This window comes from Silene latifolia, chromosome 10, assembly GCF_048544455.1.
Source record: "Silene latifolia isolate original U9 population chromosome 10, ASM4854445v1, whole genome shotgun sequence".
In the NCBI taxonomy this organism is placed as follows: Eukaryota; Viridiplantae; Streptophyta; class Magnoliopsida; order Caryophyllales; family Caryophyllaceae; genus Silene; species Silene latifolia.
The window spans coordinates 109,467,758-109,539,846 of record NC_133535.1 but is presented as its reverse complement, the minus strand read 5'-3'; the positions used below and the strand labels follow the sequence as shown (position 1 = coordinate 109,539,846).

Below are 72,089 nucleotides of genomic sequence, written 5' to 3'. Positions count from 1 at the left end.
ACAATCTGTTGTGATTTATAAATTGGTAAAATATTTTGGCACAAGTAATTATGATATTACTAAGTCGATTTTTGTATGTGACGTATTTTTATTAATACGTTGATTTTTAATATGTTGAAAATACATAACAAATATATGTGACATGTGACATGTAACATATAGACAATTGACAAAAATAATATGGAATCCATATTATGTAAAGTGCCGAAAATTGGAGGAGTTTTAGCTACATATTGTGTTTATGTTATAATTAGTAAACATAATGATTACTAATAAGAGTAGGCATGCAACCCTAGTGTGCATTGTTAAGACAAACAAGGGCATGCATTGGGTGAGTGTTCTTCCCTCCTCTTCTCCTCCTACCCGGTTTTCCAAGAGAGCAAGGAAAGGGTTTTGTCTTATTTTTCCTACTTACACTACTTTGATTAAGTTAGTGGATCATTCTATTATTCCATCATCCAAAATAAGATATCTAGAGAGATAAAAAAGCTCTCTTCTTCTCCCTTCACAAAACCGAAAATAATCAAGTGTTTACATTATTTTGGGTCAATTTTCTACTTGATTAATATTATACTAGTATTTGTAATATTAATTAAATTAAGAGGAGCCTTGGGTATAAAGCTTAGGGAGAGATCTTATACTTAGATCTTATTCATCCATAAGGAAAAGCTCAAGATCAAAAGAGAAAGGTGATCTCTTTTGTGCCCTTAAATCCGAAATCCACAATGTAAGGACATGATTTCTCTTCTATTATATTATTTGTTTGCATGCATAAAATCCGTTTTAATTTTATGACAAATTATTTAGACATATATGAGTATGTTAGTATGTATATGAATCTACATTTCCTTCACATACCAGGTAGGATTTCCTACTCAGTATTAGTCCCATAATGGGATGATTGTTGATGTGTTGAGATTGATTGTTTGTTATAGTAATTGTATTGTGACGGCTGTGATTGTGATTGTATATTGTTGATAGATTCAGACGGTTGTGGATATTGTGATTGTGATTGGTTGTCTATGGTTCTCGAGATGCGTTCTCGGCTGAGTGGAGTCACTTGCGGGAGTGACTTCACGCCCTAGTTTCGCCCTTCGTGGAACCCGCCACGGAAGGGGATGTGCACATTAATGGACAGGGAATTCGCTCATTGTGAAGAGCGGGGATTTGGTGGGTACGGCTGCGGTCCCCCACTGGCAGGGCTGGTCCAGTGGACAGTCAGTGATTGAGATTGTTGGGATTGGTTATTGAGTGTGTGTGTGTGACGGTTAAGCTGTCTGTTTATCGGATTGTTGATATGTATATAAATTGTGTGATTAGTACTGACCCCGTTTAAATGTTTTAAAAACTGTGGTGATCCATTCGGGGGTGGTGAGCAGTTGCTTGGCAGGTATATCTTGGATACGCATAGGATCACTACTACAAATACAGGCAACCACAACAGCCCTTTAACAACGCTTATTCACGAAAATCATCAAAACACGTTGTAGAATTTATTCCGCGAATTTTACCAAACTTAATGACAACGGTTATGTGTTGTTAACCGTTGTTATTGGTTTTAACAACGGGTCATACTTAAACAACCGTTGTTAATGGTTTGGCGCCAAATTAGTGAAAAGTAATCACAACGGTTATATTAGAACCCGTTTTTAATACGTTTTAACAACGGTTGTAGACTCAATAACCGTTGTTATTAATATTATGAAAATCTTAAGAACAACATATTTCTTTATTCTGCTATACGCTACAAACACAAACACAAGCTAATACTGCTACTATATCATCCTCCATTCCTCCCTGATCGTCTCTCTGTCTTCATCTTCGTCACTGTTGTCACTTCTTCTCTCCCTCATCGCGCGTGTTTATCAATCAGGTATATATATGTTTCTTAGCAACGCTTATTATAACTAGATATAGGATTTTTTGGGTTATTATCTAATTTGTTGATAATTTAGCTTAATTGCTTTCCTGAATTTCGTTTATTTGTTTGCCTATTATTGTATTTTCTGAATTAGTTGCCTATTATTACGAATGTAGAATAATGACTCGAACTTGGATGATTGATGCAAATATGAGTGACCGCACCTACAAGGATGGTTTAGCTGAATTTTATGAATTCGTTTCGAACAATTTGAAAGGTTCTTCTAGTATTGCATGTCCTTGTGAAAGATGTGGTAATATTAGCTATATGGCTTTTCCGGACGTTAAAATACACCTAGAAAAGTGGAGATTTAGTCGATCCTATACACTTTGGATTTTTCATGGGGAATCATTAGAGGAAGAGAATAACTCTGAAGAAGATGATGTTGAGGTACACGAAAGGCTAACTGATGATCCTGAGTTTGCCGAGTTTTTTGAGTTGGAAGAGTTGGAAGTAGAGAAGTTGAATGTTGGGTCTATAGATAATGAAGAGAATGATGATGAGTCCATTGCTTTTGAAGATGTAGGTGATGACACTAGTAATTGGGATGACCTTAACAACATGTGTGAGAAGTTGTGTGAGTCTGAAGCACCTCTTTATCCTGGTTGTAAGTTCACAAAAATGTCGGCTATGGTGAAGTTGTATAATATCAAGGGGGCAAATGGGGTGAGTGACACGTGTTTCACTAGTTTTTTAGCCTTGATAAAGGAGTTGCTTCCTGATGGTAATGTTCTACCTGTTAAGACATATGAGGCGAAAAAACTAATAAGAGGAGTGGGTATGAAATATGAGAAAATACATGCATGTCCAAATGATTGCATATTGTATCGGAAATTATATCAAAACTTAACCAATTGCCCTAAATGTTTGGAGTGGCGTTATAAGGATAAGGAAGGGATCCCGGCTAAGGTGTTGTGGTATTTTCCATTGATACCAATAGTCATAAGGATTTATGCGAATCCCGATGATGCAAAAATGTTAACTTGGCATGAAACAGGAAGAATAAATGATGGAAAGCTAAGACACCCGGCAGATGGTAAGCAATGGAAATCGTTCGACGCTAAGTATCCCGAGTTCGGCAATGAACCTAGAAACTTACGTCTAGCGCTGTCCACGGATGGAATGAACCCACACGGAAACATGAGTAGCCAACATAGTACTTGGCCAGTAGTGTTGGCTATTTATAACTTACCTCCATATGTGTGCATGAAAAGAAAGTATTTGATGTTGTCGTTGTTAATTTCCGGCCCTAAACAACCTGGAAATGATATAGATGTATATTTGGAACCTCTTCTAGATGATTTGCGATTGTTGTGGGATAGTGGGATAGAAGTATTTGATGCATATAAGAACGAAACTTTCAATTTGAGAGCGATGTTATTGTGTACAATAACCGACTATCCGGCTTATGGCGACCTTTCCGGGCACACAGTTCATGGGAAAGAGGCTTGTCCATTGTGTGGGGAGGATATCGAGTCCGAATACTTGAAGTCTTCTCGTAAGTATGTGTATATGGGAAATAGGAGGTTCTTGTCTCATGACCATTGTTGTTATCGCAAGATGCGAGAAAGCATTCAATGGAAGACAAGAACTTCGTCAACCTCCTAGAATTTTGAGTGGGCATGAAGTTTATCGGAAAGTAAAGCATATTGAGATAGATTATGGGAAGAAGAGCGGCTCTAAATTGTCTACTCGTGGGTATAAGAAAAGATCCATATTTTTTTGATAAACTTCCATATTGGCCGACCGGAGGTCGAGGCATTGCCTCGATTTCATGCACATTGAGAAAAATGTCCGTGATAATATTATCAATACCCTTCTGAATGTTCCTGGTAAAACAAAGGATAACGCCGCAGCTAGGGAAGATATGAAAATGATGGGTATTAGGCTAGAGTTGGCACCACGGAAGAGAGGTAATCGTACATTTTTACCGCCAGCAGCTTTTACCCTTTCACGGAATGAGAGAAAAGAGTTCTGTGCATGCTTGAATGGAATTAAAGTGCCACATGGTTATTCGTCGAACATCAAAAGCCTAGTGTCGATGCAAGACCTAAAACTCACCGGGTTAAAGTCACATGATTGTCACACTTTGATGCAACAATTACTACACGTGGCTATTCGTTCCATTTTACCCGAAAAGGTAAGATATGCTATAACTAGATTCTGTCTCTTCTTCCAGTCCATATGCGAGAAAGTCATCGATCCCGATGACGCGGATTCATTGCGGGACCTCGTTGTAACCTCTCTTTGTCGATTTGGAAATGTATTTTCCACCCTCTTTCTTCACTATCATGATTCATCCGACCATTCACTTGGTTAGGGAGATTTTGTACCTTGGGCCCGTGTACTTGAGATACCAGTATCCTTTCGAAAGATTGATGAAAGTCTACAAGGACTATACATCTAATCGGTATCGTCAGGAAGGTTGTATTGCTGAACGCGCTATTTTAGACGAAGCTCTTTCATATTGTTACGCTCATCTCTCCCCGAAGGAGTTGATTGGCGTTCCTAAGAATCGTCATAGTGACTGGATGACCGGAAAAGGTATTGGGGCCGGGTTGAAAAAATTGTGACACGTGAAATGTTGCATTTAGCACACATGTATGTGCTAAACAACGAAGATGAGGTGCAACCTTATATTCAACAACACAAAGATGAGCTCAAATACGATCACCAAAACAAGACCGAGAAGTGGATTGCGAACGAGCATACGAAGACGTTTCCAGTGTGGTTTAGGAATATTGTCTTACGAGTATCGATCAAACCGGTGATGACATCTCTCCTAGGTTACTACGTCTTGGTTTAGGTCCAAATGCCAGGGTCACCTTTTACAACAGTTTTGCCATTAATGGATATACTTTTTACACCGGCGAGCAAGATGAGTTGAGCACAATGCAAAATAGTGGTGTGAGTTCGGAATTTGAGGCAATGCACTTTGCTACTTCAAAAGATAAAAAGCCTATTTGGGGAAAATGCCTTTATTTATCTGTTATTCAAGAAATATTGGTACTAGATTACATTGATTTCACAATGCCTTTGTTTCGATGTAATTGGGTTGATAACAACATCCATTGTGTCCGAAAGGATAAGATGGGATTTACGTTGGTCAATCTGGGTAAGGTTGGCAATAATAAGGATGATCCTTTCATAATGGCATCCCAAGCTAAACAAGTGTTCTGTCACCGATCCTATGGATAAGAAGTGGTACATTGTACTGTCTATAAGGAAAAGAAGGAGTAGTCCATCCGATAATGATGATGATGATCGGGATGTCGTTTTTGAGGGAATGGATCAGTCTACCATTGTATCTTATTTCGACGATGTTGACACTGATCATGAGGACACTGAAAGCATCTATATGCGTGATGACCATGGTGAAGGTATTTGGGTTAACGAAGAAACTATGACATCCAAGAAACGTCCCCGATCTTGAGATAGTTCATCAGGACACAGTATGCATGTATCTTTGGTGTAAGTTGTCTTATTTTCTTGATCTTATTATTAGATGTGGATCTTTGGTGTTGAAATTCTTTGAATAATGTTGCAAAGTATGTATTGTTACAGTTTGGTGTAATGGAATTACTGATAATTTTTAAAAAAAAGAGGTTCAACAATAACAACGGTTATATTTAAATTACCCGTTGTTAATACTTTCAACAACGGGTGTAGTACCTCTACCCGTTGTCAATTATTTTTTTTGACATATTTCATTTTGGCGCAAATTTGGTGAAAATATATTACAACGGGTATATTTTATGTAATACTCCGTATTTATAAGTCTTGGGGTACTCTATCGAGTAGCCCTTACTCTGTCGAGTAAAGGTAAGTTGCGAGATAAAATAGTTTCTGACCTGTTGGGTACTCGATCGAGTAGCTGGGGTACTCGATCGAGTAAGGGGGTACTCGATCGAGTACCTTGGGTACTCGATCGAGTGTCCGGTTTTACGGGAAGTTTTCTCGGGTTTTGTTAATTATGCGATTAAGGTATTTATACATAGTCGTCATTGTTTTAAATCACTTTTACAAAACCTAAAACCCTGTTTAAGAGAGAAAGCAACCAGTTCATCTTCCTAATCGCATCCTTAGCAATTCCCGGAGTTCAGACGGTCAGCTCTTGTCGTTATTCGTATCGTTGAGTTCCCTGCGTCGAGGGTAAGCTTTTAATAAAACTTTTATAATGTTTTGTTAAGTTTGGTTAAACCCTAATTTAGAGATTGGGGGTTTTTGTGTGTAGTATGTGATGTGTAGCCTCTATGTGTTATATGATAGGAGGAGGGTTCGTAGAAGAGGCTTTTTGATACAGCTGTTGATACCGTCTCGATTTGTTGTGCTTTCAGGTAGGATTTCCTACTCGTATTAGTCCCATAATGGGATGATTGTTGATGTGTTGAGATTGATTGTTTGATATAGTAATTGTATTGTGACGGTTTTGATTGTGATTGTGATTGTTGTCTATGGTTCTCGAGATGCGTTCTCACCGAGTGGAGTCACTTGCGGGAGTGGCTTCACGCCCTAGTTTCGCCCTTCGTGGAACCCGCCACGGAAGGGGATGTGCACATTAATGGACAGGGTTATCGCTCGGTATGATGAGCGGGGCTTAGGTGGGAACGGCTGCGGTCCCCCACTGGCAGGGCTGGTCCAGTGGATAGTCAGTATTGAGACGATGGGAGTTGGTGGTGTGTGTGTGTGTGTGTGTGTGACATTTCAGCTGTCTGTTTATCTTATTGTTGATACATGTATTGAATTGTGTGATTAGTACTGACCCCGTTTAAATGTTTTAAAAACGTTGGTGATCCATTCGGGGTGGTGAGCGGTTATTGAGCGAGTGTGATATGACGCGTATGGGATAGCTGGGATGAGTCATCACGTGGCGTTAGAAGTCTTCCATTTGTGTCGACGAAGTCTAGTAGCTTTGATAGTTTTTTAGAGACCGTATGAGAACCTTGTAATTCCTTTTATTAGTTTTGGTTTGAACATGTAATCACTTAATCTATAATTACTTTAAAAGTACGTTTCTTTATTGTCTTATGATATTCAATACCTCGGGCAACCGAGATGGTAGTATCCTTATACCCGAGTGGTCCTGGTAAGGCACTTGGAGTATGGGGGTGTTACAAATGGTATCGAGCGACGATTTTGGAACTGTAACAAATGAACATAATGAACATAGGGAGTCTAATAAAATGAACCTGGTGTATGTGTAATGGGAGCCCGGCTGATGCTAGGTTTTGGGTGAGTAGGCGCCCTCACTTCAAAATCTTGGCCCCATGATGCTTAAGCCGTCACATGGTATGGGAACGTGGAGTCCGTGTGTATATGTGCGACGTGTATGTTAATTGTGTTGTATATGGTTTGTTGAAAGCATGTTGCATGATAGTTGGTTGTGAGTTGGTTGGAATCATTGGAAAAGTATATGAGAATGATGAATGATATGGTAGAAAAAGAAAGTAGTTCGTATATGATGATGTGTGATGAAGTGGATTTGTAATGTTGTTGTATTAGCAACATGGAAATAGGATTTGTAGTGTATGGGTGTGGTTTGTGTTATGAAAAGTTATGAAAATTTAAAACATGCGAGTAATACATGATTGAAAGTTGAATGTTATATGAGCATGATAGATGGTAATGTTTGACTTTTGGTAAGTAGTAGCATGAAGAATAGAGGTTCAATGATATGTGTTTTATATAACGAATTGGATGAAAAGCATGATGGTTGTTTATAACGTGGCACTTAATAACACGAAGTAGATTATTTTGTTGATTGTATGAGGAGTCGCGCAGATTTGAATGCGTAGTTGTAATCATAATGTTGAAATAATAATGAATGCATAGTACGTTAGGATATGTGAGATAACATTCGGGTAGTATTCACGAGTCTGCATGACTCGATCGAGTGGGTTTGATTCGATCGAGTGGGTACTTGTCGTTATTTTGACCAGAATCGTGTTTTTAGGCACTCGATCGAGTACCTCGGGCACTCGATCGAGTATGGGGTCACTCGATCGAGTAGCCGGGCTACTCGGTCGAGTAAGTCGAGATCGAAGGTCTGTTTGGGTTCTGGAGTCGGGGCACTCGATCGAGCATGTTGGGCACTCGATCGAGTAGCCTCAACTCGATCGAGTAGGTTCTGGTACTCGATCGAGTGGGGTCTGCGCAGGTCATATGCGTGTTTCGGGTCATATGTTTGTCTTTTGACATTCGTTGCATATTATGTTTAATTCAAAGGTGTTGTATTACTTCTTTATGTATTGTTTTACGTATGTGTTGGTCCTGAAGCGTAAGTTACCCAATCTTATGATGTAAAGAGTGGCACTATGATGAGTATGAGTTCGGTGGGGAGGACATGAGTTATATGCGATTATGATAGATGGTGGAAAAAGAAAAGGAAGATTGGTATAGTTTATTGAGGCATGACGCACGTTTTGCGAGACGGGATGAGTGATATGATTGTGTGTTGAGTAATGTAAAAATAAGTGAATATAGGCAAGGGATGATGTGAGTATAATGAACGTGAGAATGAAAAGATTGAAAGTAAGAATGTGAATAGTGGCAGCTTGAGATGTGTAAAGAGTTATGGAAGGAAATGGTTAGGAGTCGTGTGGGTTATGGATTTATGTAGTGAAAGTTCGTTTAAAGGGGTTGAGAAGAGTAATATATAGTGAACTTTGTGGAGACATGTCGCGAGGTGTATTTATAGACAGTGAGTGAGTTTGGGAGGTTTATTAAAAGATGAAACTACTGTGTGAGTTCCTTGGGTAATTAACGGTATTAAATGAATTCTGATTTCTAGAGATGTAAAAAGGGAGATGCAATTGTTTGAACATTAAACGTTGGTTCTATGGATAGATTAGTGGCAAGTATGAGTGATAGCATAATAAGAGAAGATCCATGGGAAGAAAGAGTGAGATGATGTCGGTAGAAAATAATGGAACTAAGTTTTGGAGCAACGAAGGGGTGACCAGATTTCTAAAGAGTTAGCTAGAAGGAATAAGGAGTTGAACTATTAATTGGTATTATTGAGTGTAAAGAGAAAAGAAGGATAAAAGTAAGCTGAGGAAAATGTTCACCGAAGCTATGTGATATAAAGATAAGGAATCATCGAAATGTGTGATGGTATCACGAGGATGTTAGCTAAAGGTTATATAGGAGTTTCAGGGCAACATGATTGGTAATGAGTTTCGAGGAATTAAGGGAGTAAGAAGTTGGTGGAGCATTGGCACGATACGAGATATTTGGTGGAGAGTTGGATGACAATACAAATAAGTTAGCTTTGGGAATAATGTTGAGGTAATTTTGTGGATGGGTTTGATGTTCGTTATTTGCAATGTTAACCAAAAATAGGAGAAAAACCATGTTATTTTGATATGAGTGTAAGAGATTTGATATACGAGCAGCGGTGGCATTGTGGTGTTATCACTAGTGGTTAAGAGTGATGGTACATTAGAAAGGTAGCAATTCTAAAGAGGTTGATTTGGTAGGGACCTGATTGTTGTGTATGATTGGGAGAGGGTATAAGATGTGGTTAGATGAGGCGGACGCTATTAGTTGAATAGTGAAGGTATGGTTATATTTGGCAGGAAGTGATGGTTGTGCGAATGGGGGAATATGTTATGAGGGGCATATGAGTTAAACTCGGGCGGCAGGTAACCTTTTTCGAGTGGTAACTTACGTGGTCAAGATTGACTCTTTGGTTGTGATTACGGGTCTATGATATGTGTAAATGTTTGTGTGAGGTTCTGACCTCACAAGAAGTGGTATGGTGTGATAATTATAAAGTTGTTTTATGAATGTTCTGTAATATATATGTTGGACACGGTAATTAATTGAATGATATCCAAAAAGGTAATAACTTGATTGATTTGACATGGCTAGTTATAATTTTATGTGTATTGATAACACATGTGTATTCCGGGAAATGGAAGAGATGATGTTCATGAGATGCTTATCTGTTTATCCATATGATATGTTGCGTGGTGATTTAATAAAGTGGATTTGAGTAAGTTTTTCTTGTCTGAGAAGTTATGCTAAGTCAGTATTTATGGGAATTGTATGCAGTTGTGATGTCTATCGGTGTGGTTGTGGTGCCTCGGGTGGTGATCTGGGCACGGTACATAGTCGTGATGCGGGTATTTTCGCACTACGTGTGTGGCTGTTGGTGGCGGTGTTGTGATGCCGTCACCGGTTGTGGTGGAGTAGGCGGGATGATTATGATTCGAGTTTCGAAAGTACATACCAGTTATACATAGATTGTTGTTTTGTTTGATGTTGCTCTCTGCGAGTTTCAGTTTGTGCTGATAGACAGTTGTCTTGTTTATTCATGTTTTCTTTACCAGGTTAAGTCGGGAATGAAGTAGAGTATGATATGAAATAGAGTTGTATATGTTTCGTTGTTGTCATGAGATAGTGATAATCTGTTGATGAGACACGATTGTGAGAGGTTGTTACAGTAATTTTGATCTTGTTTTCAGATGAGACATCGGTAGACATGGTAATGGAAAATGATTCGTGGAACATGTGTTGTAATGATCTGAAAGCGGCAGGTAGTTCATAATCTTTTGTTGAGACAGTGAGTGTAGGGTGTTGGGGAAATTAGTGTCATGTTAAGTTGTGTATGAATTTTGCGGTAATGAAAGAAAGAACTTGAGGATCTAGTGTGCGTGTACGTAACGAGTGCGGACCGTGAGTTAGGCTTCTGGGAGATAAGTGCCTTACATAGAGAGGTATGTTGTTTGGCAGTAATAATGAAGAGTGGGTATGGTTATTTGCTATGAGTTTATGGTATAGGTTAGGTGCGCTGCCGAATGAGTTGAGGAATGGGAAATGTTTATGTATGGGAGCCTTGGATATAAGAATGGTGAGTGTTTGGTTTATAGACGGTTATCTTTGACATGTGGTGGTACAGAGGGTAATGAGATATAGATATGGTTTGGTATTAGTGAGTTACGAGGACGTAACATTTGTCTTAAGAGGAGTAGGAAGCGATAAAACAGATTTTGATGGTTGTACATATGGTAATATATTCGGAAGTTGAGTCTTGATGTAGAATAAAAGATCGATTCGTGTTGTGAGTGATTTTATTAAAGGTCATGACCATGCTTGTAGTAGCGTGATGTTTAGGAGTGTGAGAATATTTCGCTAGTATTGACAGTTGGATGATGAGGTTACGAGTGTGAGTAAACTTCTAGGACGAAGTTCCTTTTAAGGGTGGTAGAATGTAACATCCCGTTTGATGTCTATGAGTGTCTTGGTATTGGATTTGATAGTTGATGATATTATGGAGCTAGCAGCATTAGAGGATGGTAGTTGGTTATGTATGGAGTTGGTATCGTGAGAGATATATATGTGGTAGATACGGTATAGTGGGTCATGTTGTGGAAGTAAACATAGTTGGTGGAGTGGGTGTTAAGAGTTCATGTTCTATGTTCGGTCGAGTTCTTGAGTCCTTAGCTAAGTTGTTGTGTCTTGGTCGAGTCAGTGTGGTCGTTTTTTTTTATGTATGGGTTGAACTTCGGGGACGAAGTTCCTTTTAAGGAGGGAAGACTGTAATACTCCGTATTTATAAGTCTTGGGGTACTCTATCGAGTAGCCCTTACTCTGTCGAGTAAAGGTAAGTTGCGAGATAAAATAATTTTCGACTGTTGGGTACTCGATCGAGTAGTGGGGTACTCGATCGAGTAGGAGGGTACTCGATCGAGTACCTTGGGTACTCGATCGAGTGTCCGGTTTTACGGGAAGTTTTCTCGGGTTTTGTTAATTATGCGATTAAGGTATTTAAACATAGTCGTCATTGTTTTAAATCACTTTTACAAAACCTAAAACCCCGTTTAAGAGAGAAAGCAACCTTGATTCATCTTCCTAATCGCATCCTTAGCAATTCCGGAGTTCGACGGTCGGTTCTTGTCGTTATTCGTATCGTTGAGTTCCCTGCGTCGAGGGTAAGCTTTTAATAAAACTTTTATAATGTTTTGTTAAGTTTGGTTAAACCCTAATTTAGAGATTGGGGTTTTGTGTGTAGTATGTGATGTGTAGCCTCTATGTGTTATATGATAGGAGGAGGGTTCGTAGAAGAGGCTTTTTTTTGATACAAATTTGTTGATACCGTCTGATGTTGTGCTTTCGGTAGGATTTCCTACTCGTATTAGTCCCATAATGGGATGATTGTTGATGTGTTGAGATTGATTGTTTGATATAGTAATTGTATTGTGTTTGTGATTTGTGATTGTGATTGTGATTGGTTGTCTATGGTTCTCGAGATGCGTTCTCGGTTGAGTGGAGTCACTTGCGGGAGTGGCTTCACGCCCTAGTTTCGCCCTTCGTGGAACCCGCCACGGAAGGGGATGTGCACATTAATGGACGGGGTTATCGCTCGGTATGATGAGCGGGGCTTAGGGAACGGTGCGGTCCCCCATCGGCGGTGGGGTCCAAAGTGGACGGTCGTATTGAGACGATGGGAGTTGGTGTGTGTGTGTGTGTGTGTGTGTGACATTTTTCATGTCTGTTTATCTTATTGTTGATACATGTATTGAATTGTGTGATTAGATCGACCCCGTTTAAATGTTTTAAAAACTGTGGTGATCCATTCGGGGTGGTGAGCGATTATTGAGCAGGTGTGATATGACGCGTATGGGATAGCCGGGATGAGTCATCACGTGGCACTTAGAAGTCTTCCGTGTCGACGAAGTCTAGTAGCTTTGATAGTTTTAGCCGTAGACCGTATGAGAACCTTGTAATTCCTTTTATTAGTTTTGGTTTGAACATGTAATCACTTAATCTATAATTACTTTAAAAGTACGTTTCTTTATTGTCTTATGATATTCAGTACCTCGGGCAACCGAGATGGTAGTATCCTTATACCTGAGTGGTCCTGGTAAGCCACTTGGAGTATGGGGGTGTTACATTTTACCCGTTGTAATAAACTTTTGACAACGGTTTACTTTTATTGACCCGTTGTTATTAACATATAACAACGGTTCTTCGTTGAGCACCCGTTGTTAATAGTTTGTCTTAATAAAAAACTAATATAGAAACCCATCCAGCATGCCATACACAAACACACACAACATTATTACTCCAACCGTTGGTATCCTGTGTTAATTCTTCTCTCTTCCTCGCTTTTTACATTCTCGTCGCCGCCGTCCCCCGTTTCGAAGCCCAGATTCTCGTTGCCTTCCCTTATCATCCGCTCGTTCTCTTTATCATCATCATCAACAGGTATGTTCACTTTAATTTTGTGTTTCGTCATTAGGGTTTTAAGACGATCATCTTGTTTCTTTTTTCATGCATCTGTTTGTTTTTCGTTTTCTTTGTTATCTTTATCATCCCGCATCATCTACTTTACTCCTCTTATCAGGGTTTAGAATTTTAGAAGCTCAATCTGTTGTTTTAAATTTTCATTCCTATTAGGGTTTAGGGTTTTAGATAATACTCTGCATGTACGTTGTTAAGTTGTTCATTTCATATATCATTCATATTTGGGTTTTAGGATTATCATGGGTGAAAAACGTAAAAGAAGTCAAAAGAATAATGAGCCTGGTGATAATAAGCCTGGTGAGAGGGGTGCTACGAAGTGCAAGAGAGTCCTTGCAGCTATAGCCGCTAAAAACAGTGTTCGAAATAACATGGAGTGAGATGGGTTTCCCTCTTTGGTCCAAATGCGGGTCTTTTCTCCAGTTGGATTGGTGCTTGCACAAGATAGTTTGTGCCTATCCATTTAGATGATGTTAGAACTTTGAATCCAAAATTGGCGGAGTTATACTTGGCTCGTGTAAAGGAAGGCTTTATTATACCCGATAAAAGCCATGATGAGTATTTAATGCATAAGGCCGCGGATGTCCACAGCGGTGGAAGTGTGGCGTTGCTAGGGATTGGTTGTATGTGGACAAGGCAACGGGGAGATGCGTAAGAGCCCACCGGAAAACAAGTGTCCCACCATCAAGCAGGAAGAATGGGATCTTTTCAAAAAGATGAGAACTACTGAGAAGTTTCAGGTTAAATATCCTCGCCTTTTAACGATTTACCTATCATTTTTTTAATTAATGAGTCCTTTATATAATCTTTTTATTATCTCATCTACTTGCGCTTTTATATAATTATTTGAAGGCCGTTAGCAAAAGAAATCGTGCTAACATTTCATGCAAGAAGGGGAAATTCTATGGTTCTCGAGGCGGATTCTGAGAAAGATAGAAGAGGACCTCGTAAGTAGCATGCATTATTGCCCCGTGAGACTTTATTTTTTTAATCACACTTGGACTTGCATTGATACACATTTACGTGTATAAATGTTACCATGTTAATGTGTAGGTGGCAAAGGGAGTGAAAGAGGTGGATCGGCATGTAACTTATAAACATGGGCACACGCCTAAAGGATCCCGGTCGTCGCATGACAAATACGATGAGGAAGTTTTGGCCAACATAGTAAGCATTATTTTATTAAGACGAGTTCATTACTAACTTTATTATTTTAGTCACAAATATAATTTGAAGTTTATTTAATATATTATAGGATAACATATTGAAAGAGGTAGAAGAAGGGAAATTCACTCCCAGTGGTCGTAATGACGTTCTTGCTAGAGCGATCGGCCGACCGAACATCCAGGTCGTTTGAGGGGCGTCCGTTACGAGGTTGGAGTAACGAAATATTATGGGAAAACCGCCCAGATAAAGAAGAAAAGGAAGACTAAGTCTCGAGAACGCCGACATGGTAACATTTATTCTATTATTTTCATTTAAGTTCAATTCACATGTTATTGTTGGGATAAAAATTGCCGACACATTACATTCTTGGCAAGCGGCTTGATTAATGGCATCCGTACTACTAAAGCTGAATGCTGGAGGTAAGCTTTCCGAAGAAGAAGTGAAGATGATGGAGGATGTCATTTCTAAAGGGGGTAATAATAAGGTACAACAGATTGGTGAAGAGGCCGCTACTACCTTGGCAATACATGAGAAGGAAGTATCGGTCAACGAGATTCAGAAAGATCAGGTACCTAATAATGCTTTCAAGTTGTAACAACTAAAGCCGATCGGTACCTAATACTTCCTTATTTTTCTTTTTTTTTTTTTTTTGGGGTAAGATCAGGGGGTGTGTTCACCGCCAACTTCCGACATGGTGCCATTGAATTGGTTAATTTTATTAGGTAAATAATGGGTCTGAAAAGGAGATGCAACTTGATGAGAAGACGGTGATGGAAAAAACAAAGATACATCCCCTTCAAGTCAGTTCCTGTTTTCGGTAAGGTATGCATGAAGTGTTTAATTAGTTAAATTTATATGAATGTCAAGTTTGTGCAAAAATCGGCCCGAGACAGAAAGCGTTTTTGCAAAATCTTTGAATGTCAAGCGTTTTTGCAAAGATATAATAATGTATGTATGTGTATATTCTTCAGGCCGTAAACAAGAGGCCAGTTATTCTTGCTGACCCTAATAGAATCGAAAAGCCACCTGTGCGTGTTGGCCGGGGTCTCGTAGAAAACAAATCTGCAGCAGCGGAAACTGTAGTTCATGGCGAAAAACTTTTGCCGAATCATAGAATAGTAGAGATAACTACAGTCAATCCAGGCCATGAAAAATTTCCACTGCCTGTCCCAGTTCGTGACGACATTACCATTCTGGGAGATGCGCTTGGAAGTTTCATCCAATGGCCTGATACTCACATCTACTTGGCGAAGATATCTCCGCCGCCTCCGCCCTGGAGCAAATGGAAAGCGATTGGGGTTAGAAGAAATACCTTTTTTATATATATATATATATATATATATATATATATATATATATATATATATATATATATATATATATATATATATATATATATATATATATATATATATATATATATATATATGTGTTACATTTTTAATTGTTGAATGTTTTTATATGTTAAATTTATATGTTATTTTTTTTTTGTAGGGAACAAAAAAGGCGGCTTTGGCGGATAAGCCTAAGTCCACAGACATGCCAACGACCTCGACTTCACAACAACTTGATGAGGTATGTATTTAATTAACTTCTCCATTTTTTTAAAAATTAACCTCGCCCCTTTATTTATATTTTGTCTGTATTTATAAAAAGCATGGTAATTTTGTGTAGGGGACAAAAAAGACCGATAAGCCTAAGTCCCAGTCTTACTCGCTACTACTACCTCATCATTGAAAAAGAGCAGAGTTGACGAGGTATTTAATTAAGTACGCTTTTATTTTTATTACTCCAACTAGGATATGTTACCTTTGGATTTTTTATTATTTTAATTATCTATACTACATGTGTAGGCTGGTGGTAGTAGCACCACATCAAAGACTCATTCTTTCCTGGTCGTGAAAGTTAGGAGTATAAACTCCACACAATATAAAGGGAAGGATTACATTCAAAAAGTAAGAACGGGGACGATGATGAGATCGTATGAGGAGGTGGCCATCGCATAGCCTCCGAGCAACCGATAATTATTCCGCTCGAGGAGGATATTCTAGGGGCTGAGCGCCAAGCGCTTATATCATGGGATCTGCTAGCCGTATGGGTTGGACTAGACCAGATTGATATAGCACACATATTTGTTTGGATGAAGTAAGTTTCTTAATAAATAATTTCATAGTCTAATATTCGACTACTAGGTAGATAGTGTTTTAAATACCGGAATTAATACCGTAATAATGTAGGATATTGCAATTGAGAGTGATCCCTGAGAAGAATATTCCATCTGATCAATACGGATTCCTGTGCCCCTATGTTTTATCTTTATTTATTCCGGATTTCTCGTTCGAACAACGGGTAGATTATATTGCTCAAAGAATTGACGACAACCAAGAAGTGATTTTTGGCGCTTATAATGAAAAAGGGTAATAAACAAATTAATATTACGTTTCCCCCTACAATTGCATTTTCATAACTAATATATGTACTTGTTAATAATGATGATGTCTCTTGATGTAGGACTCATTGGGTGCTAGCAGCCATAATGCCGACAAAGAAAAAGTTTTCGGTTGGACTCTTTACATCATCAACCAAGCGAGACTTTTAAGCACTTGATTAAAATGTAAGTTTATAATACTGATTTATTTATAATAACATTTTCAATTTTTATTTATAGAAAAAGCTCGTTCATATTTTTGCCCCTAAAATAATTAGTTTCTGCCTCCTTTTTTATTTTTTAAAAAAGGGCCTTTAAGAAGAAAAGAGCAAACGAGGAGGATCAACCCACGAACGATTCTGATGTTGGCCCTGATTTTATTACGATAACAGGGGTACGTGCTCAAATACAATAACATTAAGTGCAAAATCTGTGTTTAACACTAATACAATACCTAAAGTTCAAGATTCTGATGTGAGCCTTCTCTCGTCTGTTTTTTTATGTAATAATAGGCCCCCCTCGCCACCGGATAGCATACAATGTGGATACTACGCTTGTCGGTTCATGTTGGAGATTATTAGGCGAAGATATCTCGTTATTCCAGAAAGGGTTAGTAATAATTTAAACATGTGTTTATAACTTTTTTTTAAATTAGAGCTAATGTTGTCTTGCAATTGTTGCTATATATACCATGATGTTGCTAATGTTGTCTTGCTTGTTGCTATATATACCATAATGTATTCTCTTTGTTTTTTCCATGAGTATGTAATCAACCAGTCACAACAGATTGAGCAATACTCAAGTATAGATATAGACGAGGTAAGAGACATGTGGGGCAACTACGTCTTAGAATATATATAGATAGAAATGCATGATACTATACTCACAGTTTAGATCAGCTTATTAGTAATTTTTTTGTTGAAGTTAGGGAATGATTAATTAGTTCATGTAAATTCAACTCCTTGTAATTATATATATATATATATATGATGATTTCATTGTTGTGGTTGAATTGAATCTATTGAGTTCGATGAACCCACTATGATTTATCTTTGTGTCTTTGGTATATGGTGTTTTGATATATGCAGGTTTTTGAATGGCATGAAACAAATTTAATTTTTCAGAACATTAGGTGTAGGTAATAAAAACGGTTACTAAAAAAAAACCGTTGTGAATACCTTTCACAACGGTTAATAAAACTAACACCGTTGTGAATGACATTTACAAATACCCGCGCATAATATTCAACAACAAGTTTTAATCAAAGAACCGTTGTTAAAAGTATTCACAATTTTGGAGGTAAAATTACAACAACGGGTATTAAACAAAGAACCGTTGTTACTAACAATTTCAACAACGGGTATGTAACATAAACCCGTTGTCAAAAGACTTCACAATTTTGGAGGGAAAGTTACAACAACGGTTATACATACGACAACCGTTGTTATATAATTCCCTCCAAAATTTTGAAACACTTTCCACAACGGAGAGCATCCAATAACAACGGCTTTTAACCGTTGTGAATAATTTAGACAACGGTTCCACTAAATAAGCAAACCGTTGTAAATACCTTCTACAACGGCCGCTTTAACAACGTCCGCTTTTTTATTTTACAACGGTTTTTACCCGTTGTTATAGGCTGTATCTGTAGTAGTGGATAGCTGGGATGAGTCATCACGTGGCAGTTAGAAGTCTTCCGCTGTGTCAGACGGTGTCTTATAGCTTTGATAGTTTTAGCAGTAGACCGTCTGAGAATGTTGTATTTCAGTTTATTAGTTTTGGTTTTGATCATGTAATCACTTAAACTATTTACTTTTAAATATGTTTCTTTATTGTCTTATGAATATCATTGCCTCGGGTAATCGAGATGGTGACATCCTTATACCTGAGTGGTCCTGGTAAGGCACTTGGAGTATGGGGGTGTTACAAATGGTATCAGAGCGACGATCCTGAAACCTGTAACCAATGAATCTAATGAATCTAGGGAATCAATTAAAATGAACCCGGGGTAATGGTTGTAGGAGCTAATGCAAAGACTTGGGAGACGTCCTAAAGTCGCGAACTCGCCTTACAATTTTGAACCGGTCACAATGGGATATGTGTCGGGATCGTTATGTGCTTATTGTGTGCTGTGTGTATCTATGTAGTAGTATGTTGTATGAATTGATGGATGCATGCATGTGGAGGATGGGGGATCTGAATTGAAAGATGATGATGACGTGAATTGTATGTTGGTTGATTGTAAAGCATGAAAGTATAATGATTGATACATGTAATTTGGCATGTTATAATTATGTAAGGAAAAGTGTTTTGTCTATATATATATAAAGCGATGTGTAAGTATACATGTTGTTGTCGTGTTGAGTAAAAGTACAGAAGGTTGGGAGTGTGAATTGAATATGTGCTGGGTGAATATGTTGAACGAATGTGGTGGATAAATATGTGGCATGATGGGTGAATTAGTGGAAAAAGATGAATAATCGTTGTATGATAATATGATTTATGATTAAGCATGTTATATAATGAAAGTTATTTTATAATGTTCTTATGCTAGTAACATGTGAATAGGGGACTTGATGTCATGTATTTGTGATTTTGTTTACGAAAAGCTAGTGATAGAATAAAAGCACGTGGGAAGCCATGATTGGCAAGTTAAATGAATTATGTGCATGATAAATGTTATTGTTTGGCTTTTGGTAGGTCGTAACATGTGGTTAGGGATAGTGGTTTTACAAGTATTGAGTCGCTTTTATTCGCTTTGTTGATGTTTAAGTTGTTTGAAAGAGAAAATCGAATAGTTATGTCGTCTGATTACAGCAAAGTTGTCTTTAAACTGTTATAACTTGAGATGCATAAATGATTTTAATGTGATTCCAATTGGAGGTGATAGCTTGTTCTTTTACGATTCTAACGATATGTCACACGCCCAAAACGACCAAGTAATGAGTGAGTTATGACTGTTTTACGAAAACTGGACAGTGCTGAGAAATGCGTAGGTACTCGATCGAGTAGCCTTGGTACTCGATCGAGTAACTGACGTACTCGATCGAGTACGTCAGTTACTCGATCGAGTGTCCCTGGTAATTTGTTTTACGTGCTTCTGATCTTCACCTACTCGATCGAGTAAGTCCCTTACTCGATCGAGTGGCCTGTACTCGATCTAGTGACCCCTGTTTTGGGTCATATGCTTATCTTTTGACTTCGTTGCATATTATGTTTAATTCAAAGATGTTATTTTACTTCTTTATGCATTGTTTTATATGTATGTTGGTCTTGATACGTAAGTTACCCAATCTTATGGTGAAGTGAGTGGAACTCATGATGAGTATGAGTTCGGTGGGGAGGACATGAGTTATATGTGATTATGATAGATGGTGGGAAAAAGAAAAGGAAGATTGGTATAGTTTATTGAGGCATGGCGCACGTTTTGTGAGATGAGATGAGCGATATGTTTGTATGTTGAGTAATGTAAAAGTAAATGAATGTGGGCAAGGGATGATGTGAGTTTATGGAACGTGAGAATGAAAAGATTGAAATGAGGGACGCAAATGGTGGCAGCTTGAGATGTGTAAAGAATCATGGAGGGGGATGGTTAAGAGTCGTGTGGGTTAAGAATATACATAGTGAAAGTTCGTTTTAAAGGGGTTGAGAAGAGTGGCATATAGTGAACATTGTGGAGACATGTCGCGAGGTGGATTTGTAGGCAGTGAGTGAGTTTGGGGAGATTTGGTTTATTAAGAGATGAAACTACTGTGGGATTTCCTTGGGCAATTAACAGTATGAAATGAATTCTGATTTCTAGAGAGGTACAAAGGAGATACAATTGTTTAAACAGTGAACGTTGATTTTATGGATAGATTAGTGGCAAGTGTGAGTGATAGCATAATAAGAGAAGATCCGTGGTAAGAAAGAGTGAGATGATATCGATATAAAATAATGGGATTTGAGTTTTGGGCGATGAGAAGGTAACTGGATTACTAAAGAGTTAGGTAGAAGGAATAAGGAATTGATCTATTTATTGGTATTAGTGAGTGTAAAGAGAAAAGAAGGATAAAAGTAAGCTGAGGAAAATGTTCACCGGAGTTATGTGATATAAAGGTAAGGAATCATCGAAATGTGTGATAGTATCACGAGGATGTTAGCTAATGGTTATATAGGAGTTTCAGGACAACATGATTGATAATGAGTTTCGAGGAGTTAAGGGAGTAAGAAGTTGGTGGAGTATTGGCATGATATGAGATTTTGGTGGAGATTTAGATGATGATACAGTTAAGAATGGTATTGGGAAGAATGTTGAAGTAAATTTTGTTGATGGATTTGATGTTCGTTATTTGGGATGTTAACCAAAGATAGGAAAAAAACGTGATATTTTGAGATGAGTGTAAGAGGTTTGATGTCCGGACAGTGGTAGTGTTATGGTTTGTGACTAGTGGTTAAGGGTGATGGTATATTAGAAAGGTAACAATTCTAAAGAGGCTGATTTTGTAGAGATTGAATTGATAGGTATGGTTGTAAGGAAGTATAAGACATAGTCTTAGGAGGCGGTTTCTCATAGTGAGTGTTAGCTGTATAGTTAAGTATGGCAGAAGGTGCTGGTTATGCTAATGGAAGAATGTGATGAGGGGCATGCGAGTTAAGCTCGGGCGACAGGTAACCTTTGTTGAGTGGTAACTTACGTGATCAGGATTGACTAGTTGGTTGTGATTACGGGTCTATGATATGTGTAGATGTTTGTGTGAGGTTCTGACCTCACAAGAAGTGGTATGGTGTGATAATTATAAAGTTGTTTTATGAATGTTCTGTAATATATGTTGGACACGATAATTTAATTGAATGATATCCAAAAAGGTAATAATTTGATTGATTTGACATGGCTAGTTATAATTTGATGTGTATTGATAACACATGTGTATTCCGTGAAATGGTAGAGATGATGTTCATGAGATGCTTATCTGTTTATCCATATAATATGTTGCGTGGTGATTTAATAAAGTGGATTTGAGTAAGTTTTTCTTGTCTGAGAAGTTATGCCGAGTCAGTGTTCATGGGAATTGTATGCGGTTGTGATGTCTATCGATGTGGTTGTTGTGCCTCGGGTGGTGATCCGGGCACGATATTTAGTGTTGTGATGCGGGTATTTTCGCACTGCGGTGTGGCTGTTGGTGGCGGTGTTGTGATGCCGTCACCGGTTGTGGTGGAGTAGGCAGGATGATTATGATTCGAGTTTCGAAAGCACATAGCAGTTATACATAGATTGTTGTTTTGTTTGATGTTGTTCCCTGCGAGTTTCGTTTTGTGCGAGATAGACGGTTGTCTTGTTTATTGATGTTTTCTTTACCTGGTTAAGTTGGGAATGAGGGTAGAGTATGATATACATAGAGTTGTATATGTTTTCGTTGTTGTCATAGTATAGTGATATTCTGTTGATGGGACACGGTTGTGAGAAGTTGTTACAGTAATTTTGATCTTGTTCTAGATAAGGCTTTAGTGGACATGGTAATGGCAAGTGATTCGTAAAACACGTGTGGTAATGACCTGAAATATGCAGGTGGTCCATAATCCTTTGTTGAGACAGTGAGTGTAGGGTGTTGGGGAAATTAGTGTCATGTTAAGTTACGTTTGAGTTTTGCGATAATGAAGGAAAGAACTTGAGGATCTAGTGTGAGTATACGTAACGAGTGTGGATCGTGAGTTATGCTTTTGGGAGATAGGTGCTTTACATAGAGAGGTATGTTGTTTTGCAGAAATAATGGAGAGTTAGTATGGTGATTTTGCTACGAGCCTTATGGTATAGGTTAGGGGTGTGCCGAATGAGTGAGTTATGAGAAATGTTTAAGTAAGAGAGCCTTGGATATATGCATGGCAGTGTTTAGATTATAGGTGGTTATCTTTGACATGCGGTGGTGATGAGGATAATGAGACGATATAGCTAGGATTTAGTATTAGTGAGTTACGAGGACGTAACATTTGTCTTAAGAGGAGTAGGATGCGATAAAAGAGAGTTTCATGGTGGTGCATGTTGTAATATAATTGGAAGTAGAGTGTTAGCGTAGCGTAAAGGAGGGATTTGTTTTGTGGATGATACTTATAAAAGGCCATGGCCGTGCTTGTAGTAGTGTGATGCTTCGGAGTATGAGAATATTTTATATAGTGTTGACAGTTGGAGGATGATGTTATGAGTCTGAGTAAACTTCGAGGACGAAGTTCCTTTTAAGGGTGGTAGAATGTAACATTCCGTTTGATGTTATGGGTATTTTGATGTTGGATTTGCTCTGGATAATATATTATAGAGCTAGTTGGTAGTGTATGGAGTTAGTGTTGAGAGAGATATAATGGAGTTGATACGATATCGTGAGCCATGTTGTGGAGGTAGGAATAGTTAGTGGAGTTGGTGTTACGAGTTCATGTTTTATGTTCGGTCGAGTTCTCGAGTTCTTAGCTAAGTTGTTGTGTCTTGGTCAAGTTAGTATGGTTGTTTTTATGTATGGGTTGAACTTCGGGGACGAAGTTCTTTTTAAGGAGGGAAGACTGTAATACTCCGTATTTATAAGTCTTGGGGTACTCTATCGAGTAGGCCTTACTCTGTCGAGTAAGGGTAAGTTGCGTTTTAGAAAAGTTTCTGACCTGTTGGGTACTCGATCGAGTAGCTGGGGCACTCGATCGAGTAAGGGGGTACTCGATCGAGTAGCCGGTTTTGCGGGGAGTTTTCTCGGGTTTTGTTAATTATGCGATTAAGGTATTTAAGCTTTGTCGTCATTATTCTAAATCACTTTTACAAAACCTAAATTACTGTTTAAGAGAGAAAGCAAGCAAGTTAATCTTCTTAATCGCATTATTAGCAATCCCCGGAGTTTGGAGGGTCAGTTCTTAGCGTGGATTATACCGTTGAGTTCCTTGCGTCGAAGGTAAGATCTATGTACCCTTTTTATTGTCTTTCCTTTGATTTGGTTAAACCCTAATTTAGAGATTTGGGGGTTTTATGAGTAGTATGTGATTTGGTAGCCTCTATGTGTTGTATGATAGGAGGAGGGTTCATAGAAGAAGCTTTTTGACTCAGCAGTAGAGACCGTCTGATTGTGTGCATACCAGGTAGGATTTCCTACTCAGTATTAGTCCCATAATGGGATGATTGTTGATGTGTTGAGATTGATTGTTTGTTATAGTAATTGTATTGTGACGGCTGTGATTGTGATTGTATATTGTTGATAGATTCAGACGGTTGTGGATATTGTGATTGTGATTGGTTGTCTATGGTTCTCGAGATGCGTTCTCGGCTGAGTGGAGTCACTTGCGGGAGTGACTTCACGCCCTAGTTTCGCCCTTCGTGGAACCCGCCACGGAAGGGGATGTGCACATTAATGGACAGGGAATTCGCTCATTGTGAAGAGCGGGGATTTGGTGGGTACGGCTGCGGTCCCCCACTGGCAGGGCTGGTCCAGTGGACAGTCAGTGATTGAGATTGTTGGGATTAGTGATTGAGTGTGTGTGTGACGGTTAAGCTGTCTGTTTATCGGATTGTTGATATGTATATAAATTGTGTGATTAGTACTGACCCCGTTTAAATGTTTTAAAAACTGTGGTGATCCATTCGGGGGTGGTGAGCAGTTGCTTGGCAGGTATATCTTGGATACGCGTAGGATAGCTGGGATGAGTCATCACGTGGCAGTTAGAAATCTTCCGCTGTGTCAGACGGTGTCTTATAGCTTTGATAGTTTTAGCAGTAGACCGTCTGAGAATGTTGTATTTCAGTTTATTAGTTTTGGTTTTGATCATGTAATCACTTAAACTATTTACTTTTAAATATGTTTCTTTATTGTCTTATGGATATCATTGCCTCGGGTAACCGAGATGGTGACATCCTTATACCTGAGTGGTCCTGGTAAGGCACTTGGAGTATGGGGGTGTTACACGGACCCTAATGGGTCGGGTATGGGTCTCATTTTTTCAGACCCAATGGGTATGGGTCGGGTATGGGTCTTAAGAAAATATTTCGGGTCCGGGTCCGGGTCTAAGTTATGAGACCCATACCCGACCCTTAGACCCTTTATTAAAGAAAAAAAATCAAAATTACAACTTTTTGAATTCATACTGGCAGACTGTAGAAACCCAACTAAAGTATCTTTATCTTCCCTCATCCCATAAAGTGATAAAACCCAACCACTGACAATACCACCACTCCACCACTGACACAAGAAAACCAGCACCACAACACTAATACGCGATTGGCAACCACCTCTCTAATAGCCGGCGACCGACAACCACCATTAACGGCAGATTAATAAACTCATAATGTTAAAGTAGTATAATTTTTTTTTTTAATATTATAGACCCCATAGCTGTTAATTTTGTTACTAAAGTGGCTGAAACTCGGACTCGCGGGTAGACCCAGACCCTACCCTTACCCATAGGGTCCGGGTATGGGTCCTCAAATTTTAGACCCTTGCGGGTCTGGGTCGGGTACGGGTCCAAAGGGAAAATCTCGGGTCGGGTCCGGGTCTAGGCAGACCCTACCCAGACCCTACCCATTGCCATCCCTAATTAGGACCCACTACTAATTTTTTCATCTCTAAATTAATATTCAACTTTCTTGAAACTATCAAAGAACTTGATTCTTAAAAAAGAACCAAGTTTTTAGTTTAACAAACTCAATGCTACCTCCAATGGGAAAAACTTTATTTCTAAAGTTCTTATTGACAAACTCGAGGCAAAAACCTAACATTGTATTTGCTCTAAGAGCTTTGATAGGATTTGATAGTCATTAATGATCTTGTCCAGTGAAATGATTGATTAATAAAATAATAGGCAACTTTTACAAAATTGCATAAAAAAGGGGGAAACATGTGGGTTAAAAGTAGACAAATGGTAGAGTTTGACCCGTCTTACAACTTCAGACGGATATTGCCGTATGAAATAAGAATTTATGTACTCATGAATTTATGATATAAGTTTAGTGTGACTAATTCTTTTACCACAAAGAACGAAATTGACATGAGTGATTTTGGGCCACACAAAACATACACCTCACTCACACATGGAAGATATTCCACAAAAATCTAACAAAAAAGAAAATACTCCCTCCATTCCAGTCAATTGTTGTCCTTTTATTTTTGGCACAAAGACCTAAAAAAAGAGGAGGGGTCAATTACTAAATGACAAGTGGAACAAAGTGAGTGAGAATGATCAAATTGCTCATTAAATTCATTCTTAAAATAGAAAGAACAACAATTGACTGAGACACCCCAAAATGGAATAGGACAATAAAGGACAGGAACAGAGGGAGTGGATAACTATTGACTAATATACATAAAATAAAATTAAATAACTATTGACCGAGACGGGGTAGTATATAAAAACAGGAACCAACGTGCGGAAAGGTTGAAATGTAACCAATAACATTTCCTTTTTATCTAAAGGCCGGTTATAGAAATTAAGAAATGTTACATGTCTTGAAAATTAATTAACATACTCTTAAATTCATTAGTTAATCATCTATGTTAATTAATTAACATAATTACACATAAATAATGCCTTCAAATTATCTACTACATGTCACGAAGTAGTCTTTATACTATTCATATTTTATACAGGAATGGATCATCTCGAGTACTTTTCTCGTCATTAACTTCCATTTCCTCTAATACAACAATATAATATCATTATTTCTCTAAAAAAAAACAATATAAAATCTTTAATCCACACCTCTTCAAGGCAATTAACCGTTATATCGTCTCAAAACAAAATACAAACCCTTAAAAGGTACTAAAATGTACTGGAGAGAAGGGTGTACTGGAGAGGCTTTTTCCCCATTCCATATTATCCCAATCCAAAAAGTTACTCTCTCTCTTAAAAAACCTCTCCCTAAAAAACAAAAAAAACCCTAATCCTTACATTTGGTCCGCCGCCTCTCCTTCCTACACACTTCCCTTCTTTTTTTCCCCTACCCTATCGTCGGAGATTGGGTCATTCCTTAACCTATTTCCGGCGATTGCTCACGACTTCCCTCTGTTACCGTCCTCTATGGCTTGATCTCACTCCTTTTTTCTTTTGACGGATCTTGGTTCCATCTCGATCGTCCAGCTGGCTGCGATGGTTTATCGTGTCGTTACTCTGTGGTCGTTCTGTTCCTCCGTCCCCCTGTCCTGTCATCAAAAGCCTCACATGCAATCCAGGGGGTGTCTCCCCTCTTCCTCGCCCTTTTCCCCACCCCCGGTAAGTTCCCGTTTCCTTGAGTTCGTTGGTCTTGTCGATGAGTATAACTCATCTTGGTGTTGCTCTTTTGTATGTGGTGGTTGTTTTGGGACGATTTGGTAATTCCCCTTCCCCTCGCCCCCTTCCCCCACCGATCGGTCCCAATTCCTGGTTGTCTAGTGTCGGTCTAAGTCGTCCTCTTGGTTGGTTTTGTTGCATGTAAGCCGATGGTCTTGTGGAGGGAGGGGTGGTTGATGCGTGTCATTTATATGATGTTTTACACCTCATTTTACACGCATTTCAGAGCTCAATTGTGTAGTTTTATGCCACTATTTACCCCATTTCGTCTACTTTCGTATTTTTATGTAATATTGCAGATTTATGCGGAAATGAGAAGAAATTGAGCTAAATCCGTCCCCGAGGATCTTGCATTGCATTTGACGTGAAGTATTTACTCAAGGAATGAGCTTGGTGCGCATTTCGAGGCCCGAAAGACAAATTCACGAGAAGTTAGAAGTCAAGTATCAGCTAAAGCAGTCGATCGACCGCTACCTATGGTCGATCGACCATACCACGACTCCCATGCACTACTGTTCAGCATAGACCAGTCGATCGACCGGCATCAGTGGTCGATCGACGAAGCCGCTAATCTCACGTGAAGATATAGAACGAGGAAAAGAAAGCCCAATGCATATTAGGTTTTGGAAATAAGAACTACGTTGTATTCTATATAACGTATGCTAGGTTTCGAGAATGATCATCCAGTTTTTATCAAGCTTTAATTTAGTTTTAGTTCTATTTTCATAATTAGGGTTCGAGATTATTGTTCTTCCATTAATAAAGTTCCTTTCGCTTTCGGTTCTGGATCTCTCTCTGCAATTCCTTTTCGGTATTCTTCTGTTCAGTTTCATTGTTTATTTCATTCGTAGTATAGGAATTGCTAGAATAGTCTCCCGAAAGCCAAATTTATCGTTCATTGATAATTGTTTATTTCGTCGTTTTAATCATGAATTCTTCTGCTTTATTAGTCAATTTTATTGTTGTTCTTATCGTAGCCATGAGTAGCTAAATACCTCGTGCTAGGATGTAGGGGATCTGTAGAATTAGGCGGCAGTAGAATAGTTCGACCTGAGTCGCGCCACGGTCGATCGACTGGCCACGTGAGGTTTTGCTTCATTTTAATTGATTTAAATTCTATATTTGACGAATCGAGTGCACGCGACTAGTTGAATGTTTAGTATATGACCGACCCATTAGATCGAAAGATAGGGAAAGTTGTTAGACCACCAATTAAAATGACTAAACTATGCTGAGATCGAAAGATAGGTAAAGTTTAGGTTTTCAGTCACTTTTCAGGACGAGAGTCAGTACTAGTGATATTAGGGACCCGTAGCGAGATCGAAAGATGCTACTTGTTAAGAGTGGACCGATAGGACCTCTTGTTTTCCCGCCTCATGTGTTTATTTCAGACCTACTTAGTATGCTGCCGCCGAAACTACAGTGAACCGACCATCTTAGTACCTCTTTTAATATTTGATTTAATTTATTTCTTTTATTAGCTCGTTTATTTGCCATTAGTTTTAAAATAATTCAAAATAACCCCCACATAATCGTTACCTTAGACTGAAATTAGACAACTGATAATTACATCTGCCTCTCTGTGGTTCGACCCTGCTACCGCTATCTATAGTTGTAGTTAGGAATTATAAATTTTATTTTTGGTGCTTACAACGACGGGCATCAGTGGTTCATTTGGAGTTTGGAGTCTCGGGGTCTGTTTCGGGTTTTGGTGTTTGTTGGGTCTGTCGTGTCGTGTCGTGGATGGCTTGTCGAGTCTTTCTATTTCTCTGGTTGGAGTGAGGTCATGGCTACTGAGGTTCTTTTCGGTCTGCTTGAGGCGTGCTAGGTAGGGTGGAATTGAGGTCTTCGGCAGTGTCGTTGGTGGGTCGGATGCGGTGGTTTCCGCTTCTTGTTAATGTTTTCTCATTATATTTACCGTGCCTTTTATTATTCCGAATAATGATCTCTTACAGGTTTATCTTTCCAACTTCTTCATGGATGATTGGGGTGTCCTGTCCCATTATCTATGGGTTGTTTACTTTAGTTGTCGTGTTCATAAAAACGATTGTAGCTTTTCATTCGTTTTGTGTTGTGCCCATCTCTACCCGACCTTCATAGATGGTTTTGGTCAGGTGGCTGTTCAAGTGGGTTTCTTTTTTACCAGTTATTTACTTACTTAATTTTATGGGCTACGAGTTTCTTGTCCGTAGTGATGGTGTCCCAAAGCGTAGGACTTTCTCTTCTTTGGGGCAGACTTTTCTGGTTTGTGTTCCGCTTCCCCTTTGTACGTCCTTGTGGCGTAACTGCACTTTGCTCTCTCTCTCGGTGGATCAAGGATCTCGTTGGGTTCCATATGATGCATATCATAGCCAAGGAGATGAATCACCGAGACACTTTTGGGTCTTGTTGCAGGTATTTATCTGAAACTTTGTCTATTATGATAAATGAAGATTTGGTCTACCATTAGGCCAGCTTGGTTCGTCCCTCCAAGAAGGTTGAGGTTGAAGTTGTTGAAATCCGTGATCAGTCAGTCGTACGCCATCAAGACATGTCTGTTAACCGATGTAGTTACTTTTTTGTCTTAGCTTATGGTATTTGTAGTATAAGTGCATTTGACCAAATGAGTCTAATACCAGTTGTATAAGAACCTTTATTTACATGCTGCCAAAAAAAAAAATATTACCCAAATCCATTCCAAACTAACCCATTCACCTTTAGCACAATGATAAAGAAAACTAATAAAAAGTTGTAAGTATTTGTAATGGAATTGGTAAGAAAGAAAAAGATATAACAATAAAATATTATATGTGAGAGCGTTTTATTACTAAAAATAAAATGTATAGTTTGGAATGGATTTGTTCAAAATGAAAAATGAGTTGTTGAAATGTAATGGAGCCTTGGAGGTAATAGTTCATTTTTTTTTTGTACAAAGGTAGTAACTGTTTATGGAGTAGGGTTTATCATTTAATCATTTAATGTGGTATAGGCATAAGAAAATTAAATGGATATAAATGCACAAATTAACTAGTTTTAAACCGTGTACGGGTCGTAATTAATAATAAACATTATTCTTGAATATTGGAGCATATAAATAAGCATGATTGTCATTTATTTTAGTTTATTGTCATCATAAAATAAAGAGAGAAAATTGTTGATTACAGCCTTTTAAAAATCACTTTTTGAAAATTACAGCCTTATAAAATTTTTGTTGAAAATTACATCCAAAATATTACTTTTCTTCTAAAATTGCACCAACTTGAGGTTTCCGGTCAATTTTGATGATGTTTTTATGATGTTTGGGGTGATTAATTGGTTTGTGTTAAGGAGAGGTAAGAAATCTGGGTAAGTAGGCTCTCAAATAATAAAGGGTACATCATAAAAACATCATCAAAATTCACCAAAAACCTCAAGTTGGTGCAATTTTAGAAGAAAAGTAATATTTTGGATGTAATTTTCAAAAAAAAATTTATACGGCTGTAATTTTCAAAAAGTGATTTTTAAAAGGCTGTAATCAACAATTTTCTCTAAAATAAACAACAATGTGATATTCAAGCAAAATATAAGTATATTTTATAAAATGAAATTTAAATTCACGATTAAATAATAAATCTGAAAAAAGTGATATATTTAGTGAATATAACATGATTTTAGAACATATAAACCGATATAAAGAACAAAGAAAAATCTTATATGGACGGGAATAAAAATAACTATATATGATCTCGACCTGTTAAAATAATTGTACATCTATAATAAATTATACAACAACATTATTGAGACCAACAATCTTAATCTGCCCAAATTGCAATTGGGCCGACATTCTCTCTGATTATAGAGCTCATACGACTATAAAATGAGTTTGAAACTATTACTTCCTCCGTCCCGATCGTTTCTTATCTATTTTCATTTTAAGTATATTACTCATTCATTATCTATTTTCATATTAGGTAAATTTTTACAAAATGACAAACATGCCCCTTTCACAAATTATAGAATAAGAAGGCTTGATACAAGTGAGACGGTACTTTTTAATTTGTAAGAAAACTATTCATTTAATACTAATAAATAATTTGTATGTTTAGGCAATAAAACTGTATTAAAAGGTAAAACTGTCTCACGATAACACGGTAACCCATATTATTCACTACTACTTCGTATTACTTACACCTTTAGATTGCACGGGAAACCAAATTTCTCAAAATATAACTTAAAAATACGAATACTAATCAATATAATTTAATATGTTAAAAGGTATAGTCCAAACAGAGAATATAAATGACGTAATAGAGTTACAAAAATTGAAAACGGGTTAATATAGGCTTGATATTTGAAATCGCTAACTCACCTAACGTCTTATTGGATCTAACATCTAAGGGGGGCGTTTGTTCCGCGCATGGGTATGAGTTTGGAATCAGGAATCATATCTGGGTGGTATGGGTTTGGAACTTCATTCCTCATACTTTGTGTTTGTTTCAATTGTATGCGGTATGGGTTTGATTGAAATATGTAAAATTCAATACTTTAAATAATAATTTTAACATATAAAATCATGAAAATAAAGATTTAATCAAATAGTTATATAAAATGTTCCATTTACAGTATGTCAAAATATTTATTTTCACATTTTTGTTTATTATAATTTGATATCCATGGGTATCAATCTCATACCCCCCCCCCCCCTTGGGTATGAGAAACCCATACCTCATGGGTTTGAGGTATGGATATGAAACCCCAAATTTGACAAACAAACACTTGGTATGGATTTGGCTTATTCCAAACCCATACCTCATACCTTCAGTGTTTGAACCAAACACCCCCTAATAATCTTATAGGATCATAATATATTACAGGCCGAAAATTTATTCATGATCCTAGACGCATTTAATCTAAGACCCAAACAATATTAAGTCGCATTCCCACCCAAAATTTATTGGGTCTAGGTATCCAACCTCATGCTTATTAATCACGCCCATATCCACCTAAAAACAAACCCTACGGAAACAAACCCACATAATGCTCTCCCCTCCGTCTCTCATCTTTATCACTCACACATAACTATCCTAAAAAATTTGCATATTTCCCTTATCAGTCTCATCACCACATGTAATATCCCGAAAAAAATAGATCGTTATGTTTGCTAATCTTATTATTACTCGTAAATATGTCACCGTTACTAGGTGCAATACTGCAATGTGAATAATAATCAGTAACTCATTACATACTATTAATATTATTTCACTATTATAATACCATAATATTATAATAACATTATCTTTAAGATATTTTCAATGTTTTTTTTTTTTTTTTTTTTTTTTGAAAAGGAAAGATATTTTCAATGTTTTAGATAAGGTTGATTGTTACTTAATACATAGGGTGCAAGGATTTTGTTTAGCATTCTTTTTTTTTTTTTTGACAGCTGTAAATAAAAGGTTTTACATTTTCATGGCTTGCTGAGCTAGGCTATGCGCAATGCCATTCAGATGCCTTGGAATAAAGTTAAAGACTAAACAATGAAAAGCACTAAAAGACTCCCGAATATCTTGAAGGACACCTACGATCCTGTGATTTTCCGTAGCAACCTTTGCCAATTGACTGATTAGCTGTAGACAATCTGATGAAATGTCAAGGTGAAGAATGCGTCTTGCTTTTGCCCACTCCACTACATCACGTACTCCCAAAGCTTCCGCTTGTAGAGGCGACTCTGCTCTTAAGTGCACCTGTCTTCTTCCTAACTCCTGTCCCAGCTCATCATAAGCAATCCACCCTACAGCTGCTTCCATAGTCTGATTCCAACTGGCATCCACTTTCACCCGTGTTACATCACATCCCGCCGGATTACCAACAACACACACCGAATGGCCATTTCGAATATCCATAGACTCCTGCCGTGTCAAGATCTCCCCATCAGTGCACCCACTAACCCGAAGTTGTGGTGAATCCAGTGATTTACAAAGAATGTGTACCTTCTCCCGAACTACTTTAAATATCAAATTCATGACCACATTCGGATTAAGGGTCAGATCCTGGAATTTCAGCATGTTCCGCATGGTCCATAAACACCATATGATAGCCACAAACTGTATGACCTGATGAATTCCTTCCTCCCTTTTGCGCAAATAGAGGATCCAGTCCGTAATCCAGTCAGAAATAGGGATGTCTCTTGCCCCTTCCACCCGAATGCCTAGATCCGAACTTGCCCATATTCTACATGAGAGACCACAGTCCCTAAAAAGGTGCTCCAGGGTTTCCATGCTTTTAGACTCGCCGATACACATACTACAAGAATCGTCCACCTCTATTTTTCGTTTAGCGAACTCACATCCAATCGGTAAAGTATTGGTGATGATTCGCCATAACAGGACCTTCCACATCTGTGGAACTGGCAGTTTCCAAAGGACTTTCTGGCAAAACATCCTACCTCGAAAGTTGAGTCTACTGCGATCCTTAGCTGTTCCTGCCTTGTCCATAAAGTCCTCAAAGATCAGACCATAGCCACTCTTCACCGTATACATGCCTGTCGTTGTGTGTGGCCAATACACCTTATCCCTCGCTCTTACCTCACAACGTGGAATGGCAAGAATCCGAGTTGCCCACTCGTTCGTGAATAAATCCTGAATGAACTCCTCATTCCAGGAACCATTAGAGTGAAGCAAATTTCTTACCTGAAGATTAGCCAAGTGAGTATTTTCCTGATCCAGCCAGATTGTCCTAGGTTCTGGTCTCTCTCCCCCCACCCATCTTGTCGTCCAGACGTTTAAGGTCGAGTCAATCCCCGGCTTCCACCCGATGTGCTCCATAACAGTAGTGAGACCATAGAGAATGCTGCGTACTCCCCAAGAACTCCCAGAGCCCCTGATCGGGTTCAAATCATGCTTAAAGGCCCGGGTACCGAAGATCTTTTGCCTAAAAATCCTGCAAAACAGAGACCCCTCGCCAGAAACGATTCTCCACCCATGTTTTGCCAACAATGCTTTATTCAGACACTGCACATTTCGGATGCCTAAACCACCCGCACTCTTTGGCAAACTCAGGAAGTTTTTACTACACCAGTGGACCTTATTACCCAACTTACACCCCGCCCACCAAAATTGTGTCAAAATAGAATTAATCTTTTTTGCCACACTTACCAAGCACTTTGAAGACCCGAGAAAGTAATTTGAGAGATTGGATAGAACCGATGAAATCGAGTAAGACGTCCCTGCTGGTGATAGAAAAATCCCGTTCCATGAGGAAATACGTTTGGTGACATGCTCAACCAGGGCATCAAAAATACCTTTCTTTGATTCTTTAAATTCCGCCGGTATCCCAAGGTATTTCCCAATGCCAACATTCTGCTTGATGTTAAAGGCTTTTAGAATCTTCGCACCCGATCAATGTAGTGTTGGTGAAGAGTATCCCTGATTTATCAACATTAAGTCTTTGGCCCGAAGCTCCACAAAAATCGTTGATGAGTTGTACCAGATGGGCCACTGAATCCCCTTTATCCTTGAAGAAGAAGACCGAGTCATCCGCAAAGAAAAGATGTGTAATTGGTATAACCCCCCTGACCAGCTGTATTCCATGTATCAACCCTACTTCCTCAGCATGGACAATATTACAGGAGAGCACCTCCATACATAGGATAAACAAGTATGGAGATAACGGATCCCCTTGCCTCAGTCCACACCTAGGTTTGAATTGCGGAAGAGGTTCACCATTTACCAGGATTTCATAGCTCACCGAGGTAACACAGTTCATCATAAGCATTATCAGCTGTTCTGGAAAGCCATACCTTTTCAACACCGCTTCCAGAAAGTCCCACCGGACTCTATCATAGGCCTTACTCATGTCAGCTTTGAAAGCACACAATGATTGCCTCCCATGACCATGCATCGAAATTTTATTAATGGCCTCATGAGCCACCAGAATATTATCACTAATGCTCCTCCCTGGGAGGAAAGCATTCTGAGTTTCACTAACTAATGAGGCCATCACCTTTGCTAAGCGATTTGCGATGCATTTTGTCACAATCCGCATTATCACATTACAGAGACTAATGAGACGATAATCAGACACTCCCTCCGGATTTTCCTTTTTAGGAATAAGCGCAATAAAAGTTCTATTTAGCTCCCTCAACACCCTCCCCGAGTTAAGGATAGAAAGGACTGCTCTTGTAAATTCCCCTTTAATCATAGACCAACACCTTTGATAGAAAATCGCAGGTATTCCATCGGGACCCGGTGCTTTCAAAGCACCCATTTGGAAAACTGCCGTTCTTACCTCCTTTGCTGTAAAAGGTCGCTTCATGCGGTCCACCTCATCCTGCGAGAGGGAACGATCAAGGTGCTTAAGAATATTATCAAAAGCGGAATGTTCCCTCCACCCCCCGTCATCTGTCGAGGGCAAAAAGATATTCATAAAAGCTTTCTGGAATTCTTCACGAACCTGCCCCATATCGTACCGCCATATACCATCCGAATCCCTAATCCCGAGGATATGATTCCTCCCCGCTCGACCTTTAACCCAGTTGAAGAAAAACTTTGTGCAAGTGTCCCCATCCACCATCCATTTAAGCTTGGCCCGTTGTTTCCAAAAACTCGCTGATGCCCGCGCAAACTCCGTTACCTCTTCATTAACCTTTGAGTACTCCTCATCCCCACCTCCCGTAATGACCAACAACATACCCTGCTCCAATCTTTGATCAAAATCATCCCATTGCATTCTCCACTCTGCCCTTTTATCAAGCGTCCATCTCTTAACACTCGTTCGGATCCTAGATAATTTCCTACTAACTTGAAAAGCCGGAGATCCTTGATCAATTTTTTTCCAATCTACCCGGATCCGTTCCACACACTCCGCATGATCCAAAACCCAAGCGTCAAGCTTAAAGGGTTTACTTCCAAATGAGGTTACTAAATTCAAATCAATTTCGATGGGAGCGTGATCAGAAATTTGAATTGGGTAATGCTTGATACCAGTATTTGGAAAAACAGTGAACCAATTGTTTAGCATTCTTAATGGCTAAGAAAATGTAGTAAAATCCAACTTGAAAACTAACGATCCTAAACTGCCTTATTGCTAGTATAAATAGCTCTCATCCCTTCGTTATTATAAGAAAAGCATGTATACATATATACAATCAAAAACGGAGACATGAACTGAAAAATAGTGGAGGTCTAGCCTATTCTTTTATTTACTATTATGTCGTTGAATAAATAAGGTATGATTTTGAGATCCTTTATCGTAGAAATAAGTAATAATGTAGTGGTTATTCTATAGTATTATAGACCGTATCAAGTTATATTATCATTATGTTACTCACATGATATATTAACCGTCTTTGTATGAACATATGACTGTCATGTTAATACTTCTGTTATAGTATATTATTGGCCAAATGTAGCATTCAGGATACGATTACGGGAGGGAGATGATAATACAAATTTATCCTGTGTACATGGAAGGGGGCATGACCTCATGTGAACTACGATTCTGATTATTACTGGTGAAAGTGGCAGGGGGTTTACACAGGTCTTAGACCTGGGATCCTGTGTACATGGAGGAGGGCTTAGCCCAGGGGAGTTTCTACTCCGTAATGTCTCTCTATTCAGTAATGGTAGACCGGTACAATTGTAAAGTGAGTTATTGCATTCTAAAATGACAGGTTGTGCAAGTCTATTTAATAATTATTTGATTGTGTTCATATGACCTATTTTCTATACTTGTGAGATGTGAATGGAGTAAAGTACTAAAACCAGGTAAGTAGGGCCGGTGAAGGTGACCGGAGTCATACTCAGCATGTAGTTGGCTGATTCTGTTACTTTCATTCCTTTCAGGTACAACTATTGGGGAAGGTCAAGTGTGAGGAATTTCAGATGACCTAATAGGATGAATATGTTATAGAGTTATAATTAGTTTTTAACTTTAACTTTGTATTTGTTTTAATTCTTTTAAAAGCCTTGTATTTTCCGGATGGGAAATACGGCGGTGACGCCCTTGTAATTCCGCTGCCATTATTATTAATAAAAAGAGCTATTTTGAGCTGTCTGTCTGCTTTTTAGGGGCGTTACACCACATCCCTCATATCACTCACCACTCTCATTGATGTTTAATCAATAATTTTCGTCCACGATTTTCTTGTCGATTTGTTGCTTCGATCAACATGCAGTTGCTTGTTGTGAGCCCATAATTGATCTATGTCATGTATGTGATTTTTAAATAATTTTTGTTTGTGTTCTTATCTCCATCATTTATTTTTTTTTTCAAATTATCAAAAACATTATAGTATTTTAAGAAAAAAAATATTCATATACGAATTTTTTTTTATATTTTTTTCCGCTACTATGAAGTTATTTAATACAATTTTTCAAAATTAGATCCGGCTATTTTTCTGCATTTATTAAGAATCTAAATTATCCTCATTGATTTATTTAAAAGGTCATTTTTTTTCATAAAATGTCTAACCCTTCTTAGAGGCCAAAATTTCAATTTCAAAATATAATATAATTAAAATTGTACTTGTAAATAATAATTACTCAATAATCTCGAAAAAATCATTTGTATAAAAATTTTGATTATAAAAAAAATGCAGATTTCCTTCCTTTTTTATGTATATTGATTATCGAGTAATTTAACATAATTGTACTTGTAAATAATAATTACTCAATAATCTCGAAAATCATTTGTATAAAAATTTGGATTATGAAAAGAGGTAGATTTTCTCTTCTTTTTTTATGTATATTGCTTATTGGGTATTTTTTATGTTTTAACATAAGAACATACGTATAAATTATGAATTTTTTAAAATGCGTGGTATACTGATATTTGAGTAAAGGAGAGAGAGTAATTAATTCTCTAAAGAATGTGGGGTTATTTAAAAGAGTTTCAATCCCTAAAAAGAAGGAACCAATGAAAATTCTCTAAAAAACTCAATTTTTATACTATGTAGATTGATAATCTGATGGGATAAAATGTTTAACTAAGTTCAATTTATAGTAACTATTTCTGGTTAATAGACTTTTAAACTTTATAAAGCTCAGAAAAACTAACATAAGTTCCTTTTTTTCCATAATATTCGATGTATATGTTCCTTCTTTTCATAGTATTAAGACTGTTATATTTACACTTTTATAATAAAAAAAAAACTCTAAAATAGTACGTCTGCGGATAAGAAATGGAAGTATTATTTGAAAAAAAGTGTTGAGATAGATAGTGGAGAGAAGGATAAATAAAGCAAATATGAGAAATGAAAGCTTGATAAAGTAGGAATGATATTTTAAATACCGCTGTCATTGTTAGATTGTTTTTGAATAATATTTAAACTGTTGAGAGGTAATAAAGAGAGAAAATAATAGAGATGATCCAAATTACGTACAATTCCGATGCAAATCACATAATAGAACTAATCTCTCTTGATATTTGTTGTAACCTTATCCTTGTTGTCTTGGATTAGGTTGTCTTTTACACTACTACAATTTTGGGCTAAGAGGACGCCTCTTAGAGTACGATTGAGAAGGAAACCGTCTTAACTCAGCCAATTAATTTTTGCGCTATTAGTGATCACATGCATAGGACGGTTAATAAAAATACCCGTCCTCGTTGTAAAAGTAACAAGTACGATTGGTCAATAAAACCGTCCTCTTATTAATATAGAAGACGGTTATTTACTTGAACCGTCCTATTATTTTTTAATAGTGATAAATGCTAATGAAAGTTCATATTCCCACTATCATATATTATATTAAAGCTTAAACCAGCAACTCCTTTGATCGACACGTGTCAACATCTAGTCCTACGCCACGTGTTATTTGCTGAAATCCTAAGACTATTAAAAAAATTAATAATACATGCAAAATCACGTACAAAATCCTAAAATAGAATGATAATTATTGATTGTTCTTAAACACATCAATATTTGATATGATATTATTTCCATAGGGAGAGCTTATTAGAGGAATTAACGTGATCATAGGAGAAATTATCATTATTAAATTAAATTTGGAATTAAATCGTGATTTGTTGAGATTCTGTCTAATCTACACTTCATATCGCAATATTAGGCGAATAAATTTGTTACCTTCATTTAGGTAAATTTCATTTAAGGAACAAAAATTAGAATTATGTCATTTTCTTTTTGTTTATCATATTGTTCATTTTCAATTTGCAAAAGTGCATTAGACCCAACAAGGAACTTGATAACTGTTGGGAGCCATTGATTGTTTTATTTAGTTGCGTTTTTTGCTTCTTCCATTTTTATAGTTTTATATTTATAATTCAAATATTATAGAATATTAGATAGAATAAGATAATAGGGAAGATGTTATCTATGTTGAATTGTTAATTTATACTAATGTTATTGTTATCTTACATCAATGTTACTCTTTTACCATAAGCAACTCCAAATGTTCTTTTATAGTAGGACATCTTGATGTATACTTCGTATTGAATGTCACGTGTCATAACCAGGTGAAAGACTATATATTAATATATTATTACCATATATTATCATAATTATATATTTTATTTATCAAACTGTTAATTGTTAAGAATTATAAATTTACCTCAAATAACAATAGTGTGATTTGCGTTAAATTTGGTAGGTGTAATTTGAATACTATCCTCATTAACTTCAAACAACAGCATCTCCCACAAAATTAAGAAAAAAAGGGATTTCATTCCAATTAATATTCTAATTAGAAAATTAGCATATTAATTTGGCCAAATTCATTCAAAATAATTTCGATTATGATTAACGTCAAAAAGGGCTCCTTTCCAATTAATATTCCAATGAGTAGATTGGACTGGAGTACTCCATATTACTCCCTGCGTCAAAATCGTTTGTTTATCTTTGATATTCTTTGTGAAAGGTCTTTTAATCAAAGGTACATAAATAAATGAATTGGACGAAGAGAGTATCTTTCAAGAAATGTAACTAACACAAATTGATTGAACAATTTATTGGAGACGAGTTAGATAGAGGTTAATATTGGATTCGTCTAAATTGATATGTTAAATAAATCATCCTTTGATTCATCTTTTTTTGTGCTCTAATCTACTCTTCCCAATACTTCTTTTAACTTGCAGTTACTCTAATTAAGGTTGATTTAAAAATATATATCTACCATATAATTTTACACAAGTGACAATACAACACTAACCAATGATGTAGAAATTCACAACGGTTATAGTTGTATTTACCACCATTTTGATACTTCACATTATAAATGCATAGTTGGTATTTCTTAAGACCGGGTTAAATAACACCGTACTTGGATGGATCGGACAAGCTTATTATTAATCCCTAGATATTATGCTTTGTCCTATGTATTTTATTTGATCCATTTTAAGTTTAAGACGGGGCATTAGAATTTAGAACGTAAACATTGATATGCCAACGGGGTAGGAAAACCATTTTATACATCTTTACTTAAATGCTTATGAGAACGTAAACATTGATACGTCAACGGGGTAGGAAAATAACATGTGTCGCATTGCAATAGTTTCAGTTTGAGTAATAACAATTGGGTAAATAAATTATGAAGTTTGATACTCCCTTGAGTCCTTTCGTCCCGATCATTCGTTTGCCTTTGGTTTGGATACAAATGCCAAGAAAAGAGGAGGGGGTCAATTATTAAATAACAAGTTAATCAAATTGAGTGTGGAGTATCAAATTGCTTATGAAAGGCATTCCTAAAATATAAAGGCACAATTGATTGAGACAACCCAAAATGGAATAAGCAAACAAATGAGTGGGATAAAGGGGGTTTCATATAAGGAGTTACTTATCCATTGTTTTACACAATTTGGGTTCAGATCAAGCTTTGGTCCTGAATTTGGGTGTCGGGTAGGGTTATTCGGATCAGCTCAATTTTGATAAGTCTAAGTTAGCTCAGCCGCCTACTTCGACTACTTGCCAATAACTTACCAAAAGTCGAGAAAAAAAATCATAGTATTTCGAATAAAAAAATCATAGTATCAAAAGTGTATGGGTAGTAGACAAATTGAAATTTTCTAAAATTTAATAATTTACTAAATCTAAAAAATATGTAAGTTGTTCCTTTTAATAATACTTTCCATTTTCTGCACGGGTTCAAAAACTAGTCTACTCCATTGTCAGCCGTTTGCCTTCCCCTCTTATTCTCCGTTCTATATTTCTAGTGTTCTAATAGGATAACCATTATCACCGCCTGACGCTACCAACATCGCCGCGCCTGGCAAACCACCACCACACTTTCTCCTTCATCATTTCTAGGGATGTTAGTGGGGCGGGTTTTGGCGGGTCTCGCCCCACACCTGCCCCACTTGGGGTGGGTGCGGGTAATGATTTGACGGGTCGTGGGGCGGGGATGGGTTTCAAAAGTGTCATTCGTCGCGGGTCGTGAGGCGGGCGTGGGTATCACGTGAGACCCACCCCGCCCCACACCGCCCTGCCTCGTATGTCCCCGCTCCGCTTATACCCGCCTTACTCATAAACCTTGACAAATTTGTACTATATAAAATAAAATTTATAACTTAGATAAAAAGCTTAAACCATTTTTTTCATAAACCTAGACAAATTCCATCTACTTCTTAGTTCTTACACACCCAAATACCCAACAACCTAAATCCCCCCAAAAAAAGAAACTTTAATCCTCAAACTATTTCGTGGTTGAAAAACTTGTGTACTAGTTAATTAAATATTAGGCTATTTTACGGAAAATTATTTGTATAAGATGTACGAGAGTACGAGACTAGTATGTTTTAGATTCAATATTTATATTTTTAAAAATTGTTTTGTGAGGAGATAGGTAATTTGGCGGGTAACCGGGTCCCCGCAGGGCGGGGACGGGTTTGAAAAGTTCAACTCACAGCGGGTCGCGGGGCGAGTGTGGGTACGCATTATAGTTCGCGGATGCGGGTGCGGGCTACCCCTCCTCCGCACCCACCCCGCCCCATTGACATCCCTAATCATTGCCCTAACGCAACACCACCGATCACCGCCTTGTGTCATCTCCATACCGAGGTCTGTGTGTGTCATCCCTTAATACAAAGTTTATTTTTTTGCTTATATATCGTTTAATACAAATTGATTTCATTAACACCATAATTGAACAATCAAATCAATTTTGCATATCATATTTTTCATTTAATCTGCTCCCTTTTTTCGTACATATTGCTATCCCCAATCCCCTTAATCTGCTCATGCTTATGTGCATAATTGTTGATCTTGCTGAATTTATCAAGCTTTCTTATTGCTCGCTCTTTCGTAAGACGGTTTAATAGTAACATTATCATGAGACCGACCCTTATAATGGAAAATTGTTAGATTATTTCAATATAATCTGGGAACGTCTACTGTTGACTTTGTAGGTAGTCTCATTGAGCAAAATTATCGCAAACCCAGTAAACCCTATGATGATTAGTTCTTGTTTACACTGAAAAACTTGACTTCTTTTGTTATTTTGGGTTGATCTGTATTTAACAGATATTCCGTTTACTTTGTATTTCACACTGTCAACTTCATAATGACTTCATAATGACTTGTTGAACTCTCTTACATCCCATATGCTAAGGACCGTGGAATAGTCGTAAAACTTGGAATGAGCAATAATTTGGCCTGTAGTCTTGAGTTACCAGGAAAAGCCAAACAAGGTTTCAATAAAGATTAGGGGGATGTGGAGGGTGTCTTTATCTATCTCAATTGAGTGCAGCAGGTCGAATTTCAGTTTTGAAGTATAATAACTATAGTGAAGATGATGAGTGGGTTCTGTTAATAAGAATCAACATCTCTAGACGGTTCAAAGCTGTTATCGTCGATGATCTTGTTTCAATGCACTCATTCTGTACCTGTTCCCCAAGTCTAAAATCGTTTCTTATGATGTAGTCCATGGTACATTGGTACCCCATATGATAATTCTCTTTATGTATACTTGTCTCAAGCTGTCAACTTCCTAATTTTACGACTATTCCACTGGTATACAATTTTTGTATACTTGTCTTATACTGTCAACTTCTAAATGAATAGTTGAATCCTCTTGCATGCCATATGATAACTCTCTTTTTGAGTTGAATTTTAGATTGTAGTTTCTTTTTTGGCTGATAGAGGCATCAACTGAATTTCATATTGTAACGTAAATTTCTCTTATGTGTTGCATTCATCTTACTATATGACTTTTGGTAAGTTTGTTTGCCGTCTTGTACTAAAAGCAAGAGAGTAGTTGTGGGAGAGGGAATCACATTCTACCTTTCTACATTGCTTTTGCGCCTGAACAACCGAAAGTAAGCAGATATGTAATTGTCATCTGTTGCTTGTTCTTATTCAATGTAACTTGTTTGCTTATTTAGATTGATTCTGCCCAAAAAATAATTCATGCTCTTTCAGCCGTTGCTGAATTCCTACGAGTAATTACTAGGGTCTCTTAAGGTTGATTCTGCTCAAAAACTCTCTAATTATATCATTTTTTCTCTTCCCACTATTCCAAGTCGTAAAAAATAAACCTTCCATTTTTAAGTACAAGTTTTCTTCCACTTAAGTCCTTTACATCTTTTTTTTGTAAGTCCATTTTTGGGAGCATTATATTTTCCTTACGTTATACATGAATTTCATTATTCGCTGGCTACTCGATTTATGAGTATGTACAAGTCTTTTTTATATCGTATCGGTGCATCTGCAATATTAGTTCTAAACTGTATATAGCATTTTTCTTATCTTTGGTTATACTTTCGATTTCCCAAAATTTTATCATGTTATTTTTTCAAATTTACATTTTATTCTATATAATCTACGACAAGAATCCAACAACAAATTGCAGTGTTATTTGGAGTATTCTCATATGGGCCTTCATTATTTTTAACCTTGTTAGCTTATACTCCATAGTTAGATAAAAGAAGTGTAAGTAGTATTATTAAACCATATGGACAAGACTAATTACATCAAAATTTTGTTCAGCATCAAGCTCGATATACATGCATATCAGAACCCATGCCTACTTAACCTCCATTCTGTAACTGCATCAATAGGACATCTAATTTTGAGCTTAATTCTAGCAATAGTCAGCCTCCTGATATCCTGCACAACTGCTTCAGGTCTTTTGAGTATAAGGTTGTGCCTGTAATTGTTTCTTTCTTGCCAAATAAAGTAATAGCATGCTGTAGTAATCATCATATATATCTCTTGAGTCCTGATTATGGTGTTCCTCTACTTGATCAGCTGTTAAAATTTGAAGCAAATATCTTCTAAGTCCTGACTATGGTTTTGCAGTCTTCCTGTTTGATAGGATAACCCCAAGTTAGTCACTACTTGTCAATTGCTAAAGAACCTAACTAACAACATTTTCGAGCATATACTCGTATCACCCAGCAAAAAGACAATGGCATAATTTCATTTGTCAAACTTAAGCAATGCAAACAAAATATTACAAGCAACATTTACGAGCTGATGTTTAGAGGCTATAATTACATGGTTCTTTGTTGTCAGACATTTTTTGTGATGTAAGTCACTGTTTTTGTAGCTGCAAATCGAAAATTATACAATGTAAAACGATATTTTGGGATGAAAAATAGGCCATTAGTGAGAAAAACAAGAAGAATGCGGTTCAAAGGAAAGCACAATACCATGGTTCTCCAGGAGGATATCGAGGAATTGAGAAGAAAGTTGTAAGTTATCTTTACTTGTTTAAGTTCTGCATTCACACTTATTTGATATTTTTGCCAACTTAAGTTAAATGCTTTTTTTTAGAAAGCAGACTTTGCCGCAGAGGGATGACCTTTGGAGAAAGTTGATCGATATTTAACTTGGCTAAGGGCTCACAAGTCTGGGAATGGAGATATGAACGACTATGTTAAGGAAGTGGAATTGAAAATTGTAGGAAACTGAACACCCAGCCATCCTCTCAATAAAGCCCAGCATCTAACACTATACCCACATTTGAATAAGAGATGAGCATGATCCTCCTTTTGATCCTGGCATAATTCACATAGACCATCAGAAGTTCTGCAAAAATCAAGCATCCTGTCCTTGGTCTGTAATTTGCCTTGCATTGCCATCCAGCCAAAGAATGCATGTTTGGGTATGTTTATGTTATATTCCAGATCAAAGGGTAGATACTTTAGGTTGCTCTCCTTGTAACCATTTATAGCAGCTGAAATAGTATAATTTCCAGTCCAGCCACCAGCACCAGCACCAGCACCAGCAGTGAACCCATCATTCATTATTTCTCTTACTTGACAAATTATTCGCCAAGTCCAACTGGTGTTAGTGGTAGGTATATGTTGAAACTAATAAATGTGTAGCAAATTTTATACACTAACTATTTTTTTTATCTGAATCGTTGTAGGAAGCACTAAACAAAGACGTGAAGGGGGGTGTATTTGTTCCCAAGGGACGAGAAGATAAACTCGCTAAGGCGCTTGGCAAGGCTGAACATCGTGGTCGTGTTCCAGGGGTTCCCCGATGGCATAGGCATAAAAGGTGCGGGAAATTTGGGCTAAATATGAACTGGAGTTTAAGGCGCAAGTATTTGATGGCAACGTCTAACGTATTTAGGCTGAACGCTCGGATGTTACTGTTAGGATTCAATAATCTCATAAGTTTACATATTCATATATGAATTAATTTATTTGGTCATAAAATAAATACAATATCTTATGCATGCAAGCATAAAACAAAGTAGAGAAGAAATCGTCACTTCTTACATTGGTGTTTCGGATTTTGGGCACCAACAAGATCTCCTACTTGTTAGTTCTTGCGCTTTCTAACAATGGATGAACAAAGGTTCAAATTAGAACCTCTCCCAAAAGCATATACCCAAGGAACACCCTTAACAACTAATATTATTATGAACTAGTAATAATACTAATCTTACTTAAAATATGGACACAAAATATAGATTTGTTCTCTTGTATTTTCAGTCAAGAGAGGAATGTTTTATGAGTTTTTATTTCTCTAAGTTTTTCCACAAATTGTAGAGAGAATAATGTTTTTCTAACACTAGAAAATTATTGAGTGAAGTAGTGAATGATAGAGAGAAAAACCTTTGACTTTTTACCTCTAGAAAACCGGTGGGGAGGGGGGAAAGGTGGCCAATGCATGAGCTTGTTTTTCTACCCAAGACAAACTAGGCATGCAAGGCTAAGAGTATGGGTAATCATTGTGTTTTCTCATTTAAAATAATTAACACAATATTAAACCCTAACCCTCCCCATTTTCGGCACACTTAACATAAAATGGAAGGTCCATTTTATTTTGTCATTTGTCAATTGTGACATATGTGACATGTAACTTGACATGTGAAATTGTAATGTATTTTTAACATATTAAAAATCAACATACTCATAAAATATGTCATATACAAAATCGACTAGTAATTCGTAATTACTTGTACCAAAACGGTTTATCAAATTATAAATTACAACGTCTTGTATTTATAATAAATTATTCATTCAATTTCAATTTCAATTATTTCGTAAACAATAATTTTATCTAAGTAATAAAACAATTCGATTACTTAGACTGTATCTAATTTAATCGAATTATAATAAGACACGTTAATCTTACTCACAAATCATCCGTCAATTTTAAGCAATTTAATTAACTCGTATCGGTATACGATTAATTAAATAATCAATTAAGAGTATTTCCCTATAGGTATAACCTAAGGGGATCAACTGATCACCACCGTCGCATGACAGTAATGTCAAACTCTAGTCAGCCAATCATTACCGATATGTGTGGAGCAGTTGACTGTAAAATATTACATCCCTCATGTAGTCTTAAAAATGAGATTTAAACATGTGATCATTATGATCGACAGTTGTGATTGCATTATTGTCGGAGGACACTTATTCCAACAATCTCCCACTTGTCCTCGACAAGTGTGCGTCACCAATTCTCTTGTCCTATTACTATCTCCCACTCAATGCAAGGTGTCTTTCGGGTCGTACTTGCAAGTGATCATATCGAGAGTGGTTTCCTAGATCTGGAGAATAACTGATTGACCGGAATTATCTACCATAGATACCTTCCGAGCGTGGCCACGCATTTCCAGTTCATTACTCCTCGAGTGGCCCTGAGATATTGTTTTAACCCTGACAAGGGGTGGACAATTCCTATCGCACTTATTCCCTTCGATTAGCCACAGCCATCATAACCCAAAATATGCCCATTTGACCCCATTTACGAAGGTCGTAGTAACGTAAATCAAATTTAATCTGAAACTGTGCCACCTTAGGCGAACAGTTTTTAGTCAAAAGAATCGACTCATTAGAATACTATAGTAGCTCTTGCCACGACCAGGCTATATAAATTTGCCAGAACTCTATAAGCAGTCATTAGCCCGACAAAGTGTTCCTAACAGTCTGCCTATGTGATCGACTAGTCATCTCACATGACTCCATGGCACTTGAACTTTCCATCAATCGCATCACACTCTAGTCACTTCGAGACGTCACCTCATGTAAGTGACTATGGGCGAATACAATGCTAATCCGTGTTCACTTTAACGGAGTTCAATTGTCTCTACAACCCGTTTGGATGTAACAAGGTATAAGGTGAGTTAATAATAACTCAAACGACAAATGTGGACATCACATTCGGGTAGTCAATACCATATTATCACCTTGTGATGTATATTGTAAGTGTGTAAACACTAGTCATTTGCAATATGAGTTTAACACACCATGTGTCCATGTGTTCAAACTCTTGAATTGCATTTTCCTTTATTTTCATGTTTGTCTTACATAGCATGAATCTCACCAAGTACATATCCAGTTTCCCAAACTAGTTTTAGGTTCTTTACATTGAGAGAACTTTCTTGTTGTTTATCACATAACAAACGAATTATGGTGGACGATATAACTTGCACTAGTCAAGTGTTCTTCCAACTCATAATGTACCAGATATATGTTTTGTAGGATCTTGCAACAATTGTCAAGATGATTGGCCTAGCACTTCTCATAAGTCCTAGCAAATTTGAAAGTACTAGTTTTGAGTAACTTCTTACTATAACCAAGTATCTTTTCAAACTTCTTATTTCTCCTTTTAGCTTAAATAGCTTAGGATTTTCATAAATCCTTACGCGTTTTTGAAACTTCTATATGTGCAACTTCTTGTCACATAACAAAGTGTTCTTTCAAACACTAGAATAGCTCATTAGTTCTCCTCGAGAATTCATGACGATTCTTATATGGCTTACCAATGATTCATCATGTTCTTAAGCATATGATTCATTATTGGACATGTGCATGATTATTCTAATGGCGGAAACATTAGAAATCTTTAATCATGTAATAAACCATTCTTAGGTTCAATGAATGACCGTGACTACTTATGGTAATTCCATTTTCATCTATATGAATAACCTACATTCCTTGTTGATTTGATGTGCATATCTCAATGCCTATCCAACATCCCACGTCGTGATTGGATTCATCTTAGTCCATTTTCATCCAGTATTGAAAAAACCAAATACTTCTTTGTGAAAGACAGTACTAGCTCGTCATTCTCAATGAGTAATGAGTTATAAATTTTTACAAGATGATTGCTTCCACTAAATTTCATGACTTCACATGATAATTTCAAACTCCCACTCAATTCTACATGTTTCGTAATTAACTTACTCAATCGAAACATTTCAAGAATTGAAATCAATTTTGCTTTGCCAAGTTATTAAGATAAAACCATATATGTTCCCAACATATCTTTTCAAAATACCTATTTTGAAAAGGTTTTAATCTTAAACTTATGGAAAGAGATTTTAATCTCTAACTCATTCATTTTATAATGATGCGTAGCAATGTCATTACTGTTCCAGGTGTAATTCCAGAGCAGTTATTTGTTACCACCCGTGCTTGTAGAATGACGTCTTTGATTGAATCCTCCTTTCGGTCTCCTGAAATAATGAACAAACTGAGGGCTCGGCTTTGCACCGAGCGAACTCACTCCGACGCTCAAGTCAGTAAACTTAAAAGGATTAAGTCATATGTTACTTGGCGAAGTGTATATTGTAGAGAGATAAGGAAGATATTACCAGATTATGAGGTGTTTAGGTTATTTTTCGGATCCTTTCCTCAATGAGGGTTGAGGAGTATTTATAGACTTTCACCTTTTGTCACGTAGTGGCCAAGTGGCCAAGTGGCTAGCAGGTGGAAAGACTGATCTACCCTCGGCCGAGGGACCCGTGTCAGGCTGGCGGGCCTTGTTGACTCGCCGCCAAGGGTTCTTGGATATGAGTACGCGGATATGTGCCCCGGCTGGCTAGTTGTCCCAGCCGAGGCCCAAGTGACAGGCCGACGGGCTGCGTCGGTTAGGCTGTCTAAGTCGTTGACTTGCTTGTGGATACCTTTGACCTTGCTCAATGTGTTGACTCGGTCAGCGGGTGCAGAATATGCCCCATCAATTTGCCCCCAGCGTAGTCTATGCCGTGGTATGGACCTTCGATGAGTGTTGAGCGTATTCTGCGCAAGTTTGAAAAAATTTCTGCCCCGGCTTCTTCTACCTCGGCTTGGTTCTGCTTAGGCCGTACCGTATCATATCCCCCCTCCACATGGATGTGTGATGGACATCAGATGTGGAAAAGAAAGTGGCGCTGGCCGAGACCGAGGTTGTGAGTGCCGCGTGCTTTTGATTGCCTCCAGCCGGTGCTGCCAAGCTTGGTTGAATCAGCGGGCCGTTGGGCAAGTAGATACCAAGGAGCATGTTGAGGAAGATACGTCGATTGGCATTCTGTCAAGGAGCGTGTTGAAGAAGTTTTGTAACTGTTTGTCGATTGACCTTCCATGGCTGCATGCTTGACATGTGTCTCGTTGCTGATTGGTTGACGCTTCATGGGCTTTGCCCTGATTGGTCGGATTGAGTGGGCTTTGCCCTATAAATGGGAGAGTTAGCCCCTGAATTTTGGCCTTCCAAATTCATTTTCTCAAAAATTTTCTTCTTTCTAGCCCTCTTTGACGAAACTTCTCTCTAGCTTTCATAATCGTTACTCCGGCGTAGCACTTTTCTTCAAGGTAAACAAACAAATTTTTAACTTTTTCATTGTTAAGTTTTCGTTGTGAATCATGTCTTCTGCTGATGCCGGTCCTAGTAACCGTGCGCCGGGGGTTCCCCGTCGCGTCTTGATGAGGAGGAGATACTAGACGCCATCCCGATAAGGTCTGGGGGCCCTAGGTCTCCTTCTCCCGAAGTTGATCCAAAAGCTTTGGAGGATTGGGAGGATGATGATGATGTTGATGATGACGATGATGATGCTGAAAGGGCTCGTCCTAATGAGGGGAGGCAGTACATCATGGATCACGACGACGCCTGTAAGGTCTGCTCTGACCGTGCTTGGCCCATAAGTTCGCCAGTTGTTCCGGCGAAACACTTTTCGAGGGCCATTTCTACTTCGGCAGGGGATACAAAATTGTTATCCCTGAGGAGGGTCAGGCCGTCTGTTGCCCTCCCCCGGGTTGCACCGGCGTATACATCTGGCACCTGGAGTAAGGGCTCCGGTTTCCGCTGAATGAATACGTTATGGCCATCATTAGAGCCATGAACGTCGCCGTGGCCCAACTGCACCCGTTGGCTATTAGGACCATAGTCGGCTTTGTCTGGCTTAGTCTCTTCAAGGGGGAGGTGCCAACGGTTAATTTATTCTGTCGGCTTCACCACCTTCGGCCGTCGTTTCCTGGTCGCGTCGGATGGTACAGCGTGCAAATGGAGCCGGGTTACGTCTCCGTTGATAAGCTTTCTTCCTGCAAGGACTGGAAAGATCGGTGGGTGTACGTTGAGGTTCCGGATGACTATCCCCTGCCCCGGTCCTTCCAGCACCAAGTCAATTTGCGGTGCGAGAGTAAGGCGGAGCATGATAAATGGGTCACCCGGAGTAAGCTTAAGATGGACGCCAGCAAGGTCCCTCTTAATGCGGATGAGAAGCTGGCGATGAGGCTGTTTGAGGTGGGGAATAATGGATTGCCGAAGGGATGGATCCCTCCGACGCAGATCATTCTCCAGGATGCGCCGCTCTGCCACGTCGGCCTCATACCGGCCCTAGCACAGGGTGAGTGGGGTCGGTGTCAGGCCCATCTCTGCTCTCAATGTTTCTGTTTTTTGAATTTTGATTTATTTCTTTCACTTAACTCTTGCTTCGTTTCCTTTTGCAGACCATTTTGGCCCGGACCTGTCAGAGGATATTCTTAGGAGAATGGGGCTTGCCAAGGACAAGTCAGTTGTTGATGTTCATCCTAAGGCTCAGGCTCGTGATCGCAGAACGCCGCCGAATGATCTCATGGATCAGCAACTGAAGGGCTTAAATGTGGCGGCGGCCCAGGCAAAGGTTGCTGGTAACATGCCGCGCCGAACGCGGAAAACAAAGTCTTCGGCGGCGACGGCGTCGACATCAGTTCCACCTCCACTCCCTTCAGTCGAAAAGGAGACGGTGGAGGTCGTTGATATTACCGCCGAGGAGGTGGTCACCTTGGCAGTGGAAACTCCTCTCTTCCGCAAGAGGAAAGAGCCTACCGCTGCCGCTGACGCCTCTGCTGCTACTGCTGCTACTTCTGCCGGCGAAGAAATGCGACCTCCGACCAAGAAGGCCAAGCATGGTACATATCTATCCTGTGGCTCAGACTTAGCCGGTTCATTAGGCGTTCCTGATGACAGGCTCTCTGGTATGTCCATGTATGTTGACACGGATACTTTAATTGAATTTTTTGTAGATCAACCGCCGTCGTCTACCGGGCACGCTTTTGAACGACGTGCTGAGAAGAAAACTGCGCAGGCAAGTGGTCAAGATGCCACCGTTGTCACCTCCTTCCCGAAGCCTACCCCCTTACAGATTAAGTCGGAGGGCCTAAGTTTGGCCAGGTTGCTGTCGAAGTGGGCTGATACGGCCGGTGCTCTTATTGTGGAGCAAGAGAAGGCCATTGCTGAAGCTGCCCCACAGCTCGAGCGGCTCAGGCTTGAACTCGACGCAGCGAACAAGGAGGCTGAGAGGGCCAAGGCTGAGGCCGAAGAGGCAGTCCGTGCTGAGAGAAAACTTAGGGAGGACGCTGAAAATGCAGTCCTCGCTGAGTGAGCCAAGGCTGAGGCTGCGGCGGCTGAAGCTGCTAAGCTGCTGGAGGGGCGTGACCACCTTCAGAAAGTCGCCGACTTTAATGCTAAGCAGAGGGAGGAATGGAGGTCCAGGTTTCAGGCCCAGGGGAAGGTGGTCCGGAATAAGGATGCTATCATCGCCCAGAGGGAGGAGGACATTGAGACGCTCCAACGCGAGATTCTTCCTAACATGTGCGCCCACACGGGACTGGCCGAAGAAGCTGCCAGGGAAGTGATTGGGGAGCTCTTTCCTCTGGATGGCTCCTTTCCGTGGGACAAATTTGACGAGCTGCTTGATGACAAGCTCGAAGCTAAAGAGAAGGCCGCGGAGGAGGCAAGGGTGAAGAAGGAGGAGGAGGTGGCCGCGGAGAAAGCAGCCCTTGCTGAGAAGGCTAAGGCGGCCAAGGAGGAAGCCGAGAGGATGAAGGCAGCTGAGGCTGCTGAGGCTGAGGCTGCCAAGAAAGCTGAGGCTGAGGCTGCCAAAAAAGCTTCTGGGTCGCCCACCAAGGATGATGCTGCTAACGTTGCCGATGGCAAGCAGCAACAGGTATAGGGAGACGGGCGGTCGTCACCAGGCTCACCCGGCATCTCGGATAGCTTCAGCTGTTCGGGGGCCAATTATTAAGCCTTTCCTCCCTGCCATCTTTTGGCGCTTCAAATGATATGTCTGTAACCTTTTGCTTTTCTTTTCCTTGTATTTTGTAAAACTTTGGTAGGTTGTGTTTTGGCTTATCCCTATGGGGACGGCCGTCGTCTGTATTCTCCTTGCTTGTAATCTTTTTTTAATAAAGCTTGTTTATTGGCCTTCGGCTTTAGCCGGGGCTTTGATCACAATTCTTCCCTTGTCTTCCTGCGTTATTAATTGAGCGCTTTTTCGTTTTTACCTTCGGCCTGGCCGAGGCAGTTAGAATGCATAACTCAACTGTGTTTAACGTCTTTTAAAACATGTTGGCATGTTGGTCGCTTCCTCTTTCACTCTCGGTCTAGCCGAGGCGTCGGAATTGCGCTTCCCAACCGCCGCTGTGAACATGTTAGCGTATCGACCGTTGTGTCCTCTGCCAGGCCTTCGGTTGGCCGAGGCGGCTAGAGGTTACGGCGTGACAGCGTTCGTATCTGTAGACATATTGATCGCTTCCTCTGCCAGGCCTTCGGTTGGCCGAGGCGGCTAGAATTGCGTCTCAACTGTACTTATACGTTCCTAAGGCATGTTGGTCGCTCTCGCGAGTATCAACTGCGCTGGTAGTGACTGTCGTGGTGTCTACTTCTTGGGGTGACTGCCCGGCTTGGGCCGTGGCGTCCACCTCGATATGACTACGGAGGGGATAAACACTTTGATGGAAAACTTGGATGATTCTTTATTAGATATAAACACGCGTCGGGGTGCCAACAGTTGTCTTGGACACCTCCGCCGCTATACAAAGTATTTCCTGAGATTGTCAGTGTTCCAATGGCTCATCAAAGGCACACCCTCCATGTCTGTCAGCCGGTATGTACCCGGCCTCATTTCTTCAACAACTTTGTAGGGACCTTCCCAGTTAGCCGTCAATTTACCATGAATGTTCCCTTTGTTGGCGGCGGCTAACTTTCTTAGGACTAGATCTCCTACTTTTAAGTCCCTTTTGTGGACTCTTCGGTTGTAGGCTCTTCTCATTCGGTTTTGGTATACTGCCAAGTTGAGGCGTGCTGTATCTCGGCTTTCTTCGACCAGGTCTAGGGAGGCTTTCAAACCTTCCTCATTTTCAACCGGGTTAAAGGTGGCCGTTCTGAATGTCGGCACCGTTGCTTCAATTGGCAGGACTGCTTCGGACCCGTAGACTAAGTGGAATGGACTGTATCCCGTTGCTTCTTTCTCTGTGGTTCGAAGGGACCACAGGACGCTGGGTAGTTCATCGGCCCATCTTCCCTTTAGGTCTTCGACTGTCTTCTTCAGACCGTTGAGGATTGTTTTATTGGCTGCCTCCGCCTGTCCGTTGCTCTGTGGGTGGCAGACGGAGGAGTACACAAACTTGATACCAAGTTCCTCCAACAAGTTAATTATTGTGTCACTCCAAAACTCTCGGCCGTGGTCAAATACCATGACTTGGGGTAACCCAAAACGAGTTATGACATTTTCTCAGATTACCTTTCTTACGGCTGCTGTCGTCTTCGCCGGTACTGCTACAGCTTCAACCCATTTGGTGAAGTAGTCAACGGCGACAATCAAGTACTTTCTTCCTCAGGATGCCGTTGGAAATGGCCCTAGTAGATCCATCCCCCACTGTGCAAAAGGAAGGGGACTAAGTACCGGCTGCAGGTCTCGGGATGGTGCATGTATCACCAGAGCATGCATTTGACAGTTGTTGCACTTTTTGGTTTTGGCTCTGGAATCCGCAAGCATGGTGGGCCAGAAGTAGCCGGCTCGGAGAGCTTTGTGGGCTAGTGTTCTTGCCCCCATGTGATGGCCGCAGAAGCCTTCGTGAATTTCTGTCACAAGATAGCTCCGCGTCTACCGGGCCGACACATTTCAAGAGTGGCCTTATCACGGACCTCCTGTACAATTCCCCTTCAAACACCAAGTACCTTGCTGCGATCCTCTTTATCTTCTGCGAGAGACTGCGGTCCTCCGGTAATTCATTTGTCAATTTGTGTTTCATTATCGGAGTCATCCACATCGTCTCGGTCTCTATGTTACCCACCATGCCGACGGCCTCAGTGATGCTCTTGGCATTCCTGATGTCCACCAGCACGGTTCGGCTGACATTCTTGATGGTTGAACTGGCAAACTTTGAGAGAGCGTCGGCTCGGTTGTTCTCAGACCTGGGAATGCATTGTATCTGAAAAGATTTCAACTTTGAGGTGTCAGCTTTTACCCTTTCCAGGTATCTTACCATTCCGTCGTCTCGAGTCTCGTACTCTCCCCTGATTTGATTAGCCACTAAAAGTGAATCTGTTTTCAAAATGATGTGCTCCGCCCCGGCAGCCCTAGCTAGCTCGACTCCGGTTATCACCGTCTCGTACTCGGATTCGTTGTTTGAGGCCGAGAAGGTAAATTTCAAGGCATACTCAAACTCGTCCCCGTTTGGGCTGATGATAAGGATGCCGGCTCCTGAGCTGTTCGCCGTGGAGGACCCGTCGGTGTATACTTCCCATACCTCGGGGTGTGATTCTTCTTGGTAAGTGCACTCGGCAAGGAAGTCTGCAAGTGCCTGCCCCTTTATCGAGGGCCTCGGCTTGTATTGAATGCCGAAGCCGGATAGCTCTACTGCCCATTTGATGAGCCTGCCGGATTGCTCAAATTTTTCCAATGCTTTCTCCAATGGTTGGTCGGTTAAGACCGTCACGGGATGTGCGTCGAAGTAGGGTTTTGATTTCCTTGCGGCGACGATGACAGCAAAGGCGCTTTTTCAATCAGCGGGTAATTTCTCTCGGCTGGCAACAACGTATGGCTGACAAATTAGATTGGGTGTTGCTGTTTGTCTTCTTCCCTGATGATCACGACACTGACCGTGGCCGAGGTAACTACTATGTACAGATATAGCGTCTCCCCCAGCATCGGCCTGGACAGGGTTGGGAGAGTCTGAAGATGAGCTTTCAGTTGCTTGAAAGCTGTGCTCTGCTCCTCTCCCCAGCTGAAGTCCTTATTCCCCTTCAACACCTTGAAGAATGGGGTGCTCTTGTCGGCTGACCGAGAGATGAAACGGGCTAGAGCCGCCATCCTCCCGGTCAGCATCATAACCTCTTTTCGATTCCTCGGCTCCGGCAGGTCCAGGATTGCTTGGACTTTGTCCGGATTGGCATCAACCCCCGGCGCCGACAAGTACGCCGAGGAACTTACCTGCCGGACACCGAAGTTGCATTTCATTGGGTTGAGCTTCATCTTGTATTTCCTTAGTGAACAAAATGTCTCGTGTAAATCGGCCAAGTGCTCATTTTGTCGACTTGCTTTTTACAATAGCATCGTCGACGTAAGCCTCAATGTTTCGCCCTTTTTGATTTTGGAACACTTTGTCCACTAGTCTTGTGTAAGTTGCGCCGGCGTTCTTCAAACCAAACGGCATCATTTTATACATGTATGTGCCGTTAGCGGTGATGAATGCGCATTTAGGCATGTCTTCCTCGGCCATGAATACCTGATGATACCCTGAGAAGGCGTCCAGCAGGCTCAGCATAGTGTAGCCTGCCGTCGCGTCGATTAAACTATCTATTCGAGGCAAGGGATAGCAATCTTTGGGGCACGCTTTATTAAGATTGGTAAAATCTACACACATCCTCCACGCCCCCGATGACTTCCTCACCATTACAACATTAGCTAACCACTCAGGATAAGTACAAGGCATGATAAAGCCCGCCGCTAGTAATTTATCTACCTCGGCTTTGATGGCCTCATCCTTCTCGGCTGAAGAGTTCCTCATTCTTTGCTTGACGGGGGCGAGCGGTGGGGAGTACGTTCACTTGTGAACAATTACCTCCCGGCTCACGCCGGCATCTCGGCCGCTGAGTAGGCGAAGACGTCTTTGTTCCTCCTCAGCAGGTCTAGGAGAGCGGCCCTGAATTTTGGCTCCAGGTTGACACCGATAGTTACGGTGCGCCCTGGGTCAATTTCCACCTCTTCAGTCTCGGCTCCTTCGACCATGCCGACAGTTGCATCCATGTGGTCGCCCTCCTGTTGTAAGGATGGGCTCTTCCCCTTCTCGGACTTCTTTGCCACTTTGAGGGATTGCATATTGCACCCTCTGGCAGATATCTAGACGTTGACCACCTCGTCCTTCTCGTCCTTTGAAACGAGCTTATGCGCTTCCCCTCGGTCCGAGACATACATCAGTGTCAGGGCCCGGATGGACATTACTGCATCGGCCTCGCTCAGAGTGACTCGGCCTATGAGAACGTTGTAGGCGGACGAGCCGTCAATGACCACGAACTCAGCTAGGACATTCTTAGCCGCATTCCCTTCGCCGAACATCACCGGTAGTCCGATTGACCCTGGGGTACCAGCCGCCCGGAAAAAAGCGTACAACGGATTGGTGCGGGGGCTCGGGTCCTCAACCTTCAAACCGAGGTTGAGAAAGCACTCTCTGAACATGATGTTCGTGTAGGCGCCTGTGTCAATCAGGCACCTCTTGACAAGGTGGTTGGCTATGTCCAAGTGGACTACGAGTGGGTCATTTGTGAGGGGCGATGACTCCCTCGTAGTCCTTCTTCCCAATAGTCATATCGGGGATGTTGGAAGCGGGGATCGCTGTTTTGGGCACAAAGTTGATGGCCTGATATAGCTCGTTCAGGTGCCGTTTGTGCCCATGAGCGGACCCGCCGTTCTCGTTGCCCCCGATGACAACATGGATCACTCATATCCGTTCAAAGACGGATTTCTTATGTGAACCGCCGGCATCAGTCTTTTGGCCTTTGGCAACATATTTGCCGAGGCTCCCCTTCCGGATCAGCTCTTCAATGGCATTCTTCAGATGCGCGAGTTGTCGATTAAGTGGCGGTGTGGCCATGGTACTCACAAGATCGGCTCGTGTCACCGTCCCCCTCGGCCGGGGGGCCTTTCCCACTTCGACCCTCGTTCTTGCTCGGGCGAAGACCTCGGCGCAGATACGACTTGGGGGTGTGATCATTGTACCGCTTTTGGTAGTACGGTCCCGAACTCCCCGGCGCCGCCGAGTTCGTTTCTGGCGGACTGTCGACCGTGACCTATTATTGTCACGGCGTCTTTCATCCGGTTGTCCTCCGGCGGCTCTTACTCTCTCGAGTGCCCGGCCTCGGGCCTACCCAGGTTTTGTGGTAGTCCTCCACCTTAATGGCTTGGTCGGCCATCTTCCTGGCGGAGTCTAAGTTCAGGCCTCCGCACTTGATGAGCTCATTTTTTAAGTCCCCTCTTGGGAGGCCTTTCATCAGTGCGAAGGCCGCCAGCTCGCTGTTCAGCTCACGAATCTGCTGAACCTTGGCGTCGAACCTCTTCACATAACTTCGGAGAGACTCGCCTCCCTCCTGTTTGATAGTCGGGAGATCCGATGTCCGGACGGCCCTCCTCTTATTGCAAGAATATTGGGCCAAAAATATGTCCCTTAGGTCGCCATAACAGTATATCGACCCATTGGGCGGCCCCTTGTACCAGCTTTGTGCCATCCCATGCAGTGTCGTCGGGAAGACTCGGCACCAAACCTCATCAGGTTGCTCCCAAACCGACATGTAAGACTCGAAAGCCTCGGCGTGGTCGGTTGGGTCGCCTTCTCCTTTGTATGATATGGGTGGCAACTTTAGCTTAGTCGGCACCGGGGTTTCTAAGACATAGGGGTTGAGGGGCTGTCTGACCACGTGTCGAACGACACGCGGCGATCGGCTTCTCGCATCCCTAGTCCGGCTCCTCTCCCCGTGGCGGGAAGGGCTTCTTCTCCGACTCTGGTGAGTCGGGCTTCTTCTCCGACTCTGGTGAGTCGGACTTCTTCACTCCTCGGGGCATGCCTCGTCGGTCTTTGCGGCGACGCCGTCCTCCGCGAGTGCGGGAAGGACTCAGTCTACCACTAGCACTGGGCTCCCGGCGTCTTGACAGGGCCTTCTTCCAAAGGTGCTCGTTCAAGTCTCTCGGAGTCACATTATGGGCCCTGGTCTCCTGGACGGGTGTCGCCGCTCTTGTCGGAGTGACAGTGTGAGCCGGCGTGCTACCTATTAGGTCCAGGAGTAGTTTCAGTTTAGCTGCATCAACCACATGTCCCATGATGGTGACTTGGTCGGCGGGCAGCGGCGTATCTGGTATTATTGGCATCCCGTACTCCGGTTGAGTTACTCGGCCGGTGGGGGGCTGCACAACTCCAGAATTGTGGACGATATCATCTTGGCAGAATTCGGTTTCGTCGGTCACGAATACTTCTTGCTGTTTCGACATCTTCTTAGCTTTTTGGGTGGGTTTTTGTTTTGTGTTTGGGAATGAATGTGACTAGCTTCTAGTATCTTCCCCACAGACGGCGCCAATTGTTCCGGGTGTAATTCCAGAGCAGTTATTTGTTACCACCCGTGCTTGTAGAATGACGTCTTTGATTGAATCCTCCTTTCGGTCTCCTGAAATAATGAACAAACTGAGGGCTCGGCTTTGCACCGAGCGAACTCACTCCGACGCTCAAGTCAGTAAACTTAAAAGGATTAAGTCGTATGTTATTTGGCGAAGTGTATATTGTAGAGAGATAAGGAAGATATTACCAGATTATGAGGTGTTTAGGTTATTTTTCGGATCCTTTCCTCAATGAGGGTTGAGGAGTATTTATAGACTTTCACCTTTTGTCACGTAGTGGCCAAGTGGCTAGCAGGTGGAAAGACTGATCTACCCTCAGCCGAGGGACCCGTGTCAGGCCGGCGGGCCCTGTTGACTCGCCGCCGAGGGGTCTTGGATATGAGTACGCGGATATGTGCCCCGGCTGGCTAGTTGTCCCAGCCGAGGCCCAAGTGACAGGCCGACGGGCTGCGTCGGTTAGGCTGTCTAAGTCGTTGACTTGCTTGTGGATACCTTTGACCTTGCTCAATGTGTTGACTCGGTCAGCGGGTGCAGAATATGCCCCATCAATTACTTAAATGTGAAATCCCATTTAATACACGTCCTTCTCAAAATACCCTTTTCGGAAGGAGGTTTAACCATTTCATTTTCAAAATGAGGTTAAGTAATGACACTAGCGTGGTTAACAATTAACTTAGCTCTTGTAGATATCGGCATATCTTTCTTTGCAACTTTTAATCATAAATCTCATTCATATTCAAGGATGCAACTTTGTTTCATTTAGGCTTTTAGGTAAATATCAACATTGAAACTCTATTTATATCTAGGTCATAAACTAGCAAAATCTCTTGTTGAGACTTTTCTTTAGTCATTTTCATTCAAGAACTTTCTTTTGGTCTCCTCGTGTAGTTATCTTAAGAACATATTCTTTTGATTACTTCACTTGGTCTCTTTTGTCGTGTAGATCTCATCTAATCAAGACCATAGATCTCATCTATTCATGTATACTATCTATTTTGGTATACAAATCATTCTTTCTTTCGTAGATCTCATTTACTCAAGCATACAAATTATTCTTTGTATTCTTTGTGTCTTCATTTTTCTCCCACTTTATCTTTAGAATAAATACACTAGATATTCAAAGATAGCTTATGAGACACAAATAATGATTTTGAAGTAGAAGGAGTATTATCTCATAGATTGACTAATAGATTTTAGATTTGATGAGTGTACTTTGTAATTGAAATTCCTTTAGGAGAGTTCATCTACTCAACATCACTTTATAATTGATCATACACAAGCCTCAAGCTTGTGGACATATAATGAATCCTATCATTATAATTGTCTATGGGATCACTTTAAGTAGATGATCATATGTTTCTATGTGCAAGCATATAAAGATGAATTTTTTTTAGAACAAACAAATACGATAAAAGGGGTGACTTGGGTTGCAAGCCAAGTCACGAAAATCCAAAATACAACCATTGTTTAAAAAGGATCACACATTTCCATGTCGAACACGGAAATCAAAATAGTTCTAAAATCCATAACATTAAAATAAAGACAATAATAAAAGCCAATCTTCATTGGTAGCTACTCCTAGCTCCTTCATGATTTCTTAAGCTTGCTTCTTTTTTCCCTTGTCTTTGCTTGGAGGAGGCCCTATTTACAATAAAAGGGGATACATTATCACAACTTTGTATCAAAATACCATAGTTGAATTAGAAACATAAAAGAAAGGATAGTCATTTACCTACTGGAGTGATCTTTCCAGCTTTGATGTCACCAAGATACTTGGAACAATTCCTCTTCCAATGTCCAACACCATTACGATAATGGCATTTATCAAGAGGACCCTTCTTGGGTTTGGAAGTGCTAGCATCAAAAGTCTTAGCCTTGGTGTTCATGGGAGCTTGTCTCTTAATCTTTTTCCCATTTTTTTTGACTTCCCCTTGCTCTTAGTGCTTATATTAAGCACATCCTTAGGTGGGTTAACATTTAGCCCCATGTCTCTTTCGGCTTGCACAAGTAACTTGTGCAACTCTTCAAGAGACACGTCCTTGTCTTGCATATTGAAATTCACCCGGAATTGTACATATGCTTTGACTTTGGATAAGGAGTGAAGAATCCTTTCAACAATGAGCTCCTTGGGGATTTCAACCTTTTGAATTTTCAATGTCTCGACTAGCTCCAACAATTTGAGCACGTGAGGGCTAACCTTTTGGCCCTCCTTGAAATCGAGATCAAATAATGCCGAGGCCGCCTCATATTGGACGATCCTCGGTGTTTGTGAGAACATTGTCACAAGTTTGGAATATATTTCATAAGCGGTGCCCATTTCAAAGGCTCTCCTTTGGAGATCCGCCTCCATAGCAAAAATCAACACATTTTTGATAGCGGCGGACTTTTTGTGGTAAGCCTCATATGCTTCCCTAGTGGCGGCACTCGACCTAGAATTAGGTTCGGGTGGAGAGGCCTCAATGAGGTAACGAAGCTTGTCGTCACCTTGAGCGGCTAATTTGAGTTGGGCATCCCAATCGGAGAAATTTGACCCATTCTTTTCAAGTTTACAACGATCCATGAAGGATCGGAGCCATGAAACATTAGTGAGAGTGGTGGCGTTGGTGTTTGGTGCGGCCATTTGTTATGAGAAATAAAAGTGGTCTACAAAACAAAAATAGAAGGAATAAAACACTTGTCGTTTTTAAAATAATAATAATAATCGTAAATTTTAATTTAAACAAGTTTTATTGCGTTTATCTAGTGACCTCTACCCAACTTGATAAATGATTCCAAGATCCAAATTCATATTAACTTGGGCACGGTGTAGCCGATTCATCCCTTATCAATATAACTCGGTGGATTAACTCTTTAATCGATTCTACTTTTAGAACTCTTGGTCGATAAAATTACATTAATATTTATCTTTAGCCCAAAACACATCCGGCTATGGTCGAGAATACTTTTGTTGAGTCACCCAAATTTCGAATAAATGTGTCCATGATCCAAATTCACATTAACTTGGGCACGCTTTGGCGATACAACCCTCATCAATATGAATTCGGTGGATAGACATTTATCACTCACTTTCCCTACGTAACAAGGTTTGTACCCCGGTGTGGCCGAGCGCACTCCCTCACGAAATAGGTTTTCATGGTTTCTAATTTTTGGTAAGGCTAAGTCTCAATTGTTTATTTAGCGAGAGGTCATGTCAATTTATTATCTATCATGTTTTAAGTGAACTAAAGCGGTGAACCACGATAATTGTAATTGACACGGTCGATAAACTCGATTTAAAATGCATGTTTAGTTACGACGATTTAGCGATGCATGCAAACATATAAAGAAAATGCAAAGCATAAATATAAAGTCCTAGTATGGCCTTCCTAAAATAGTAAATCTAATAAACTATTACAAATTCGGAAACAAACTCCTTTGGTCCCTTGAACTTCGGTCTTGGCACGCACTTCAAGGCAACACTTTCTTTGATGGACCGCCTTATCGAATGGCACCGTCTTCAAGGAACTCCGGAATAATTAAATTACAAAATGAATTACATAATTTCCTATTATACATTTGTAATTAAAAATAAATCTATTAAATTACAAAACGGTGAAACAAGATCACAATAATTACAACCGAATTGATATTCCCATACATTTCGGGTAATACCAATTAAAAACTAAGGCCATACTAAGTAAAATTACATAATTCAAAAATGACATAAAATTAAAATATGACAATCATAAATAAAATGCAGCATTATAATATGTATGAACATGCTTAATTTTTTGCCAAATCGCCTTTTAAGAGCCAATATCGTATATTTTAGCGGTTTTTATGGATTTGCGTGATTTAACTTATTAAAATCACAATAATTACATAAATTCATATTTATGTACAAGTTAATTACCCTAACCAACTTAGGACTCAAAACTTAGTCTTCACTAATATTTTGACAATAACTCAACTTGATTTCTTAATATTGTTCATTATGGACCAAAAATACAAAATTATGCTATAAACTTCAAATTAAATTATAAAAATTTCAAATAATTTCAAATTTTGAAATTTAAACTCATGAACATTCCGGAAAAATACCATGACACTCATAATATTCAAAACTTAGGTTAAAAATTTCTAATATTTATCGAGAAAAATAATGTTGCGGTTTATCGGTTTTAACAAATATGACCATTAAAATATGAGAAAATTTATTTTCATCAACTTTTCACTTTTAGATCTGAAATATATGATAAAATACAACATGTGACGTTTTTCTTTAGTCATGAAGTATGTTTTAGCATTATTACTAATTTTAGTCACTATTTATGTGATTTTTCATCAAAAATTCATAAATCATGCAAAAAGACTTCACTATAGCCAAATATTTTACACACATCGTGTAAAATTGCATGTGACAACATACTAAATTTACATGACCAGATTCGATATATAACTCATATTAACCTATTTACCCATTTAAATACGATTTTAGTTTATAAAATTCATATTTCGAGTAAAACAACTTATTTTAACATTAAAATTTACAGGCCATTAGTAGATAATAAATGTGAAAACATATCCAAAAACCACTGAAAAATTCGAAGTTTAGCTATTTTTCGTCCAAATATGACATTTTTCTCATAAAAATCACATTTTAATGCCAATAATATATAAAATGAACAATAAAATCCATAAATAAACCAAACTGTCCCAAAAATCACTTAGGATCAGAAATTTTTAACATGCAAAGTTATTTATAGGTTTATCTTCATAAATCTAAATTAATTAGTTTTGTATGTTAATCTTATAACTCGGAAAAAGCATAAACCGATTTGCATGCAAACAACTAAGGCTCATGATACCGCTTGTTAGGATTCAATAATCTCATAAGTTTACATATTCATATATCAATTAATTTATTTGGTCATAAAATAAATACAAGATCTTATGCATGCAAACATAAAACAAAGTAGAGAAGAAATCGTCACTTCTTACATTGGTGTTTCGGATTTTGGGCACCAACAAGATCTCCTACTTGTTTGTTCTTGAGCTTTCAAATAATGGATGAACAAAGGTTCAAATTAGAACCTCTCCCAAAAGCATATACCCAAGGAACACCCTTAACAACTAATATTATTATGAACTAGTAATAATACTAATCTTACTTAAAATATGGACACAAAATATAGATTTGTTCTCTTGTATTTTCGGTCAAGAGAGGAATGTTTTATGAGTTTTTATTTCTCTAAGTTTTTCCACAAATTGTAGAGAGAATAATGTTTTTCTAACACTATAAAATTATTGAGTGAAGTAGTGAATGATAGAGAGAAAAACCCTTGGCTTTTTACCTCTAGAAAACCGGTGGGGAGGGGGGAAAGGTGGCCAATGCATGAGCTTGTTTTTCTACCCAAGACAAACTAGGCATGCAAGGCTAAGAGTATGGGTAATCATTGTGTTTTCTCATTTAAAATAATTAACACAATATTAAACCCTAACCCTCCCCATTTTCGGCACACTTAACATAAAATGGAAGATCCATTTTATTTTGTCATTTGTCATTTGTCAATTGTGACATGTAACTTGACATGTGAAATTGTAATGTATTTTTAACATATTAAAAATCAACATACTCATAAAATATGTCATATACAAAATCGACTAGTAATTCGTAATTACTTGTACCAAAACGGTTTATCAAATTATAAATTACAACGTGTTGTATTTATAATAAATTATTCATTCAATTTCAATTTCAATTGTTTCGTAAACAATAATTTTATCTAAGTAATAAAACAATTCGATTACTTAGACCGTATCTAATTTAATCGAATTATAATAAGACACGTTAATCTTACTCACAAATCATCCGTCAATTTTAAGCAATTTAATTAACTCGTATCGGCATACGATTAATTAAATAATCAATTAAGAGTATTTCCCTATAGGTATGACCTAAGGGGATCAACTGATCACCACCGTCGCACGAGAGTAATGTCAAACTCTAGTCAGCCAATCATTACCGATATGTGTGGACCAGTTGACTGTAAAATATTACATCCCTCATGTATTCTTAAAAATGAGATTTAAACATGTGATCATTATGATCGACTGTTGTGATTGCATTATTGTCGGAGGACACTTATTCCAACAGTTACTTAGATAGCTTAAGTGATGGTGGGTGGATGAAAAAACTCGTGTTAGTGCTTGTGTTAAAAAATCAATTCTCGATAATTTGTATTTTGGAGGTTCAAACTTATTCCGTTTTGTTTAGTTGGATTGAGAGTTTAAATGTAAGAATTGCTGAAATGTAGCCGGATATAATATTTAAGCTATACGACTATTGTCGTATAGGGTATGAATGAAACAATTTCCATTTCAAAAATCTAGTTGTCAAAGAGCATGGATGTGTGCCACAGTTGTGTGGGCTATATATATTCATAAATTCGCGCTAAATTCATTTCAAAAAAGAAAAATGTGAAGAAGACGGTTCCAAGGCAAAGCGTGATGAAGTTGTCGCAAAAATTATGCGCGCCATGGATCCAAAATAAGATGGTTGTGTCGTGTAACCGTCCAGTTTTAAAATGAAAAGAAGACGGTTCAAATCAACAACCGTCCTCTTTTTAAAAGCAAAAGAGGACGGTTTGACTTTACACTAACCGTCCACTTAGGCAACGAGGACGGGTAATTTAAGGACGGTTATTTTATGATTTCAGGACGGTTTTGAACCATCCTCTTTGTCTATTTAAGGACGGTTTTGGGCGGAGTTCATTGGTTTTATTGTTTTGGTAAGACCTGTAAAAACTCGACCCGACCAGAAAACCCGATCCGTCCGACCTGTTTACTTAGGGCTATAAATAAACCCAGTTTTTTTGACCCGCGACCTGTTTGACCCTGTTCCGGGTGTAATTCCAGAGCAGTTATATGTTACCACCCGTGCTTGTAGAATGACGTCTTTAGTTGAATCCTCCTTGCGGTCTCCTGAAACGATGAACAAACTGAGGGCTCGGCTTTGGACCGAGCGAACTCACTCCGACGCTCAAGTCAGTAACTTAGAGAGGTGGACAAAGTGTTCCGACGCGTAACAAACTGAGGGCTCGGCTTTGGATAGCAATCTACACAAGACTGGTGGACAAAATGTTCCAAAATCAAAAAGGGCGAAACATTGAGGCTTACGTCGACGATGCTATTGTAAAAAGCAAGTCCGACAGCGAGCACTTAGCCGATTTGCACGAGACATTTTGTTCGCTAAGGAAGTACAAGATGAAGCTCAACCCAATGAAATGCAACTTCGGTGTCCGGGCAGGTAAGTTCCTCGGCGTACTTGTCAGTGCCAGGGGAATCGACGCCAATCCAGACAAAGTCCAGGCGATCCTAGACCTGCCGGAGCCGAGGAATCGAAAGGAGGTCATGATGCTGACCGGGAGGATGGCGGCTCTAGCCCGTTTCATCTCTCGGTCAGCCGACAAGAGCACCCGATTCTTCAAGGTGTTGAAGGGGAATAGAGACTTCGGCTGGGGGGAGGAGCAGAGCACCGCTTTCAAACAACTGAAAGCTCTTCTTCAGACTCTCCCAACCCCGTCTGTGCCGATCGGGGAAACACTATATCTCGTACATAGCAGATTACCTCGGCCACGGTCAAGTGCCGTGATCGTCGAGAAGAAGAGGACAAGCAACAAAGACCCAATCTACTTCGTCACCATACATTGTTGCCCGCCGAGAGAAATTACCCGCCGATTGAAAAAGCAGCCTTTTATTGTCGTCGTCGTGCGAGGAAATCGAAACCCTATTTCGACGCACATCCCGTGACGGTCCTAATCGACCAGCCGTTGGAGAAAGCATTGGAAAAATTTGAGCAATCCGGCAGACTCATCAAATGGGCAAGAGAGCTATCCGCCGGCATTCAAGACAAGCCGAGGCCCTCAATAAAGGGACAGCGCCGGCAGATTTCCGGCCGAATGCACATACCAAGAAGAGCAAAACCCCGGAGTATGGGAGGTGTACACCGACGGGTCCTCCACGACGAATAGCTCAGAGGAGCTAAGATACTTATCATCAGCCCAAACGGGACGAGTTCGAGTACGCCTTAAAATTTACCTTCTCGGCCTCAAACAACGAATCCGAATACGAGGCGGTGATAACCGAAGTCGAGCTAGCTAGGCCGCGGGGCAGAGCACATCATTTTGAAAACAGATTCACTTTTGGTGGCTAATCAAATCAGAGGAGAGTACGAGACTCGAGACGACGGAATGGTAAGATACCTGGAAAGGGTAAAAGCTGACACCTCAAAGTTGAAATCTTTTCAGATACAATGCATTCCTGTGTCCGAGAACAACCGAGCCGACGCTTTCTCAAAACTCGCCGATTCGACCATCAAGAATGTCACCAACCGTCTTTGGTGGACATCGGGAATGCCAAGAGCATTACTGAGGCCGTCGGCATGGTGGGTAACGTAGAGACCGAGACAACGTGGATGACTCCGATAATTAAATACAAATTGACAAACGAACTACCGGAGGACCGCAGTCTCTCGAAGAAAAAAAAGAGGATCGCAGCAAGGTACTTGGTGTTTGAAAGGGAATTGTACAGGAGGTCCGTGACGAGGCCACTCTTAAAGTGCGTCGGTCCAGTCGACGCGGAGCTAATACTGACAGAGATCCACGAAGGCATCTGCGGCCATCACATGGGGGCAAGAACACTAACCCACAAAGCTCTCCGAGCCGGCTACTTCTGGCCCACCATGCTTACGGATTCCAGAGCCAAGACCAAAAAATGCAACAACTGTCAAATGCATGCTCCAGTGATACATGCGCCGTCCCGAGACCTGCAGCCGGTACTTAATCCCCTTCCTTTCGCACAGTGGGGGATGGATCTACTAGGGCCATTTCCAACGGCATCCGGCGGAAGAAAGTTCTTAATTTTCGACGTTGATTACTTCACCAAATGGGTTGAAGCTGTAGCAGTACCTGCAAAGACGACAGCAGCCGTAAGAAAGGTAATCTGGGAAAATGTCATAACTCGTTTTGGGTTACCCCAAGTCATGGTATTCGACCACGGCCGAGAGTTTTGGAGTGACACAATAATGAGCTGGCTGGAAGAACTCGGTATCAAGTTTGCGTACTCCTCCGTCTGTCACCCACAGAGCAACGGACAGGCGGAGGCAGCCAATAAAACGATCCTCAATGGTTTGAAGAAGACAGTTGAAGACCTAAAGGGAAGATGGGCCGATGAATTACCCGGCGTCCTATGGTCCCTGCGAACCACGGAGAAAGAAGCAACGGGGTACAGTCCGTTCCACCGGTCACGGGTCCGGCGATCCCCGCTAATTGAAGCAACGGTGCCGACATTCGTAACGGCCACCTTTAACCCGGTTGAAAATGAGGAAGGCTTAAGAACCTCCCTAGACCTAGTTGAAGAAAGCCGAGATACAAAGACGCCTCAACTTGGCGGTATACCAAAACCGAATGAGAAGAGCTTACAACCGAAGAGTCCACAAAAGGGACTTGAAAGTAGGGGATCTAGTCCTAAGAAAGTCGGCCGCCACCAACAAGGGAAACATTCATGGTAAACTAACGGCCAATCGGGAGGGTCCCTACAAAGTGGTTGAAGAAATGAGGCCGGGTACATACCGGGCCGACCGACATGGAGGGTGTGCCTCTAATGAGCCATTGGAACACCGACAATCTCGGAAATACTTTCGTAGCGGCGGAGGTGTCCAAAACAATTGTTGGCACCCCAACGCATGTTTACATCTAATGAAGAATCACCCCATTTTTCCATCAAAGTGTTTATCCCCTCCGCGGTCACATCGAGGTGGACGCCCGCCCAAGCCGGCAAGTCACCCCAAGAATCTTTGTCGCGCCAGAACCCCTAGTCGCCTCGGCCCACCGAAGGCCTGGCGGGGACACAACGGTCGATACGCCAAAGAATCTTTGTCGCGCCAGTAACCCCTAGTCGCCTCGGCCCGCCGAAGGCTGGCGGGGGACACAACGGTCGATACGCCAAAGAATCTTTGTCGTCGCGCCGTAACCCCTAGTCGCCTCGCCCGCCGATGGCCGGGCGGGGGACACAACGGTCGATACGCCAACTTACGCTGTCGCGTCGTAACCCCTAGTCGCCTCGGCCAACCGAAGGCCTGGCAGGGGACACAACGATCGATACGCTAACTTACGCTGTCGCGTCGTAACCCCTAGTCGCCTCGGCCAACCGAAGGCCTGGCAGGGGACACAACGGTCGATACGCTAACATGTTCAAGAAAAAGACGTTAAACGCAGTTGAGATACGCGTTCTAGCTGCCTCGGCTAAGCTGAAGGTAAAAATAAAAAGCGCTCAATTAATAACGCAAGAAGACAAGAAAAGACCTCGGCCAAGCCAGAGGCAAAACAAGCAAACTTTCATTAAAGACAACAGATTACAAGCGAGAAGAATGCAGACGACGGCCGTCCCCATAGGGATAAGCCAAAACGCAACCTACCAAAGTCTTACATAAACAAGGAAAAGAAAAGCAAAAGATTACAAACATAATATTTGAAGCGCCAAAAGATGGCAGGGAGGAAAGGCTCAGTAGTTGGCCCCCGAACAGCTAAAGCTATCCGAGACGCCGGGTGAGTCTGGTGACGACCGCCCGTCTCCCTACGCTTGATGCTGCCCACCATCGGCAGCAGCAGCGTCAACTTCGGTGGCCGGCCCAGAGGAAAGCTTGTCATCTCCACATGCTTTCAGCCTTTCAGCCTCCTCTTCGGCCTACTTCACCTTTGCATCATAGGCCGCCTTGGCCTCGGCTATCTGAGTCGCCTTCGCCGCCTCCTCTTTTTCCGCAGCCGCTTTTTCCGCGGCATCTGCCATCTCGTCCAGAAGCTGTTCAAATTTCTCCCACGGGAAGGAGTCTTCAGGAATGAGCCTCTTGATTGCCTCCCTGGTCGCTTCCTCGGCCTGATCCCGGAATTGAGCGCACAGGTCAGGGAGGATCTTATCTTGAAGCACCTCAATGTCTTTCTCCCTTTGGGCAAGAACAGCCCTAGTGTCCGCGAGTGCCTCCGACTGAGCTTCATACATCCCCCTCCATTCTTCCCTTTTGGCAACAACGGCGTCGTAGCCACCCTTATACCTGTCCCGCTCCCCTAGCAACTGAGCAGAGGTAGCATCAGCAGCCTCAACTTTGGCCTTCTCGGCCAGTAGCTGCCTCTGAACTTCCTCCGCACGCTTCCGAGCAGCTAGGAGGTCAAGCTTAGCCTTCCCGGCTTCTCCCTTTGCAGCGGAGAGATCAAGCTTGAGCCGTTGGATCAGTGGCCCAGCCTGGGCCATGGCCTGTTCTTGCTCCATAATGTAGGAGTCGGCCAATTGAGTCCACTTCGCCAGCCTCTTGGATATTTTTGCACCCTCTGCCACAAGCTCGGCGGGGGGAACCTTCTGGAGTGCGGAGTCAACGGTGACATTCCTATCACCCGTCTTCTCAGTCGCTTGTCTAATTGCCGATCGTAAAGCGGTGCCGCCGACGGCGGATCGACAAAAAATTTACACAACGCATCCATGTCAACATTCATTGACACATCAGAGAGTCTGTCATCGGGAATGCATAATGAACCAGCTAAGTCTGAACCACAGGTTAGGTCCGTACCAGTCTGGACCTTCTTAGTTGGAGGACCGGGTGAATCACCTTTTTCCCCGGCAGCGGCAGAAGCCGACAATGACTCTTTTCTCTTTTTTGGAGGAGGAGGGCCTTTCGCAACGGTCACCATCTCCTCGGAGACATCGATGACCTCCACACGCTCCTGCTGGACCGTTGGGGTTGAAGAGGGAGTTGGGATCGACAACGTCGCCGACCTGGACCTTGCCTTTGATGTTCTCTTCGGCACGCCCCCGAGAACCCGTGCTTGAGCCGCCGACTGATCTAGTGCCTTCAGCTGCTTGTCCATAAGTTCGTTGGGAGCCAATCTACGATCACGCGCGTCAGCCTGAGGGTGCCGCTCAACGACGTTCCCGTCCTTATCAAGCCCTAACCTCTTCAAGGTCTCCTCGCATGAGATCCTGGCCAAACCGGTGCAAGAAACCGGACAAGGGTTACATAAAAGAAGTAAAACAAAGCTCTAAAAACAGGAGCGTAATAGGCAAAGATGGGCCTCACACCGACCCTACTCACCCTGGTTGAGGGCCGGTATGAGGCCGACGCGGCAAAGCAGCTCATCCTCGAAGAATAACGAGTCGGGGGCACCCATCCCTTCTCAAAGCATCAAACAGCAGATCGCTTCGCTCCTCGTCGGCACCAAGAGGAACCTTGCGGCATCCATCTTGTGCTTACTCGGGAGACCCATTTTTCGCGCTCCCTCTTACTCTCGCACCGTAAGTTGACTTGGTCTTTGGAAGGACCGGGCAGCGGATAGTCATCCAAGACTTCGACATACACCCACCGCCCCTTCCGGTCCTTGCGGGAAGAAAGCTTATCAACAGAGAGGACGTCCGGCTCCATCTGCACGCTGTACCACCCCACCTTACCGGGGTCGATGCCCGAAGATGATGAAGCCGGCGGAATAAGTTAACTGTAGGTACCTCCCCCTTGAAAAGACAGAGCCACACGAAGCCAACTATCGTCCTAATGGCCAACGGATGCAGCTGAGCCACGGCAACGTTCATAGCTTTGATGATGGTCGTGACGTATTTATTCAAAGGAAACCGGAGGCCATACTCCAGATGCCTGATATATACGCCAATATGACCCGGAGGAGGGCAACAGACCGCCTGACCCTTCCCAGGGATAACAATTTTGTATCCCTCACCGAAGTAGAAATGACCCTCGAAAAGAGTTCCACCGGAACAACTGGCAAATTTATTGGTCCAGGCACGGTCAGGACCAGTCATGCACGGCTCGCCGTGGTCCAGGATATGCGGCCTCTCTTCACCAGAAGGGATCCCTTCCTCACAGTCACCATCAGCATCATCATCCTCCCCACCCTCCGGAGCTTTTGGATCGACTTCAAGAGACGGAGACCTAAGGCCCCCAAACCTTATCGGGATGGCGTTTAGTATCTCCTCCTCATCAAGACGACGGGGAACCCCGCGCGCAGCTTACTAGGTCCAAAGCACCAAAAGT

General features: G+C 40.5%; 1 protein-coding gene and 1 long non-coding RNA gene across 3 annotated transcripts; one reads left to right on the top strand and one right to left on the bottom strand.

Moving 5' to 3' along the window:
- Nucleotides 1-32,443: 32,443 nt before the first annotated feature.
- LOC141608054 (uncharacterized) lies at nt 32,444-36,002 on the bottom strand. The gene is made up of 2 exons (XM_074427404.1): nt 34,470-36,002; nt 32,444-34,369 (listed from the first exon to the last, which is right to left on the bottom strand). The coding sequence occupies exons 1-2, from the start codon at nt 36,000-36,002 to the stop codon at nt 32,444-32,446; spliced, it is 3,459 nt and encodes a 1,152-aa protein (XP_074283505.1).
- A 5,607-nt stretch (nt 36,003-41,609) lies between these two features.
- On the top strand, nt 41,610-45,674 carry LOC141609123 (uncharacterized). Of its 2 annotated transcripts, none has more exons than XR_012527228.1 (4): nt 41,610-41,991; nt 44,532-44,624; nt 44,707-45,037; nt 45,305-45,674. It is a non-coding gene; the product is annotated as an uncharacterized LOC141609123 (long non-coding RNA). The 2 variants fall into 2 exon arrangements; XR_012527229.1 differs by lacking the exon at nt 41,610-41,991 and adding an exon at nt 42,503-43,247.
- Nucleotides 45,675-72,089: the final 26,415 nt, after the last annotated feature.

Bases quoted from the DNA above. Each gene is read 5' to 3' on its own strand.
- LOC141608054 (XM_074427404.1), bottom strand. From the start codon at position 36,002: ATGCTAAACAATTGGTTCACTGTTTTTCCAAATACTGGTATCAAGCAT. The intron at 34,370-34,469 runs GTACAACTCATC...TCGGGTGCGAAG, and splicing joins GGGATTCAGTGGCCCATCTG to ATTCTAAAAGCCTTTAACAT.